Source organism: Rutidosis leptorrhynchoides, chromosome 8, assembly GCF_046630445.1.
Source record: "Rutidosis leptorrhynchoides isolate AG116_Rl617_1_P2 chromosome 8, CSIRO_AGI_Rlap_v1, whole genome shotgun sequence".
NCBI lineage: Eukaryota > Viridiplantae > Streptophyta > Magnoliopsida > Asterales > Asteraceae > Rutidosis > Rutidosis leptorrhynchoides.
In genome coordinates this window covers 7,189,589-7,261,677 of record NC_092340.1, presented here as the reverse complement: position 1 = coordinate 7,261,677, position 72,089 = coordinate 7,189,589, and the positions used below count along the sequence as shown (strand labels likewise).

The 72,089-nt window shown below is 33.7% G+C and overlaps 3 protein-coding genes across 5 annotated transcripts; 1 reads left to right on the top strand and 2 right to left on the bottom strand.

The window, feature by feature from the left end:
• Positions 1-37,469: 37,469 nt before the first annotated feature.
• LOC139861347 (probable transcriptional regulator SLK2) lies at positions 37,470-41,648 on the top strand. Of its 2 annotated transcripts, none has more exons than XM_071849720.1 (10): positions 37,470-37,505; positions 38,291-39,131; positions 39,298-39,423; positions 39,510-39,558; positions 39,683-39,897; positions 40,001-40,069; positions 40,160-40,260; positions 40,429-40,522; positions 40,636-40,705; positions 40,790-41,648. In XM_071849720.1, exons 2-10 carry the CDS (start codon positions 38,343-38,345, stop codon positions 41,422-41,424), a joined length of 2,148 nt encoding a protein of 715 aa, XP_071705821.1. In that variant the 5' UTR covers positions 37,470-37,505; positions 38,291-38,342; the 3' UTR covers positions 41,425-41,648. The 2 variants fall into 2 exon arrangements, with proteins under 2 accessions (XP_071705821.1, XP_071705822.1); XM_071849721.1 differs by having other exon boundaries at positions 37,480-37,505; positions 38,294-39,131.
• A 237-nt stretch (positions 41,649-41,885) lies between these two features.
• LOC139862165 (F-box protein At4g00755-like) lies at positions 41,886-44,896 on the bottom strand. 2 transcript variants are annotated; one of them, XM_071850724.1, is made up of 6 exons: positions 44,793-44,896; positions 44,166-44,317; positions 43,040-43,453; positions 42,775-42,953; positions 42,532-42,650; positions 41,886-42,431 (listed from the first exon to the last, which is right to left on the bottom strand). In XM_071850724.1, exons 2-6 carry the CDS (start codon positions 44,290-44,292, stop codon positions 42,146-42,148), a joined length of 1,125 nt encoding a protein of 374 aa, XP_071706825.1. In that variant the 5' UTR covers positions 44,293-44,317; positions 44,793-44,896; the 3' UTR covers positions 41,886-42,145. The 2 variants fall into 2 exon arrangements, with proteins under 2 accessions (XP_071706825.1, XP_071706827.1); XM_071850726.1 differs by having other exon boundaries at positions 44,797-44,895.
• Positions 44,897-49,325: 4,429 nt separating this feature from the next.
• Positions 49,326-52,725, bottom strand: LOC139864967 (F-box protein PP2-A13-like). The gene is made up of 3 exons (XM_071853521.1): positions 52,382-52,725; positions 51,719-51,837; positions 49,326-49,873 (listed from the first exon to the last, which is right to left on the bottom strand). Exons 1-3 carry the CDS (start codon positions 52,688-52,690, stop codon positions 49,465-49,467), a joined length of 837 nt encoding a protein of 278 aa, XP_071709622.1. The 5' UTR covers positions 52,691-52,725; the 3' UTR covers positions 49,326-49,464.
• Between the last annotated feature and the right edge of the window lie 19,364 nt (positions 52,726-72,089).

The window sequence follows — 72,089 nt, the reverse complement described above, 5'->3', positions numbered from 1 at the left end:
GTACATGAGTCGTGAGACCACGTCCGTGTCATTTTTGTAAAAATTATATTTTTACCACAAACGTAAATATAATATAATATTTAATTAATTCTAAAGATTAAATATATTATAAATTAAATATATTATAAATCTATATATATGTAATGTTAGTTCACGTCCAAGAATTTATGCCGCAATTTGCGGATCTATTATTTCATCACTTTGAAATTGTGGAGGTAATGGGTCCCAAAGTTTAACTATAAAGCTCCAACGCGTTCTGAATTCAATTCATAATTCATAATTCATAATTCGATCAATCTCTCCAACCTATATTATTATTATTAATTATAGTAAGAGTATTAGTGTTATTATTAGTATTAAATATACATAAAATATTACGACGAGGTCATGAGCGGGTCATTTCAAGAGAAGTTTTATGAGTAGGATAGGGCTAAGAAAATTATGGGTTATGGCTATGGAGGTTATGAGTAATGTTCGTGGGTATGCCCGTGAGGTCAATTTAGTGTTTGTCATCTCCGTTGCGTCTACGAACCTTTCCTACAATATTGAACCTCAATATTGATACGTTCGTGAATCCGAGGCCAATCCTACACTTGTTCAATGATGTTATATGTATTTTTACTACAAAATACAGTATGGTTTGAAAGAAATCTTCCGCTGCGCATTAGCTCATTTTAAAGATATTACTTGGAGTCATTCATGCCATATTTCAAAAGACGTTGCATTCGAGTCGTTGAGGTTCATTAGAGATTATTATTAAGTAAATGACAGATTAGGTCATTTATAGTTTGGATATTATGAAATGGTATGCATACCTGTCAACTTTCGATGTAAATGAAAGTTTGTCTTTTAAAACGAATGCAATGTTTGTAAAATGTATCATATAGAGGTCAAATACCTCGCGATGTAATCATATGTTATTGTATTCGTCCCTATGGATTGGGACGGGACGTCTCATGTGGTATCAGAGCGGTGGTCTTAGCGAACCAGGTCTTGCATTAGTGTGTCTTACTGTTAGTTGTTAAGATGCATTAGTGAGTCTGGACTTCGACCGTGTCTGCATGTCAAAAGTTTTGCTTATCATTTTGTGTCGGAAATCATCTACTTATCATCCTTAGGAAATTATCTGCTTATCATCTTAAGTCTAGACGCGTTTTCCTGCATTTATTGCATAACAGCGTATAGACGAAATTCACATCTTAGCATATCTGCTAATTAATATCTTAGCGTATTTATTACTGTGAACTTTGACTAACATCTTTCAAAGATTCTCCGAAATCTATGGGATTTTGGTATTATATATACATATGTAAATTATGTATTGAGGAATACCAAATCTAAATTCTACAATCTATTTTATACCAAAATTCATTCCCTTGATCATACGAGATGGATCCCTCAACCAATTCGAACTCCTCAGATTACGACAGCTATTCCGATATGGAGTTTCATTCGAGCTCTGACAACAGTGTGACCGGAATGAATCAACCAATCAGCCATCATCTATTCTGGATGAAATGGGGATGGGTTCGTAGCCTCCTCAATCATTGGCGACAAGAAGAAGGTGATCCCTTCCATCCACCACATTGCCCTCTTGGCAATGAACCTGAAGCACTTACCGGCGAACCTATTCGAGAAACAATTTTCTCTCTCATTTCCAGAGTATCTCGTCATGATTATATACTACACCAAATTCTAGATTATATCTATCCACTCGTCCGAACTGCTGACCATCCCGGTGTGATAGAAGAAGTCAACGAGCTTCGTGCTCGGGTGGTGGCTTTGGAAAATACGGTGCGAAGGTTACAAACATTATCAGCAGCACCAGCAGCATAACCGGTACCGCCAGTAACATCCACATGGCAAGCCTTAAACCATAAGCTCCAGCAGCATCACCGGCATCAACAGCACCACCATCAATAACAGGATCATTACCACCACCAACAATCACATCCGCATCACACACCTCAATATCCCAATCTGTATATCGGATATCAACGTCACACGGACCAAAGATACCAAGGAGTACCAACAACAACAACGATGAAGTATTGATTCATAACTTCATCGGAGAAACATTCTGTGGTGATTATGTAATCTCTAAAGTTTTAGAGATTATCTATCTTAGTCTTAACCAAAAACTAGATGAGTGGACAGAGATGATAGAGAGAAGAACCGAAACCCTAACAATACTAGTACATAAGGTACAAGCTAGACTTGTTTTATCAACAGCATCAGCAGTACCAATAGCCTCACCAACACAGTCAATGCTGTCAACATTGTTAGAATCGTCAGCACCTCCAACCTCACAAGTTTCGCCAGTTTAAGAATCACTGTGGAAACCATTACGAATTAATAACGAGTATATTGTATCAACGAGTTATGAAGTATTAACTCAGTCTCTCCAAAGAATTTATATGTATATTCTATATATATATATATATATATATATATATATATATATATATATATATATATATATATATATATATATATATATATATATAAATATTTTTTTTAACCATAATAAATCTTTCTGTACTAAGCTATTATGTATGGAACTTAACTATCTGGTTAATTCATATTACTAATTTGCTACGATGTACATTCTTCGTTAACAACTTAATCATTGTTAACCACAATCTCTGCTTCAACTCAATGAATTTTATTTCATAATAAATCAAGTATATCATTCAATAACATGTTTGATTATACACTTTCATCTTCGATATACCCGAAATTTACGGGAAAACAATATTCGTATCTTGCGAAGTTAGCAAGAGTTCTATGAGCATCAGCATGATTCAGTAAGGAAATACATATAAATATTGAAGCATTGATTACATTAGTGAAATACTCCGCAAAGAATATGTAATCTCTAATGTTTTAGAGAAAAATTCATTTCTAATTCAATCTAAAAATCAAATGAGCTTAGTATGATATTAACTCATTGAATCTGTACTACATCTGAAGAAAATATACCCACATGTATTTTCATAAAGATTGTAATGAGAATTCTTGTTCAAAATATTATTTGTGAATTTTTTTTAACGGGTAGGTAATACCCGAGAGATATATAAAATTACAATTAATCATCAACTAAACCAATATACATTCTTCAATAGAAATCAAAACAACCATACTTATTCGAATCTAATTACATGCTCTGATTTTGGGAATTTCAGAATTTAACTCGAGATACAACCGAAATCATTATTCTTAGATCCTTACATTTTTCAAAGCTATACTTTGAATTCAAAACTTTGATAGAACATCACTTTTAATCGTAACACTCAGATGGATATGAAAATCATTCGGGAGTCAGGACAATTCCATCATTTGGATATTGACTATGACAATCTGCATTTAAAACCCTTCGAAATTCTAGAAGACACTTCAAATAATAAACAATTGAGATGATGATCCAACCACATGTTACCCGAAGTTTTGTACCTGAAAAACTCTCGAAACCAAAGTTATAATCTAACATGTACCTGCGTCGAATTCTTTATCATTTATTAGCAAAAACAACATTTCGATTTCTTTTCAAATTAGCCAATTTTGTCACAGCTCCAGCAAGTCAACTTCGATTTTTCAGTCGGACCAGTCTTATTATAACCCCGATAGATACGTTGCCCTTTCGATATTATTACTGGAGAATCTTTCATATTCCACCATATTACCCCCAGCGTTTAATCATCTAAAACAAGATTCCTCTAAACCCACCTCGGATTGATAACCAGTGATTCAGATATTATAGCATTAAATGCAGAGGAAACATAAAAATGGTAGATGGTCTAAACGGCCAAAAGTTTGATGATAGAAGATAGTGAGTTGGTAAAGCTCAGAAAAAGAAAGGATTTGATACTGAAAAACGAATTGAGCAAAGTATGAAGGAAGCCGTAGACAAAACACAGAGACTAAATCTGCCTTCAAAGGATTCAAATGATTTAGTGCCTGCTGAAATTCTTAGCAAACATGTTACTCCTTATCCTAAACCTTCACAGACAGATATTCTTCATCATCATCTTACCTTAAATATTATAAGGTATCTTCGTATCTTCCATTATACATATTCTCCATATTTCTGGAAATATTATCACGACTATTCTTATATGAGATCATTTATCTCTCCGTAATATCTACAACATAAAAGAAACTGTGTTAGTTTCTAAATTCTGAAAAATTCAAATATGAATGTTTTTGAAGTAGTGTTGGGAACTGATGCATGGGTTAGTATAATATAATGACACTTGATCAACGTCATTATATTACAATAATTCATGCTAAGTTTCTAATGGACGTGATGATTCACAGAATATACCGTCATCATGTACCATTTACACGACTCTTACATTCTACTTAATCTCTAAACATATGAAGGAACTATTTCTTGATGATTCGGTCTTTTTCAGGGTATTCTGGTAATTTAACAAATCGGGATTTACCATTGCCCTTTCCTTCTTAGAACAATTACTATATTCCTTCTGAAATCCATACATACGAATTCCGGACCATTACGAGAGCTATTTAATCGTAAGAAGAAGAAACGAAAGGACAAAGCTCCGAAATAGAAATTCGGGGTATAAACCGCAGCAAATAGAAGAGAGCATTAACTATGGATGACGATGACTATAGAAGACAGAAGCTGGGACATCGAAATATAAGGGAAGGTGTAAAAATCTAACAACAACCCGGAAATTACAACCCGTATATATCGATGCATATAGCAATGTAAAGACATGGGAGAACTAGAAACACTATAAACCCAAGAGTATAGTAGAAGTAAATAGATTCTTCTGGTGGCAGATTAAAAAGAAGAATGACAGATATGCAAGTTAAGAGGATATCAAGGATCAGGATGGGATGGAGCATATTTACGAACACTTTAAAGTAGGAATTAAGAAAGAAAGAATAGAAGGTGTGAGCTGTAAGGAAATGGAGAGGGTGGATTTATAGGAAAATTTTCGATAGAGCAATCGAAGCAGATTATCGCGTTTAATCAAAGAAGATCTGAATCTCCTCAATTACCGAAGAATCAAATCTTAATATGAAGATTTCTTCTAAATTCCTTAAATTTCGAAAATCAATCTTGACTACGACACCGGTTAAGTCAAACTTACTTTTATTCATTGTCACTCTTAAGTGATAGCTTCATTCGTGCTCTTCACAAAAACAAATCATTTTATCTATATTAATCAATGATGATAAAACCCTAATTATCAGTTCATATACGTCATGAAAACACTCCTACTGTTAGCCATGACAATCTCTATCAAATTTCGGGACGAAATTTCTTTTAACGGGTAGGTAATGTGATGACCCGGAAATTTCCGAACAAATTTAAACTTTAATCTTTATATATATCCGACACGATAAGCAAAATCTGTAATGTTGACTCCCAAAAGTTTTGAAACTATATTCATTTAATCAAATACCCTTTGACCATGCCTAACGATTCACGAACAATTATGTGTAAATAAATATATATGCATATACATGTGTGCTTATTAAATTGAGATATATTAATAAAACATTAAACGGATTAGTTAATATGAATATAAGCTATGAGATCTATTTTTTGAACTTGGAAATGCTATCAAAGTATTGAATAAATAATATGTTACATAAACATATTTGTTCGGTGTAAGTTTATCGACGAGATTAAAAGATAATATCAAATGATTGAATTATTGGATACATTGAACTATGATTATGAGTCTCTGTTATGAGGTCCACTTTGAATTAGGAAACCCTTACTTTTTAACGGTATTCGGAAATAATGGTAAAGTGATTTACAAGTAAGAACAAAGTATCACTTATTGGGAGTTAGACAAAAGTTAGTGGAGAATCGAATTTCATAATACTCGATTTATCATATAGAAGGAATAATTGGGATAAGATTCGTTGACTAGATAAACCCATTTGATATGTTATATTAAGATATATTATTTAGAAAGTTAAAGAAATTAAACTAAACATTTACGCATAAAAGAATGAAATCAAAATAAGTTTTAAAGCATAAACATTATAGGATTTTTCGATTTTGTAAAGGATCTTAAATTATATAATTAGTTTTGAAAGGATAACTAGTATTTTATTAGATAAATATTTCAAAAATATGTATAAGATTATAACTTTTAATTTAAATTAGTCATAAAACGTTTTGATATTAAACTAATATTAATAAATATGCTTTGATAAATAACAAGATTATGAATTATAAAAGTAAATGACCAAAACACTCAAAAGATTAAGTTACACTTTGAGTGGGTTAGTTTTTAATTAATTTAAGTCTAGTTATTAATAAAGGTACGTGTCACAAAATGTTTAATTTAAAATAAAATATTTTGACAAACAAAGAGACTTTAATTTATATAAGGAAATGACCACAATACTCAACTTTACAAGTTATATTTTTATAAAGGTAATTTATTGTTATGTAAGTCAAATTTTTGTAAAAGGTACACGTCACGTAACATAAAAGGCTAGTTTTCTAAACGTACGAAAGTGCGCACGAAAAACCGAAAGTGGTACATGAGTCGTGAGACCACGTCCGTGTCATTTTTGTAAAAATTATATTTTTACCACAAACGTAAATATAATATAATATTTAATTAATTCTAAAGATTAAATATATTATAAATTAAATATATTATAAATCTATATATATGTAATGTTAGTTCACGTCCAAGAATTTATGCCGCAATTTGCGGATCTATTATTTCATCACTTTGAAATTGTGGAGGTAATGGGTCCCAAAGTTTAACTATAAAGCTCCAACGCGTTCTGAATTCAATTCATAATTCATAATTCATAATTCGATCAATCTCTCCAACCTATATTATTATTATTAATTATAGTAAGAGTATTAGTGTTATTATTAGTATTAAATATACATAAAATATTACGACGAGGTCATGAGCGGGTCATTTCAAGAGAAGTTTTATGAGTAGGATAGGGCTAAGAAAATTATGGGTTATGGCTATGGAGGTTATGAGTAATGTTCGTGGGTATGCCCGTGAGGTCAATTTAGTGTTTGTCATCTCCGTTGCGTCTACGAACCTTTCCTACAATATTGAACCTCAATATTGATACGTTCGTGAATCCGAGGCCAATCCTACACTTGTTCAATGATGTTATATGTATTTTTACTACAAAATACAGTATGGTTTGAAAGAAATCTTCCGCTGCGCATTAGCTCATTTTAAAGATATTACTTGGAGTCATTCATGCCATATTTCAAAAGACGTTGCATTCGAGTCGTTGAGGTTCATTAGAGATTATTATTAAGTAAATGACAGATTAGGTCATTTATAGTTTGGATATTATGAAATGGTATGCATACCTGTCAACTTTCGATGTAAATGAAAGTTTGTCTTTTAAAACGAATGCAATGTTTGTAAAATGTATCATATAGAGGTCAAATACCTCGCGATGTAATCATATGTTATTGTATTCGTCCCTATGGATTGGGACGGGACGTCTCAATGCAGACACGGTCGAAGTCCAGACTCACTAACGCATCCTAATGACTATCAGTTAGATACACTAATGCAGACCTGGTTCGCTAAGACCACCGCTCGGATACTAACTGAAAGGACCCGTTCATATACATTATAAACGATTCACAATAGTTGATTACATCGCAAGGTATTTGACCTCTATATGATACATTTTACAAACATTGCATTCGTTTTTAAAAGATAAACTTTCTTTACAACGAAAGTTGACGGCATGCACACCATTTCATAATACATCCAACTATAATTGGCTTAATAATAATCTTGATGAACTCAATGACTCGAATGCAACGTCTTTCAAAATATGCCATGAATGACTCCAAGTAATATCCTTAAAATGAGCTAATGCACAGCGAAAGATTTCTTTAATACCTGAGAATAAACATGCTTAGAGTGTCAACCAAAAGGTTGGTGAGTTCATAGGTTTATCATAACAATCATTTTAATATATTAATAGACCACAAGATTTTCGTTTATAAATACATGTACACTCGCAAGTGTATAAAAGTATTCTATAAGTTGTAGGCACCCGGTAACAAGCCTTAACGTTCATGTTTTACCCTCTGAAGTACACCAGATCAGGTGTGTTTAAAATAACCTCGAAGTACTAAAGCATCCCATAGTCAGGATGGGGTTTGTCAGGCCCAATAGATATATCTTTAGGATTCGCGCCTACCGTACATAGACAAGTAGTTTAATGTTACCAAGCTAAGGGTATATTTCTTGTTTAAACCCACGTAGAATTAGTTTTAGTACTTGTGCCTATTTCGTAAAACATTTATAAAAAATAGCGCATGTATTCTCAGTCCCAAAAATATATATAAAAGGGAGCAAATGAAACTCACAATACTGTATTTCGAGTAAAAATACATATAACGTCATTTAACAAGTGCAAGGTTGGACTCGAATTCACGAACGTATCAATATTGAGATTCAATATTGCAGGAAAGTACGTAGACGCAACGGAGATGATAAACACTAGATTGACCTCACGGGCATACCCATGAACCATACCCATCACCTCCATAGCTATAACCCATAATTTCCTTAGCTTCGACTCATTCAAAAAAACTATTTTGAAATCACCCGGACAGCACTCTGTCGTAATATTTTATGTATACTAATAATATCTTGAAATAATACAAAGAAAATATATATATGTAATTCGATTGAGAGAGTTTAGAGAAATATATTTTCAAGTTTCTATGAAATAATGAAACCTATTGAATTCTATTTATAACAGATTTTTGAATTATTAAAGTGAATTATTAAAGTATGAATTATTAAAATGAATTATTAAAGTATGAATTATTAAAGTAAATTATTAAAGTGAATTATTAAAGTAAGAATTATTAAAGTGAATTATTAAAGTGAATTATTAAAGTATGAATTATTAAAGTGAATTATTAAAGTATGAATTTTTAAATTGAATTATTAAAGTATGAATTATTAAAGTTAAAGTAAAATAAAAGTAAAGTAAAGGTAAAGTTAAAGTATAGTAAAAGTATAAAACTATATACGTATAATACGCGTATAAGTATATATAATATTAATTTAAATCGTTATATATATTTAATAAAATAAAATATAAATATCGTTATCTTTATCATACTGGTTAAGTAATGAGTTGTCAAAAGTGGTTCTAGATATTTATAAAAGATATATACATTTTAATAATAAAGTTCTTTTTAAACTGAAAACGTTTTTTGTACTTTTGAAACTAAATTAATAGAATATTATGGAAACCAATTCTCCACTAACTTTTGTCTAACTTTCGTAAATGACACTTTTTGTTTTTATTTATAAATAGCTTTACAAATTATTCTGAATATCGTTAAGAGGAATAGATTTTCTCAAATCATAGTGGACCTCTCAACAGAGACTTGTAATCATAATTCAATGTTTCTGATAATTCAATCATTTAATATATTTTTTTAATTTCATCGAAAATCATATTGAAACAAATACGTTCGTGTAAGGTATTATACGTTTAATACTTTATTAATATTCTCAAGTTATAATATATATATACATATACATATCTATTTATATATAACGGTTCGTGAATCGTCGGAATTTGGTCGAGGTTATAATGAATGTATGAACACAGTTTAAAATTTTTGAGATTTAACTTAACAAACTTTGCTTATCGTGTCGGAATAATATAAAGATTAAAGTTTAAATTTGGTCAGAAATTTCCGGGTCGTCACAAACAGTATCATACCGAGGTAACATGCTAAAGGCAGATAGTGGCATGCACTAATGTAACACAGTAGCATGCAATCGAAAGTAGGTAATATCATGCAATAGTGTAAACAAGTAGCAGCATACGATATATAGTAGTAAAAGCAAGCAGCAGTATGCAGTAAGTTCAGCGGAAACAAGTAAACTAGCAAGTTGTAAATTAGTCCTATTAGTGAATCCTACTCGGGTCGGTCTTAGACTCACTAATGCAACCTAATTCCCTACAACCAATGCTCTGATACCAATTGTAATGCCCCGTACAAAACCATCGTGTACGAATCATCAACAACAGGATCATTACAAGGTCAAACACTATATGCTATTTCAAAATACGTTTGCATTCATGATAAAAAGGTGACGTCATAGACAACGTCAAATGTTTTACATCCAAAAGTATGCTTCAATGAACGGAAGCAAATATAATAGTGCATGACCCAAAGGTCATTACAAATCATAGTTCAAAAGTATTAAAGTTTGAATGCAAGTTAAACAGTTCATGCGGTGATAACTCTAGAGCAGCGGGTGTCCACAGCAAGACTAGCATGACAGCGGAAGCAAATAACCTTAAGAACCTGAGAAAAACATGCTTAAAAACGTCAACACAAAGGTTAATGAGCTATAGTTTAAGTATAATAGTATGTAAGGTAGGCCACAAGATTTCAGTGCTACAAAGAGCGTTTCAAAACAGTAATCCAAATCCGTATGTTTAAGTATATGTTTAACCGTGAGCACTCGGTAACTAACTTAACGTTTAAAAATATATCACCCCCTGAAAGTACACTTGGCAAGTGCGTATGTTTACGAAGTATTAAACACTCGTTAAATGCTAGCGCGACTAGCCCGAGTGGGGATGTCAAACCCTATGGATCAATATCTAAGATTCGCGTTCACGGTTCAAAAACCAATGATTAAACGTTACCGAGCTAAAGGGAATGTTTATGCCGTTGTATAACCCACAAATATATAAAGTTTAAGTACTCGTGCCTAGTATGTAAAACGTAAAATGCGTATGTATTCTCAGTTCCCAAAATAGTTAAAGTAAAAAGGGATGCTATAACTCACAATGATAAAGTAGCGGTAAAGTATGAGTCGGAAAGTAAGCAAGTATGTAGGTTGACCAAACGGGTCCTCAACCTAAGTCAAATATCACTAAGTTAGTAAATCGTTCCAATAGGTTCATAAGTATGTAAAATAGGTCTTAAAGGTCATCACCGTTCATCATCAAACAAAAGGTGTAAAGTAAGTTTCGTTCATGAAAAGAGTTTAAAACAAAAGCTGAGTTCGGTCAGTCATCACGGCCTCTATACCTACTGAAATAAGGTGAGACTAGTGTCCATGGCTCCGTATATGAGTCCTTTAGTTGTGGTAAAAATTACAGAAGCAAACTCGTCTTCGTTTGACCGTGGCGACGGTCTAAGTGCGAGTAGGTCAGAATTTTCAGCACAACGTTAAATGGACATAGTGACGATCGGAGGGCCATAAATCCTAAACCGTAACTCGGATTAAGACGAGTCCTAAATGAAAAGTTATCTACTCGAACAGATCTATCTGAAAATCATATTTACAGTAGCCCAGGTCGTACGGGTCAGACACAAAAACAGTAAAACAGTAGGGTCAGTGGGTTCCGGTGGTTCTTGGTGCTCGATGCTTATCATGGTTCTCATCCTTGATGCATATAGCTTCAAGTGTACAACTCGTTGATGTGTTTGCATCATCTTAACCAAGGTTTCACCATCATAACACTTGTGCAAGTCCAAGACATGTAGCACAACTCATTTAAGTGTTGCAAGTGTTTTGATGAACCAAAGTTACATCAAAGTCTTAGATTTAACACGTACATGAACTATAAAAGTAATATTAACCAAGTTTTGACTATTATGACACAAGTGTAAGTCTAAGACATGTAGCACAACTCACTTAAGAGTTGTATGAAGTTTGATGAACCAAAGTTACATCAATGTCTTAGATCTAACACATACATGAACTTTAAAACTAATAATAAGTTACAAACTTGAAAGTGAACTTATGAAATCAAGATCTTAAGTTGTAGAACATAGTTCTTAGTTAGATCTTGAAGATCCTAGACCCAAAAGTCTAGATCTAACATAAGTGTACAAAGTTATAGTTAAAGAAAGCTTACTTACATGTTCTTGAACTTTTAAAGTTAACTTTTGTTCAAGATAAATGAGATCAAAGTTAACTAGTAACACTTGACTAATTTTAACCAACAAACATGAATTTAAAGTGCATAATATAAGAAAATAAGCTAAGTAAACTAGTAACTAGTTCATGGGTTGTTCATACTTTAAAGATTCAAACCAAAGTTTGATCTTTAAGAAAGTAAACTTTAAAGTTTACTAACATGAATACAAGTAATGATTTACAACCATGAACTTACAATCTTTTTAAAACAATAAATGTAGAACAATAACTAGTAAGTTAGTTCTTGTGTGTTCTTGTGTGTTCTTGTTATGAACAAGATAAATGAAGAACAAACTAACAAGTTTGATTCTTGAAAACTAGTAAGTAACTAGCTAACAAATACATGTAACAATAATCAAAGACAAGTAACAATCAAACAAAAGAATGATGATGATGAAGGGTATATGTTACGGTTTTGCAAGGAGAATAAGAGAAGAAAATGTTCATAATACTTACAAGTATTTGAGAGAAAAAGAGAGGAAAATGAGTTGCAAGTATTGTGTGTGTGTAAAAGTGAAAGAGTAAGATAATAATGCTAGTAGATATGAGGCACAAAAAAAAAAATTTGAACACCCTTACACCCATTAAAGTTGACGGTTTTAGAAGGGAAGGGGGGAAGGAGTTTACTCACTAGTCACATGCATGTTAAAGTCTTAAAAGTTGGTTAATAAGGGGTGTATGCATGGGAAGGTGTTGTAAGTATCATGTAACAAGATTCCAATGCTCTGAACTAACTAGTTAAGTTCCAAATGTAATACTTACATGAAGTGTTGGGCTAATTAAGTCCATTTAAGAAGTAGGGTGGGCTTCTAAGCCCATGTACAAATATAAGGCCCAAGTATGTGTGTAGGTAATAAGTTAAATAAATAAGCCCAAGTCCAAATAAATAATAATCCAATAAAAGCCCAAGTAATTAACTAGTAACTTTAGATAATTAAAATGATTAATAAAACTTAATCATGAATGTAAATAATACTTGAAAATATTATTCGTGTAAGTTTTGTGTGTCACAAAGACGTTTCGGGCATTTAAAGTCAAGTATGGGCAATCATGGCAACATGTAAATGTAATAACATACATTCGTTTAATCACAAGTATTAATAATAACCATTATTAATTAAAGATGGAAAAGTCAGGGTCGTTACACATCAACCCAATACAACCCATCAGACATCACGACCCTTCTAATGTTTAATGTGCCATATTCGATCACCATTTAAGCGAATCACCTCCAACACCACTTCCATCGCTAACTACCATCACTATGAAACCTCCATCAATCACCACCATGACCCGTGACCTTAACACCCATATGTTGTGGTTTCCTACTTCCTGTTTCTTTTCGAACAGCAAAAATTGTGTACCTGCTTCTACTTCAAATCGTGATCATTATCTGCATTTTTGTTATTTACTCGTTAAAATAAAATGAGTGTTTATAGGCTTTTTAACAAATTAATCATGAGGTACTTAGTGGGAGATAGAAGATAAAGTAAGATGATGATTGAAAATAACGTAAAGTTGGTAAATGATGTCACGATGATGCTGCGTAGCTGCAATTTTTTTATTTATTTATTTCATTTTCAATCGACTAGCGGGCTGCTTATTTGAGTTTTCATTTTAACTAAGCCTAAATAGACTAAGATATCATTAAGTGGGCTTGTGATATGTTGGGCTTATGATATGGCTGTTGGGCCGCTAGTGAACTTGTTTGCTTCGGTTTTCTGCTTCTAAACTTGCTCTTGCTCCTGCTCGTGATCCCTTCTGCACCTCCTGTTTTGTTTCACTTACGATATTGTTGATGAAGATGGTGAAGGGTTAATGTTGATAATTAGATGCATATGATTCTGTAAAAATGGTATTGATGATGATGAAGTGATGCTTACAGTAGCAATAATATGAATATGATGCTTAAATTATTTGATGATGATAATGATATATATATGATGATGATGGAATTAAATGATAGGAGATGATATCTAATATCGTGATAATGGTAACCGGGTATGATTATGAGGTATGATTATGAAGTATGATTATGAAGTATGAATTATGATTTGAGGAATAATGATGAACGATGATAGAGTTATGAGAATGATAATCGTTGATATATAATGTGATGTATAATGAGGAATGATAGTCATGGTTTAGATTAGAATGATGTAAATGAAGATGAAACAAATAGGTATACTGTTTAAGTATTTATTCTGGTAAGATATAATAGAAAAATGAGTTAGTTCAATGGTTTGTAAGTATGGGTGTTAACCGAGAGGTCATGGGTTCAAGACTAGGCTAATACAATTATTATTATATTTTTTTTAAGAAAGATGCTGTGAAAACGTGGGCTTATGAGGCAGTTGGGCCGAACCCATTGTGTGTGCTTGTTGGGCCGAAATGACATAAACGGGTTATATACTCACGAGTCTGGGATTTTATCAAAAGACACAAATGGAGCCATGGTTAAGGTGTTGTATTGGTTAGCGAGAGGTCGTGGGTTCGAGCCCGGGCACAAGCATTATTTTTAGAACTTTTTCTTTGAGGTAGTTAACATATTACTCATTATTATTATTATTATTATTATTATTATTATTATTATTATTATTATTATTATTATTATTCTTAGTATTATTATTAGTAAAAGTATTATTATTATCATTAACATTATTATTATTATTATCATTATTATTACTTTTAACATTAAAATTATTATTTTTAACATTATTATTATTATTATTATTATTATTATTTTATCAAAATTTATATTATTATTAGAATTATCATTTAGATTATTATTAGTATTAGTATTATTATTATTATCATCATTATTACTTTCATATTAACAATATTATTATCACAAATAAATATTTTTTATATAAGAGTATATTATTTACAACTACCTCAATACATCTAATTATATATATTAAGGTTATTTATATAAATATTTACATATAACAAATTGTTAATTTTCTATATAATATTAATCATATGTATATATAAAACTATATAAACATTAACTATATTAAATATATATACAAGTAAAATATATAAGATATATAATTTAAGATATAATATATAAATTTGTTCGATTACGATTATATGTATTAATATACATATAAATGATATAGGTTCGTGAATCCGAGGCCAACCCTGCATTGCTCAATATAGTCATATGTATTTTTACTACAAAATACATTAGGTGAGTTTCATTTGCTCCCTTTTTAAATGCTTTCGCAATATGTATTTTGGGACTGAGAATACATGCGCTTTTTTTAAATGTTTTACGAAATAGACACAAGTAATCGAAACTACATTATATGGTTGAATGATCGAAGTCGAATATGCCCCTTTTGCTTGGTAACCTAAGAATTAGTAAACCGATCTACTAATTAACGCGAATCCTAAAGATAGATCTATTGGGCCTAACGAACCCCATCCAAAGTACCGGATGCTTTAGTACTTCGATGTTGTTTTATATCATGTCCGATGGATGTCCCGGAATGATAGAGGATATTCTTATATGCATCTAGTTAATGTCGGTTACCAGGTGTTCAATCCATATGAATGATTTTTGTCTCTATGCATGGGACGTATATTAATGAGAAATGGAAATGAAATTCTTGTGGTCTATTAAAATGATGAAAATGATCGATTATGATAAACTAATGAACTCACCAACCTTTTGGTTGACACTTTAAAGCATGTTTATTCTCAGGTATGAAAGAAATCTTCCGCTGTGCATTTGCTCATTTTAGAGAAATTACTTGGAGTCATTCATGACATATTTCAAAAGACGTTGCATTCAAGTCGTTGAGTTCAATAGAGATTATTAATAAGAAATGACAGAGTAGGTCATTTATAGTTGGATATTATGAAATGGTATGCATGTCTGTCAACTGTTGATGTAAATGAAAGTTTGTCTTTTAAAACGAATGCAATGTTTGTAAGATGTATCATATAGAGGTCAAGTACCTCGCGATGTAACCAAATGTATTGTATTCGTCCAGATGGATTAGGGCGGGTCTCTACATTATAAGTAATATAGATTAGTTGTGGTTGCTGTTAAATTGTCTTTAATGTTGTTTATACTTAGTTTAGTTCTTTTGTCTTGTAAAACAAACGAAAACCTCATTTTTTGGGTGGTTAACGTATCAACCAACAAAAAAATAACATGCACGCTTGCACTGAGGTGTGGGGTGTGGGGTGGTATTTCTTTAAAACTATTTTTTATGGTCGTCGTTGTTTATTTTCAGGTTTATAAATCGACCGAGCTTACACTGAGGTGTAACACCAAAATTGATTAAGAGTATAAATACCCAGTTGACCCCGACCAGCGAGAACGATTCGAACAGACAATTTTTGGGCTATGGTTAATTGTGTTGTCTATGGAGAACGACCCGGGCTACGTAAATCTTATGATTTAGAAGAAGAAAAGAATAAGAGACGGCCGACTAGGGTCGAAATCCAAGACGAACGCGATGATCTTTAGTTTGGGTTGTCCTGTTCACTGACCGTGAGGTTTGGTCGACGATAATTTTGTTTGATTTATAGTCTTAGATTCGGTGCGCTTACCTACATGAATCATTATGTTCCTGCCGAGGTGAGGCAGACAACGCCTCCTATTAGGGAATGGTGTTTCTAGAAAAATGTTGGCAAACACACCTTGACTTACGAACATATCAAGGCCCACCCATGTATCAATTTTTTTTACATTAATTTAGAGTAATTTTTAATGAGATCACTCCCAACCATAACGCTTTTTCTTCTCATCACACACTCACATCAGCGTCAAATCAATATTTTCTCCTATCACATGATCATCATATAACACTCTCAATCATGACATATTTCCTCCTCATCACATACTCCACCATATTAATTAAATAAAATTGTTTACAAGTGTTAAATTTATAATTATAAATAAATATAACACAGATTAATAAATAAATATGAATGGATTTGTTTAACGACCGGTCCTATTTCTCCCGGACGGAGTCATCAACAGTTGGTTCCATCGCAATGATCGACTCCAAATAATGTCTTTAGTATGAGTTAATGCACAGCGGAACACTTAATTCGTACCTGAGAATAAACATGCTTTAAAATGTCAACATAAAGTTGGTGAGATATATAGGTTTAATGCTAGCAGCGTTATAACTATGGACCACAAGATTTCATGTAAACATTTTAATAAAAATATTCTAAGTGGTTGAGCACTTGGTAACCATACTTAACATTTAATCACGTCGCATATTCCCTTTATTATGAAATCTTACTACACCGTACCAAGTGTAGTCACGAAACGAAGTACTATGCAACCGTTGAATACTGGTCGTCCAGTCCGGTTGGGGTTGTCAGGCCCGATAGATCTATCAACAGGATTCGCGTTTACAATACCGCTGTAAATAATAGTTACCAAGCTACAGGGAAGTATGCCAGTGGTACAACTCAACGTAGAATATATTTTTCAGTTACTTGTGTCCATATCGTAAAACATAAAATACATGTATTCTCATCCCGAAATATTTAGAGTTTAAAAGTGGGACTATATACTCACCATACTGTATTTTGTAGTAAAAATACATATAACATCGTCTAACATATGCAAGGTTGGCCTTGGATTCACGAACCTATATCATTTGTATATATATATATATATATTAACACACGTGATTGTAATCAAATAATTATATACACATATATTATTATTAGTCTTGTAATATATATATATATATATATATATATATATATATATATATATATATATATATATATATATATATATATATATATATATATTCGATTAATAAGTTTTATATATTTTCATATATATAAAGATGTATTAATATCGTTAGGTTATGAGCATTAATTATATATTTATTTATATAATTTTTATTTTTACATAAACATTAATAACGTCTTCTAAAACCTTAATTTTCATAATCGTAAATATTTTAATAATAATAATATAAATAATACTATAATAAAAATTATGATAATTTTAGTGAAAATAATAATTTTAATAAAAAAAAATTTAATAGTTTTAATAGAAATTTCAATACTCATATAGTATTACTAATAAAAAAAAAATCTTTTATTATGTTCATATTCTTAATAATAATAAAAGTAGTAATAATAAAAATAATAATAATAATAATAAAAATAGAGTGTATACCCTTCTTTAAAAAGAATTGCCCTCAATGGGACTTGAACCCGCGACCTCTCGCTAACACAGAACACACCCAACCATCTATCTGTCTGTTATTTTTCTGTTATAACCCGAATCTAAATTCTTTTAACCCTGATATCCGTCTCTATAATCTGGCCCATCCCATCTTTGGCCCAACAGAAGCATGAATGGGCCTCGGCCCAGTTTCCTTTCAGCCCATCCTCACACTTTCGGCCCACAATAGAAAAGAAAAGAAAAAAAAAACTGCATAATGGACTTGAGAAGTTTGTGGCCCAATTATTTACTAATCCATTTTAGATGCTTGATAGCCCAACGATTGAAGGGTTTTATAATCTCCATTCAGGTGTCGGTATTTTATAATGGAACCAGAAAACCAGTCGCTATCTCCAACAAATTTACAGCTCATCTTTCCATTATCATTCTAATATTAAATCTTTTTTTTTGGTCATAAACATGGAATCAATCAATCATATATATGTAAAATCGTGTGCGTATAGGCTCATGTATATGTTTGTCTGATTCACGAAAAGGGAAACAACTATAGTGATGATATTTCAGTTTGTAGGTGGTGGTATAAGGTGGTTTTTCGAGCGGTCAAGAATAGTAAAAGAAACGGCAATAGCAGTACCCAAATAGCAACGTTACAGTGGCAGTTACAGGTACAGTGATGGGTTTATCGAGTCACTAAACATGTGGTGCAGCGGCTGTGTAGTGGTAGTTGTTGATGATTGTCACGATGGTAATAGGAGCGAGAGGGGAGAGGGATAGAGGTGATGTTTCATGCTTAAAGTTTAGAAGAGATAGAGAACATGAGAGAGAGTTTATGAATGGGATGTTCGATTTATTCAAAACAGAAGGGAGTCAACATGGAGGGTTTCGGTGTTTGGGGTTCGAATTAACAAGGAGGGCAGAAACAGAATAGAAGTAGTTTCAAGGTTCATTTAGTGTTGATGAAGGTGATGATTAAAGTAGTGTTGTGGTTCCTCGTGTTTATATCTCTACAAGATGGGTGATCATCATATGTTAAGTGGGTTTCGTTATAAAACACGAACTGTGATCGAGTAAGGATATTGTGGGTTTATGTGATGGTTCTAATGGTGATGGATTGGATGATTAGTTCTCTATATAATCAGAAAGGGAAACAGGAAACATACTTGCGAGATAGAGAAGAGAGTGACGGTGAAAGATGGCCGGAGTTGGTGGATTGTGGGGTGATAGAGTGGTTCATGGTAATTGTGAGTAAGGTTTATGGTTGCAAACAACTAACACAAAGTTTATGGGTTAATCAAGTCTTAGTTGATTATCAAGATGTAATTAAAACTCAAGGTGGTTTGTTGTAATTAAAACTCAAGGTGGTTTGTTGAAAGGAAACGTAAATAGATATAAAGATATAAATGATAATAATGGTTATCTCATTTAAATCCTCATAGCAGAAGTGATTGATTTATATAGGTTGATGTATAACAACTAGGGTCACGAGTAAAACAGGAATGGCAGATATTTATAAAAGAAAGGAAAAGAAGGATAGATACCTGTAACAAGAATTTTTGGCGTAATGTCAATAATTATTTTTTTACATGTAAAGTAATTATTGAGAATAAATATAATAATGATAATATTAATAATTCTAAAAAAAATAGTCTAAATGAAATGAAACAATAATGTTATTTATAACCCTATTTGTGATGATATTATTATTAATGATAATATAACAACTTATTCATATTAAATTTAATATATTTTATAGTAGAAAACATAAAAATATTAATAATACAAATATTAATATTAATATTACTTTTAACAATAATAATAAATCCTGAAAGTAATAATCATATTATTACATATAATATATTAACTTACATTATGTATTACTTATTTTATATATACTTTTATTTATAATTACACACACAATTATATATATACATATATATCTATATCTACATTTTTATTCGCACACCGATGTTCGTGAATCGTCAGGCATGGTCAAAGGGTAACGGATTTCATAAATATAGATTTCAAACTTTCTAGACTCAACATTAGGGTTTTTGCTTATCGGGTCGGAAACATATAGAGATTAGGGTTTAAATTTGGTCGGAAATTTCCGGGTCGTTACAGTACCCACCCGTTAAATAAATTTCGTCCCCGAAATTTGGTAGAGATTGTCATAAATAACAATAGGAATGTTTTCATGACAAATATGAGGTAATAATAGGGTTTTATCATTATCGGAAGATATAAATAAAACGATTCGATCATGTGAAGCACACGAGTGAAGCTATCACAAAAGAATGAAATGAGTGAATATGAAATTGTTTTAACCGATGACGTGACTAGAATTGATTTCCAAAATTTTAAAGGATTTTGGGAAAATCTTACGTAATAAGATTTGGTTATTTGGTGATCAGGATCTTCTTTGATTTAATGCGGCAAATCTGTTTTGATTTCTTTGTCGGATATTTTACTATATAACTACCCCTTTCGTTTCCTTATTTCCATATCCCATATCTTCTACTCTTTCTCCTTAATTCCTACTTTAATACATTCGCCAATATGCCCCATCCCATTCTGATCCTTGATATACTCTTAATTTTTATATCTGTCATTATTTTTCAGAGCTTCATACTTTTGTTTTCTCTTCCCAACTTCGAGTCAAGCGAGTAATGATCCGAAATTCGTAGGTATGAAATTTGAAATGAACATAGCTAATGCTCTTAGAAAGAAATGGTAATGACACGATTTTGATTTGTCAAATTACCAGCATTCAGAAGAGAAGATAGAACTTATCAGAATGATATGTTCTCGATATGTTTGAAAATTGGATAGAATGTAAGAGCCGTGTAACATGGCACATGATGATGGTACTGTGATTCATCACATTCCATTAGAAACTTAACATGACTTACTGTAATATAATGAAGTTGATCAAGTTTCATTATATTATACTAATTCATGCATCAGTTCCCAACACTGCTTTAAAACATTCCTATTTTAAGCTTGAAGGTTTCAGAATTTAGAAACTAACACAGTTTCTTTTATGTTGTAACGCAGATATCATAGAAAAATAAATGATCTCGGATACGAAAATAGTTGTAAAAATATCTTCAGAAATATTGAGGATAATTATAATGAAGATACGATGATATCTTAGAATATTTAAGATAATGACAATGAAGAATATTTGTCTGTGAAGGTTTAGAATAACGAGTAGGGTTCTTGCTAATGGTTTCAGCAGGCACTGACTCGTTTGGATTCTTTGAAGTCAAACTTATTCTTTGTGATTTGTCCACAGCCTCCTTCATACTTTGCTCAATTCGTCTTCCAATTCTCAACCTTTTCTTTTTCTGAGCTTTACCAACATACTGTACTTTATCGTCAAACTTATGACTGTTAAAGTCGTTTACGGTTTTTGCTGCTTCATCAGCATTTCAAGAACTACTTCATAGTTCAGATTGTTTTTCAGAAACTACACATTCGAAGCATGAAATTCTTAGGGATAGACATTATAGGTATAACTGGAAAAGTTCTGCGAGATTTTCAAAATACTGATTGCGGATTTCACCAAGGAGATGACTATCTGCTGGTACATCTGCTGATGATGTCGTGAAATATGAAAGGTTCTCCGGTAACGACGGCGAAAAGACAAGGTATAAATATCGAGGTTATAATAGGAGTAGTCTCACTGAGGAGTCGAAGTGGAGCTGTGACAAAATTAGCTTCTTGAAAAGAAATTGTAGGATTGTTTTTGCTAATAAATGGCAAAGGATTCAACACGGTATGTGTTAAACTATGAATTCGGGTTCGAGAGTTCTTCAGGTGCATAACTGTATGCATGAATCTTTCTTTCATAGATGAGGTGCGGCTGGTTCAACTTCTCGATCGAGGTGTTTTCAAGAATTATGAAAGATTTGAACACAAATTGTAATTGTCGAGGTACAAATAAGGTTTAGGATAAAATCAAGTGGCAAACTTGAAGAATTATTTAGTTTCATATGTTATAATCAGTATTTTAATTCATTTTAGTTGTCCAAAGTTAGCAGTCCAATAGTCCGATGAATTCATATATAAATTAGATATATATAATATTCGAATTAATTAATACGTATCGTTACCCGTATACCGGTCTCAGTGTCGATCACAACTCAAAGTATATATATATTTTGGAATCAACTCTGACCCTGTATAGCCAACTCCCACCTTCACATATAGAGTGTCTACGGTTGTTCCGAAATATATATATAGATGGGTCGATATGATAAGTCGAAACCTTGCATACGTGTCCCGTTATTTAAAGTGCGTAAGATAAATAAATATATATCATGACCCATGCACCGTGTTGTCTCAGAATTAATCCGACGTATTGCGTACATGTGTCCCGACTTAAAAATGCATAAAAGTAAATAACAGAAATTAAATGACGATAAATAAAATTGCGAGAATGTAAATTGCGATAAATTAAATGTTAATCAGTTAGCTGGGAACAGTTAGCCGGAACAGTTAGCGTGGAATCCTTAACAATATTTCAATTAGTTAATTCGTCTGTTTCTAACAAATTTTATTTTGTCCAATGTTTTCTTCTTTATGCCACTTGTTGGATTCTGATAGGTCAAAATCCGAATATGGAATTTGAATGAAAATGGTTATTCTGGGGTGAGCGAATACGAATATCGGTGGTTGTAAGTAAGATAATAGATAACCGTTGAATCAGATTCGAAAAATGTACAGTGTAACTTATTAATGTGAATTCTAAATATTCCTCGGGTACTACCCACCCGTTAAAATATTTTCATCATTAACAGTTTGTACAAAAAAAAATTTAATTACAATCTTTATGAAAATATACTTGCATATATATTTTCGTCAGATGTAATTATGGATTTAATGAGTCAAAAACTCATTTGATTTATCGTTAATACTAGATTACATAATCTCTAAAACTTTAGAAATTACATAATCACCATGTCGAACGAGGAAAAATGAGGTAGAATGATACGTAAAGCGAAGATAATCGATGTAGATCGATGTGTAGATTGAAGTTCATACTCGAAGTACAGATGGTGATATTGAGGCGTGTAATGTTGATATTCGAAGTACAGGTTACGATGTTGAGGTTTACAACGCGGTTGTGGTATAGGGGTGATAAAGGTACTGTCGGCGTTGATGATGGTAGTATGGATTATGCTGCTGGTGCTGCTGCTGGTGTTTGTAATCTCCGCACCAGATTCTCCAAAGCCATTACTTGAGCATGTAGTTTGTTAACTTCTTATATTATGTCGGGATGATTGATGATTGAAACGAGCGGGTGAGTAAGATTTGAAATATAGGATATTATATAATCGTGACAGGATATTCTAGAAATGAGAGGGTAAATGGTTTCTCGAACAGATTCGCCGGTAAAGCTTTCAAGTTCATCGTCAAGAGGGCAATTTGGTGAATGAGAAGGATCTTCGATGTGAAATGATTTTTCGGATGTCGGATGATATTCTAGCTATATAGAATATCTATGTATAATACCAAAGATTTCGTAAACTACAGAGAAATTTACGGCATATGTCAGGCAAGTCTACAGATGCGCTAGGATATGAATTTTGTCTATACACTATCGATGCACTAAATGCAGTAAGATGTGTCTAGACTAAAGAATGATAAGCAGGCAATTCCCTAAGGATGATAAGCAGATGGTTTCCGACTAGATATGATAAGCAAAACTTTTGACATATAGACACGGTCAAAGTCCAGACTCATTAATGTATTCTAACAACTACTAGTCAGACACACTAATGCAAAACCTGGTTCACTAAGACCAACGCTCTGATACCAACTTTAACGACCGGTCCTATTTCTCCCGGACGGAGTCATCAACAGTTGGTTCCATCGCGATGATCGACTCCAAATAATGTCTTTAGTATGAGTTAATGCACAGCGGAACACTTAATTCGTACCTGAGAATAAACATGCTTTAAAATGTCAACATAAAGTTGGTGAGATATATAGGTTTAATGCTAGCAGCGTTATAACTATGGACCACAAGATTTCATGTAAACATTTTAATAAAAATATTCTAAGTGGTTGAGCACTTGGTAACCATACTTAACATTTAATCACGTCGCATATTCCCTTTATTATGAAATCTTACTACACCGTACCAAGTGTAGTCACGAAACGAAGTACTGTGCAACCGTTGAATACTGGTCGTCCAGTCCGGTTGGGGTTGTCAGGCCCGATAGATCTATCAACAGGATTCGCGTTTACAATACCGCTGTAAATAATAGTTACCAAGCTACAGGGAAGTATGCCAGTGGTACAACTCAACGTAGAATATATTTTTCAGTTACTTGTGTCCATATCGTAAAACATAAAATACATGTATTCTCATCCCGAAATATTTAGAGTTTAAAAGTGGGACTATATACTCACCATACTGTATTTTGTAGTAAAAATACAAATAACATCGTCTAACATATGCAAGGTTGGCCTTGGATTCACGAACCTATATCATTTGTATATATATATATATATATTAACACACGTGATTGTAATCAAATAATTATATACACATATATTATTATTAGTCTTGTAATATATATATATATATATATATATATATATATTCGATTAATAAGTTTTATATATTTTCATATATATAAAGATGTATTAATATCGTTAGGTTATGAGCATTAATTATATATTTATTTATATAATTTTTATTTTTACATAAACATTAATAGCGTCTTCTAAAACCTTAATTTTCATAATCGTAAATATTTTAATAATAATAATATAAATAATACTATAATAAAAATTATGATAATTTTAGTGAAAATAATAATTTTAATAAAAAAAATTTTAATAGTTTTAATAGAAATTTCAATACTCATATAGTATTACTAAATAAAAAAAAATCTTTTATTATGTTCATATTCTTAATAATAATAAAAGTAGTAATAATAAAAATAATTATAATAATAATAAAAAAAATAGAGTGTATACCCTTCTTTAAAAAGAATTGCCCTCAATGTGACTTGAACCCGCGACCTCTCGCTAACACAGAACACACCCAACCATCTATCTGTCTGTTATTTTTCTGTTATAACCCTAATCTAAATTCTTTTAACCCTGGTATCCGTCTCTATAATCTGGCCCATCCCATCTTTGGCCCAACAGAAGCATGAATGGGCCTCGGCCCAGTTTCCTTTCAGCCCATCCTCACACTTTCGGCCCACAATAGAAAAGAAAAGAAAAAAAAAACTGCATAATGGACTTGAGAAGTTTGTGGCCCAATTATTTACTAATCCATTTTAGATGCTTGATAGCCCAACGATTGAAGGGTTTTATAATCTCCATTCAGGTGTCGGTATTTTATAATGGAACCAGAAAACCAGTCGCTATCTCCAACAAATTTACAGCTCATCTTTCCATTATCACTCTAATATTAAATCTTTTTTTTTTGGTCATAAACATGGAATCAATCAATCATATATATGTAAAATCGTGTGCGTATAGGCTCATGTATATGTTTGTCTGATTCACGAAAAGGGAAACAACTATAGTGATGATATTTCAGTTTGTAGGTGGTGGTTTTTCGAGCGGTCAAGAATAGTAAAAGAAACGGCAATAGCAGTACCCAAATAGCAACGTTACAGTGGCAGTTACAGGTACAGTGATGGGTTTATCGAGTCACTAAACATGTGGTGCAGCGGCTGTGTAGTGGTAGTTGTTGATGATTGTCACGATGGTAATAGGAGCGAGAGGGGAGAGGGATAGAGGTGATGTTTCATGCTTAAAGTTTAGAAGAGATAGAGAACTACCATCGTGATGGTTCTAATGGTGATGGATTGGATGATTAGTTCTCTATATAATCAGAAAGGGAAACAGGAAACATACTTGCGAGATAGAGAAGAGAGTGACGGTGAAAGATGGCCGGAGTTGGTGGATTGTGGGGTGATAGAGTGGTTCATGGTAATTGTGAGTAAGGTTTATGGTTGCAAACAACTAACACAAAGTTGATGGGTTAATCAAGTCTTAGTTGATTATCAAGATGTAATTAAAACTCAAGGTGGTTTGTTGTAATTAAAACTCAAGGTGGTTTGTTGAAAGGAAACGTAAATAGATATAAAGATATAAATGATAATAATGGTTATCTCATTTAAATCCTCATAGCAGAAGTGATTGATTTATATAGGTTGATGTATAACAACTAGGGTCACGAGTAAAACAGGAATGGCAGATATTTATAAAAGAAAGGAAAAGAAGGATAGATACCTGTAACAAGAATTTTTGGCGTAATGTCAATAATTATTTTTTTACATGTAAAGTAATTATTGAGAATAAATATAATAATGATAATATTAATAATTCTAAAAAAAATAGTCTAAATGAAATGAAACAATAATGTTATTTATAACCCTATTTGTGATGATATTATTATTAATGATAATATAACAACTTATTCATATTAAATTTAATATATTTTATAGTAGAAAACATAAAAATATTAATAATACAAATATTAATATTAATATTACTTTTAACAATAATAATAAATCCTGAAAGTAATAATCATATTATTACATATAATATATTAACTTACATTATGTATTACTTATTTTATATATACTTTTATTTATAATTACACACACAATTATATATATACATATATATCTATATCTACATTTTTATTCGCACACCGATGTTCGTGAATCGTCAGGCATGGTCAAAGGGTAACGGATTTCATAAATATAGATTTCAAACTTTCTAGACTCAACATTAGGGTTTTTGCTTATCGGGTCGGAAACATATAGAGATTAGGGTTTAAATTTGGTCGGAAATTTCCGGGTCGTTACAGTACCCACCCGTTAAATAAATTTCGTCCCCGAAATTTGGTAGAGATTGTCATAAATAACAATAGGAATGTTTTCATGACAAATATGAGGTAATAATAGGGTTTTATCATTATCGGAAGATATAAATAAAACGATTCGATCATGTGAAGCACACGAGTGAAGCTATCACAAAAGAATGAAATGAGTGAATATGAAATTGTTTTAACCGATGACGTGACTAGAATTGATTTCCAAAATTTTAAAGGATTTTGGGAAAATCTTACGTAATAAGATTTGGTTATTTGGTGATCAGGATCTTCTTTGATTTAATGCGGCAAATCTGTTTTGATTTCTTTGTCGGATATTTTACTATATAACTACCCCTTTCATTTCCTTATTTCCATATCCCATATCTTCTACTCTTTCTCCTTAATTCCTACTTTAATACATTCGCCAATATGCCCCATCCCATTCTGATCCTTGATATACTCTTAATTTTTATATCTGTCATTATTTTTCAGAGCTTCATACTTTTGTTTTCTCTTCCCAACTTCGAGTCAAGCGAGTAATGATCCGAAATTCGTAGGTATGAAATTTGAAATGAACATAGCTAATGCTCTTAGAAAGAAATGGTAATGACACGATTTTGATTTGTCAAATTACCAGCATTCAGAAGAGAAGATAGAACTTATCAGAATGATATGTTCTCGATATGTTTGAAAATTGGATAGAATGTAAGAGCCGTGTAACATGGCACATGATGATGGTACTGTGATTCATCACATTCCATTAGAAACTTAACATGACTTACTGTAATATAATGAAGTTGATCAAGTTTCATTATATTATACTAATTCATGCATCAGTTCCCAACACTGCTTTAAAACATTCCTATTTTAAGCTTGAAGGTTTCAGAATTTAGAAACTAACACAGTTTCTTTTATGTTGTAACGCAGATATCATAGAAAAATAAATGATCTCGGATACGAAAATAGTTGTAAAAATATCTTCAGAAATATTGAGGATAATTATAATGAAGATACGATGATATCTTAGAATATTTAAGATAATGACAATGAAGAATATTTGTCTGTGAAGGTTTAGAATAACGAGTAGGGTTCTTGCTAATGGTTTCAGCAGGCACTGACTCGTTTGGATTCTTTGAAGTCAAACTTATTCTTTGTGATTTGTCCACAGCCTCCTTCATACTTTGCTCAATTCGTCTTCCAATTCTCAACCTTTTCTTTTTCTGAGCTTTACCAACATACTGTACTTTATCGTCAAACTTATGACTGTTAAAGTCGTTTACGGTTTTTGCTGCTTCATCAGCATTTCAAGAACTACTTCATAGTTCAGATTGTTTTTCAGAAACTACACATTCGAAGCATGAAATTCTTAGGGATAGACATTATAGGTATAACTGGAAAAGTTCTGCGAGATTTTCAAAATACTGATTGCGGATTTCACCAAGGAGATGACTATCTGCTGGTACATCTGCTGATGATGTCGTGAAATATGAAAGGTTCTCCGGTAACGACGGCGAAAAGACAAGGTATAAATATCGAGGTTATAATAGGAGTAGTCTCACTGAGGAGTCGAAGTGGAGCTGTGACAAAATTAGCTTCTTGAAAAGAAATTGTAGGATTGTTTTTGCTAATAAATGGCAAAGGATTCAACACGGTATGTGTTAAACTATGAATTCGGGTTCGAGAGTTCTTCAGGTGCATAACTGTATGCATGAATCTTTCTTTCATAGATGAGGTGCGGCTGGTTCAACTTCTCGATCGAGGTGTTTTCAAGAATTATGAAAGATTTGAACACAAATTGTAATTGTCGAGGTACAAATAAGGTTTAGGATAAAATCAAGTGGCAAACTTGAAGAATTATTTAGTTTCATATGTTATAATCAGTATTTTAATTCATTTTAGTTGTCCAAAGTTAGCAGTCCAATAGTCCGATGAATTCATATATAAATTAGATATATATAATATTCGAATTAATTAATACGTATCGTTACCCGTATACCGGTCTCAGTGTCGATCACAACTCAAAGTATATATATATTTTGGAATCAACTCTGACCCTGTATAGCCAACTCCCACCTTCACATATAGAGTGTCTACGGTTGTTCCGAAATATATATATATATGGGTCGATATGATAAGTCGAAACCTTGCATACGTGTCCCGTTATTTAAAGTGCGTAAGATAAATAGATATATATCATGACCCATGCACCGTGTTGTCTCAGAATTAATCCGACGTATTGCGTACATGTGTCCCGACTTAAAAATGCATAAAAGTAAATAACAGAAATTAAATGACGATAAATAAAATTGCGAGAATGTAAATTGCGATAAATTAAATGTTAATCAGTTAGCTGGGAACAGTTAGCCGGAACAGTTAGCGTGGAATCCTTAACAATATTTCAATTAGTTAATTCGTCTGTTTCTAACAAATTTTATTTTGTCCAATGTTTTCTTCTTTATGCCACTTGTTGGATTCTGATAGGTCAAAATCCGAATATGGAATTTGAATGAAAATGGTTATTCTGGGGTGAGCGAATACGAATATCGGTGGTTGTAAGTAAGATAATAGATAACCGTTGAATCAGATTCGAAAAATGTACAGTGTAACTTATTAATGTGAATTCTAAATATTCCTCGGGTACTACCCACCCGTTAAAATATTTTCATCATTAACAGTTTGTACAAAAAAAATTTTAATTACAATCTTTATGAAAATATACTTGCATATATATTTTCGTCAGATGTAATTATGGATTTAATGAGTCAAAAACTCATTTGATTTATCGTTAATACTAGATTACATAATCTCTAAAACTTTAGAAATTACATAATCACCATGTCGAACGAGGAAAAATGAGGTAGAATGATACGTAAAGCGAAGATAATCGATGTAGATCGATGTGTAGATCGAAGTTCATACTCGAAGTACAGATGGTGATATTGAGGCGTGTAATGTTGATATTCGAAGTACAGGTTACGATGTTGAGGTTTACAACGCGGTTGTGGTATAGGGGTGATAAAGGTACTGTCGGCGTTGATGATGGTAGTATGGATTATGCTGCTGGTGCTGCTGCTGGTGTTTGTAATCTCCGCACCAGATTCTCCAAAGCCATTACTTGAGCATGTAGTTTGTTAACTTCTTATATTATGTCGGGATGATTGATGATTGAAACGAGCGGGTGAGTAAGATTTGAAATATAGGATATTATATAATCGTGACAGGATATTCTAGAAATGAGAGGGTAAATGGTTTCTCGAACAGATTCGCCGGTAAAGCTTTCAAGTTCATCGTCAAGAGGGCAATTTGGTGAATGAGAAGGATCTTCGATGTGAAATGATTTTTCGGATGTCGGATGATATTCTAGCTATATAGAATATCTATGTATAATACCAAAGATTTCGTAAACTACAGAGAAATTTACGGCATATGTCAGGCAAGTCTACAGATGCGCTAGGATATGAATTTTGTCTATACACTATCGATGCACTAAATGCAGTAAGATGTGTCTAGACTAAAGAATGATAAGCAGGCAATTCCCTAAGGATGATAAGCAGATGGTTTCCGACTAGATATGATAAGCAAAACTTTTGACATATAGACACGGTCAAAGTCCAGACTCATTAATGTATTCTAACAACTACTAGTCAGACACACTAATGCAAGACCTGGTTCACTAAGACCAACGCTCTGATACCAAATTTAACGACCGGTCCTATTTCTCCCGGACGGAGTCATCAACAGTTGGTTCCATCGCGATGATCGACTCCAAATAATGTCTTTAGTATGAGTTAATGCACAGCGGAACACTTAATTCGTACCTGAGAATAAACATGCTTTAAAATGTCAACATAAAGTTGGTGAGATATATAGGTTTAATGCTAGCAGCGTTATAACTATGGACCACAAGATTTCATGTAAACATTTTAATAAAAATATTCTAAGTGGTTGAGCACTTGGTAACCATACTTAACATTTAATCACGTCGCATATTCCCTTTATTATGAAATCTTACTACACCGTACCAAGTGTAGTCACGAAACGAAGTACTGTGCAACCGTTGAATACTGGTCGTCCAGTCCGGTTGGGGTTGTCAGGCCCGATAGATCTATCAACAGGATTCGCGTTTACAATACCGCTGTAAATAATAGTTACCAAGCTACAGGGAAGTATGCCAGTGGTACAACTCAACGTAGAATATATTTTTCAGTTACTTGTGTCCATATCGTAAAACATAAAATACATGTATTCTCATCCCGAAATATTTAGAGTTTAAAAGTGGGACTATATACTCACCATACTGTATTTTGTAGTAAAAATACAAATAACATCGTCTAACATATGCAAGGTTGGCCTTGGATTCACGAACCTATATCATTTGTATATATATATATATATATATATATTAACACACGTGATTGTAATCAAATAATTATATACACATATATTATTATTAGTCTATATATATATATATATATATATATATATATATATATATATATATATATATATATATATATATATATATATATATATATATATATATATATTCGATTAATAAGTTTTATATATTTTCATATATATAAAGATGTATTAATATCGTTAGGTTATGAGCATTAATTATATATTTATTTATATAATTTTTATTTTTACATAAACATTAATAGCGTCTTCTAAAACCTTAATTTTCATAATCGTAAATATTTTAATAATAATAATATAAATAATACTATAATAAAAATTATGATAATTTTAGTGAAAATAATAATTTTAATAAAAAAAATTTTAATAGTTTTAATAGAAATTTCAATACTCATATAGTATTACTAAATAAAAAAAAAATCTTTTATTATGTTCATATTCTTAATAATAATAAAAGTAGTAATAATAAAAATAATAATAATAATAATAAAAAAAATAGAGTGTATACCCTTCTTTAAAAAGAATTGCCCTCAATGTGACTTGAACCCGCGACCTCTCGCTAACACAGAACACACCCAACCATCTATCTGTCTGTTATTTTTCTGTTATAACCCTAATCTAAATTCTTTTAACCCTGATATCCGTCTCTATAATCTGGCCCATCCCATCTTTGGCCCAACAGAAGCATGAATGGGCCTCGGCCCAGTTTCCTTTCAGCCCATCCTCACACTTTCGGCCCACAATAGAAAAGAAAAGAAAAAAAAACTGCATAATGGACTTGAGAAGTTTGTGGCCCAATTATTTACTAATCCATTTTAGATGCTTGATAGCCCAACGATTGAAGGGTTTTATAATCTCCATTCAGGTGTCGGTATTTTATAATGGAACCAGAAAACCAGTCGCTATCTCCAACAAATTTACAGCTCATCTTTCCATTATCATTCTAATATTAAATCTTTTTTTTTTGGTCATAAACATGGAATCAATCAATCATATATATGTAAAATCGTGTGCGTATAGGCTCATGTATATGTTTGTCTGATTCACGAAAAGGGAAACAACTATAGTGATGATATTTCAGTTTGTAGGTGGTGGTATAAGGTGGTTTCTTCGAGCGGTCAAGAATAGTAAAAGAAACGGCAATAGCAGTACCCAAATAGCAACGTTACAGTGGCAGTTACAGGTACAGTGATGGGTTTATCGAGTCACTAAACATGTGGTGCAGCGGCTGTGTAGTGGTAGTTGTTGATGATTGTCACGATGGTAATAGGAGCGAGAGGGGAGAGGGATAGAGGTGATGTTTCATGCTTAAAGTTTAGAAGAGATAGAGAACATGAGAGAGAGTTTATGAATGGGATGTTCGGTTTATTCAAAACAGAAGGGAGTCAACATGGAGGGTTTCGGTGTTTGGGGTTCGAATTAACAAGTAGGGCAGAAACAGAATAGAAGTAGTTTCAAGGTTCATTTAGTGTTGATGAAGGTGATGATTAAAGTAGTGTTGTGGTTCCTCGTGTTTATATCTCTACAAGATGGGTGATCATCATATGTTAAGTGGGTTTCGTTATAAAACACGAACTGTGATCGAGTAAGGATATTGTGGGTTTATGTGATGGTTCTAATGGTGATGGATTGGATGATTAGTTCTCTATATAATCAGAAAGGGAAACAGGAAACATACTTGCGAGATAGAGAAGAGAGTGACGGTGAAAGATGGCCGGAGTTGGTGGATTGTGGGGTGATAGAGTGGTTCATGGTAATTGTGAGTAAGGTTTATGGTTGCAAACAACTAACACAAAGTTGATGGGTTAATCAAGTCTTAGTTGATTATCAAGATGTAATTAAAACTCAAGGTGGTTTGTTGTAATTAAAACTCAAGGTGGTTTGTTGAAAGGAAACGTAAATAGATATAAAGATATAAATGATAATAATGGTTATCTCATTTAAATCCTCATAGCAGAAGTGATTGATTTATATAGGTTGATGTATAACAACTAGGGTCATGAGTAAAACAGGAATGGCAGATATTTATAAAAGAAAGGAAAAGAAGGATAGATACCTGTAACAAGAATTTTTGGCGTAATGTCAATAATTATTTTTTTACATGTAAAGTAATTATTGAGAATAAATATAATAATGATAATATTAATAATTCTAAAAAAAATAGTCTAAATGAAATGAAACAATAATGTTATTTATAACCCTATTTGTGATGATATTATTATTAATGATAATATAACAACTTATTCATATTAAATTTAATATATTTTATAGTAGAAAATATAAAAATATTAATAATACAAATATTAATATTAATATTACTTTTAACAATAATAATAAATCCTGAAAGTAATAATCATATTATTACATATAATATATTAACTTACATTATGTATTACTTATTTTATATATACTTTTATTTATAATTACACACACAATTATATATATACATATATATCTATATCTACATTTTTATTCGCACACCGATGTTCGTGAATCGTCAGGCATGGTCAAAGGGTAACGGATTTCATAAATATAGATTTCAAACTTTCTAGACTCAACATTAGGGTTTTTGCTTATCGGGTCGGAAACATATAAAGATTAGGGTTTAAATTTGGTCGGAAATTTCCGGGTCGTTACAATTTGTGATGCAAAAATGCAATGAAAATAATCACCACAAAGCTTGAGGACACACCGAGGACTAGCCTTATCAAATGGTATTGCCAACTATGTCCTCGAGGACAAACCGAGAACAAGGCTCACTACGAGGTCCATTGACAATCCTCTGCAACTTTAAGACTGTAATTAGAAAAATTCATATATTTAACATTTTTTTTTCACATGTAAGAAAAATCCATATATTTAACACTTTATACATGGTTATTTTAAAGTTATCAAATAACAACTGAATACTATGAAATAATGTATATTAAAGACAATTCTACATTATAATATTTGAATTTAATAAAAATTAATATTAATATTACGTAATATTTATAGCAAGAAACAGAAGAAAACTTAAAAGTTAACATTGTTTAGCAAATATACTTATACTTTTAACCACCACACTTTGGTAATTATATTTATATGTGTAGTAATAGTAACTAGTTGGGCGACCTGGCTTTGCGCCAGTTCTTCACCCTTGATTAACATTAATTACATAGCTAACTATTGAGAAAGTAATTATTTATCATTTTTTTTATTTTTTGTTTTGTCGAGGATGGACCAAAAATAGTTATGTGATTGATTTGTAATAAGCGTAAAAGTAATTATTCATCATTTTTTATTTTACTTTTCGTCTTGTCGAGAGAAAAGACCCAAATGTTTAATCAATAAATTGAGACGTACATCAACAATTGGTACAAACTATTTAATAAAATAGGAAAAACTATTTATAATATATATATATATATATATATATATATATATATATATATATATATATATATATATATATATAGGGGCAGGATCAATGGAGAAGTAACCAATCGGGGGGAAGCGGGGGAAGCAAATTTTTTTTTTTCGTTTTTTTGAATTTTTTTTTCCGGCATCAAGATCACACGAAAATATGAACATTTAGAAGAGACACTTCGTGATGAATGTTATTATTTAGGCGGGAAAACGATCGACAAAAATAACATTCAAGATAATATTGTTCGTGAAGAATATGAACGTTTTTTTTTTATGTTTTGTGAAGTAAAATTTAGCCCGATTTAAAGTTTAGGGTTTAGTGTTTAGGGTTTAAGGTTTGGTGTTTTGAGTTTATTCCATAAACCCAAAACACCAAACCCTAAACCCTAAACCCTAAACTCTAAACCGTTCGTGTTAAAAACTCAATCTAAATCCTAAATCTAAACCCTAAACCCTAAATTTCTAAACCCTAATATCTAAGCCCTATAAACCCTAATATCTAAACCCTAATATCTAAACTCCAATAGCTAAAACCTCAAAATACGCTCGAAAAACACGATAATTGTTATATATTACTTCTTCGAGCTTTTTCCCGCCAAAATAAAAACATTTATCATAAAGTGTCTCTACTAAATGTTCATATTTTCATCTCATCTATAATGTTCGTGAACAAAGTTTTTTCAAAAAACGAAAAAAAAAGTTTTTGCTTCCCCCCGAATGGTTACTTCCCTCTTGATCCTACCACTATATATATATATATATATATATATATATATATATATATATATATATATATATATATATATATATATATATATGTATAATAACAATAAAACAGTTATTAAAAATGAGTTACGTACTTAATTTATAATAAGAAAAAAAAAGTTAAGCAATAGTAAAGAGAAAAATTTATGTGATTAATAATAATAATAATAATAATAATAATAATAATAATAATAATAATAATAATAATAATAATAATAATAATAATAAGTAGTTATTAGATAGTTAAAATTATGTGGTCGATTTAAAGTGAATGAGGAGTTTTATGGTAAAATTATAAAATGTGAAAAGTTTGGGGTAAGTTTGTAAAAGTTATAAACTTAGTTGTTGTAAAAGTTGTAGTTGAATTGTAAAAAAAAGTAAAAAGTATGTGGTAAATTTGTGAAGTTTATAAAGTGGACTATTCGTGTAATAATAATAATAAGTAGTTATTAGATAGTTAAAATTATGTGGTCGATTTAAAGTGAATGAGGAGGTTTATGGTAAAATTATAAAATGTGTAAAGTTTGGGGTAAGTTTATAAAAGTTATAAACTTAGTTGTTATAAAAGTTGTAGTTGTAGTTGAATTGAAAAAAAAAAAGGAAAAAGTGTGTGGTAAATGTGTGAAGTTTATAAAGTGGACTATTCATTTGCCCAATCTCTAGATATGTAGATAACTAGTGTTCGAACCCTCGCATCGCGCCGGGGTTCGGTTTTCAATGTATTATATTGCGTTTAGTTTGTAAAATTATTTCGTGGCTAAAGATGATATCGTTGAAGCGCAATTCGATTCGAACTAAAAGGTATAATCCGTGAAAGATTTAAATGTTATTTTAAATTAACAATATATGTACATCTCCGCGTTTCACTATGAAATTGTCGACTTTTAAAAATTTAACGCAAAATCGACGTGTATGAAAAGTACCTCAAATATTTAGCGTTTTTTAAAAAGCGTCTGTTTTGCGTATAGTTAGTGACAGTGTGCTCCTAAAATTATTTCGAGTTTAACGATGGTGTCAGAAAAATTTAACTCGTTGCGAGCGAGAAGATATGGCCCGTTGAATATTTGGGTAGAGTTTATTTAATTTTTTTTTATGAAAATGAGTATTTAACACTTTGGGGGGTCGATTTTAATATTTGAACAAACTATGGGGGCTTTTTGAAAAAAAAAGGTGGGAAAAGGGAAAAAAGGTGAGGACGAAAACGCCCCTGGTGACTATTAATTGTTTTTGTCTATTAGGTAGTATATAAAGTATGTGGTCGATTTATAATGAATGAGAAGTTTAATGGTTAAAGTATAAAATGTTAAAAGTTTGTGGTAAATTTATAAAAGTTATAAAGTTAATTATTATATATTTTGAGGCTAAAATGTAAATAAGTAAAAGATTTGGGATAGTTTGTGAAACTTGTGAGGTTTACTATTCACTTTTGCTATACCTTTTAGATAAGTATGTGGTCGATTTATAATTAATGAGAAGTTTAATGGTTAAAGTATAAAATGTTAAAAGTTTGTGGTAAATTTATAAAAGCTATAAAGTTAATTATTATATATTTTGAGGATAAATTGTAAATAAGATTGAGGGTGGTTTGTGAAAGTTGCAAAGTTTGATATTTACTTTTGCTGTACCTTTTAGATACGTAGATATAATATAATTTGCGAAGTTTGTGAGATTTACTATTTATTTTTGCTGTACGTTTTAGATATGTAGATATAATATAATATAATATAATTTCAAAACAAGGAATTGGTTAAACTTTGAAGAACGACCGCCTATAGTCGGTTACAGTGGTGTTACGTACTGACTCGTGTCTGTCACCCATCCCGCCAGGTATATAATAACCCCCTACCCACTTTACAAATTGTTTCTCTTTTATTTTAGCTCCGAAACGACGATTTCTCCGATCAATTCACAGGTTAGCTCATTATTTCTTCCATCAGCTATTACAATTATAATTACATTATTATCAGTATTATATTAATTAATTATCTTTATTCACTCTGATATGCTGCTCATATTATCATATTAAATTATACGGAGTATTATACAATTATTCTGTTTAACTATCTGATCCACAGTTGAATTGTGCAAATATCCATTTTCTATTTAATTTAATTTATTTTTAAAGTAATAAACTAATAATCAGTCCGAGTTATAATTTAGTTTGTGTGTTTAAAACCTCTAATTTCTTGTTAGAGGTGTTAACAGTGGTTTTAAATAGGTTTTGTTAGGTCTTTCGCATTTCAAAACCATAGGTGGATTGATTAAAATAATTTGAGTTTGATGTTTCATTCATCGATTTTAAATAAAATGTGATGTAACTGACTGTTGGATTCACGACTTCTAATCATTAATCACGTCTCCTTTTTTTTTTTTTTTTATTTATTTATTTATTATTTTCTGCCGTTACGCCAAATTAGGGTTTGGCTAGATTGTAAATTAGGGTTTTTATGTTTCAAATCAAGGTTTATTTTGTAATTGTTTCTCAGAAGAAAAAGGATATGCTTCTATATTGTTCTCTATTCTTGATTTGATATTTATGCATGTTTGTAGTGATTCGTGCTCTGGATTCCAAATTCAGTGTTGTCAGCTGTTGTTGAATTTTTTATTTAGAAATTATATTGGGCTTTTTTGAGATGTGGATGAATAACAATTGCATTAGTACATTTTAATGATTGTTGATAATATAAATGAATGCAGCAGCGCGCTGGATAACTATCCGGGTCAAAACTTGCAAGTGGCCCCATCACAAATGGGGTCATCAAGGTTAAATGGAAGGATGCCTCAATCACCATCTAGCTCTGGCATTTTCTTTGAAGGAGATGAACAGTCTCATGCTTTAAGAAGTTCTTATTTGAGCTCCTACGGAAATATGTATTCTAATATGGTTCCTGTTTCTGGGGGCGCAGCTAATGGTAATTCAGGGCCGGGCTCATCGGTCACAGATGCTAACTCGGGACTTTCAGGAGGCAATCCATCACTCAAACGAAGTGCAAGTATCAATGCAGAATCGTATGCGCGGTTGCCTGCCTCGCCGTTGTCATTCAACTCAAATAATTTCAGCATTTCAGGTTCTTCGGTTTTAGACGGCTCGTCCCCAGTGCAGCAGGGTCTTCAACAAGGAGCTTCTACTGCGACATCTGTGCCTAATCCAAGAAATGGGCAGGGTTTGATGTTTAACGGGTCGTTTAATCCAGATCGTGATAACTTAATGCAAAAGAGACCTCGACTTGATCTCAGGCCTGAAGATATACTGCAGCAGCAAACTATAAGACAGTTGTTGCAAAGACAAGATCCTATGCAGTTACAAAACCCAAACAATCAGTTACAATTGTTATATCATCAACAGCAGTTGTTGCAGTCTCTGTCACCAATGCAACGAGCACAACTTGTTCAACAACAACAACAACAGGTTAATTCAAGGCAAGTTTTTCCACAACAGAGCTTGCAACCTGCAACTCCTGTAAACCGATCCATTGATAACACTGTGTGTTCAAGAAGACTCATGCAATACCTATTTCATCAGCGACATCGGCCAGCTGTAAGTTGATTATTATGAAGTGCATTGATATTTGGCCTAATCATCAACCTATTGCATTCATTTGTTTAAATGTTCTCCCCCGTCAGTTTATTCATTCAAATTCTTTGTTAATTTGGCTTACATTGTTCCAAAATGTAATGTATTTAATAACTTTATCTGCTTATAGGACATAAATTTCTGGAAGAAGTTTGTGGCAGAATACTACTCTCCCCGTGCAAAGCAAAGATGGTGCTTTTCTGTTCATAATAATGTTGGGCATCACCAGTCAGGTGTATTCTCCCCGGAAAATACGGTATCTTCTTTTAGTAGTTACTTTTATTAACACCACGATACGAAATCCTTCATATATCTCACGTTTTCCTCATATATACTTTTTAGGATGTATGGCATTGTAGCATCTGTAGGTCAAAATCTGGACGAGGATTTGGTATGTATCTTATAAAGCTGGATTAGATCGAGCAACTATTGCATTCAAAAAGTGAAACTTTTATTATTTTAGTCTTGAATAGTCCCTTTATTTCCTGCAATACTGTTTTGGTTTATTGTGACAGAGGCTGCCTTTGAAATACTGCCAAGGCTTAATGATATCAAGTTTGGTTGTGGTGTTATCGATGAGCTTTGGTTTCTGGATTCACCTCGGGAATGTAGATTTTCATCTGGTATAATGATGTTGGAGTATGGAAAAGCAATCCAAGAGAGTGTTTATGAGCAACTTCGTGTGGTTCATGAGGGTCGGCTTAAAGTTATTTTCACCCCTGATTTAAAGGTTCGTTATATAATTGAAATGTAAAGGTAAATGTAATGTAATTTACTTAATCTGGCACTCTTTATTTTGATGTAATACCAATTAATGTCTAAATCTGTTTCAGATACTAAGTTGGGAATTCTGCTCATGGCGCCATGAGGAGCTACTTCCTCGTCGACTCCTTGCTTCTCAGGTATTTTACTTATTTGTATACGCATATGATTTGAATAACAACTTTTAATCTACTTTTAAGATTAAAAAAAGTACTCTTTATGTTTGATAGGTGAATAAGATGTTAGAAGTTGCCCAGAAATGTCAGTCTGCAATCGCTGAAAGTGGATCTGGTGGCGTTTCACAACAAGATTTGCAGACTAGCAGCAATATGTGAGTATTAAACAATGTTTGTAAAATCGCACAAGTTTTCTTCTTTTTTTCTTTTAGGGGCAAAGGGGTCTCCCTTTATTGCTTATTCTTGCTTTATAGTGTTATACACTATCACACCGTCTTGTATCATATTATGATTATTATGCTTGATTGTGTCTCGTTATACAGGCTTGTGACAGCTGGAAGGCAACTTGCCAGGAGCTTGGAGTCACAGTCATTAAATGATTTGGGATTTACTAAAAGACATGTGAGGTGCTTACAGGTAAAAATAATAATAAGAAAAAAATAAAAAATAAAAACTAGGCAGTTTCTTTGTACAGAATCTTATCTTTACTAAAAGTTGGTAACAGTTTTCTTCTTTTGAATTTGTTCCAGATAGCTGAAGTTGTCAGTAGCATGAAGGACTTGATGGATGTTACCAAAGGAACTAATGTTGGTCCCATTGGTAATATGATTTAAATAAATAAATAGCCTTTTTTCAGCAATATTGTATCAACTCTTTATTAAACAATTTTGTTTTCATCTACAGAGGCTTTAAAAAGGTTTACTCGAGACACAAGTGTAGCCAAATTGCAAATGCAAAAGATGCAGCAGGGAATACAACCAACGTTGTCTGGTATTCAGAGTATTCCGAATGACCGAAACGCCCTCGGTGGTTTAGTTGCAATACAACCAGGAGTTAACAGCTCGATGAATAATAACTTTCAAGCTGGCAGCAGCAGCCAAGGAGCTCCGATACTCTCAAATTACCAAAATACCTTTATGAAACAGAACATGATCAATTTAGACTCTCAAGTTAACAGATCTCAATATCAAGGTTTGCCTTTGCAGAATAACAATGGTAAAATTCCAAGTGGGATATTTCAAGTCCAACAGAGCCAGAACCAAAATCAGATGATTCAACAAGTGATGAAGGGTACGTCGGATGATAACAACAATGGATCAGGGGCAAAACCATCAAGTTCTGGGCAGAGTGGTTGCGGGCTAACCAGAAGTAACAGTTTTAAAGCTGGTGGTTCAGGTTCACACAGTGACTCATGTGCAGGTGGTGAGAAAGCACCTGATTTGCCTCATGTGTCGGACGTTTTCCAGGATATAATTAGCGAGTTCACAGAGAATGGGTTCTTCAACAACGATGAGCTGGCTGGAAAGCATGACTGGTGAAAAGGAACTTTGATTTGAGAATGTATCATTGTATAGTCGACGGATTATTCTCTCTATTTTTATATATATCGAGTTGCGGAGTCATTAGTTACGTCGGTTTATATTTTGTGTTTTCCCGGTGAATGCAATAGCAATCTATATCATCTATGCATATGAAGATTCTAGAACCAGGTTTATCATTTTATGAACAACTTCTTGCTGCTTAATAGATAACTTATTGACTATTTTTCATTGTGTTTGTGACCGTTAAAATGAAACATGTGCATGTTATTATCAAATACCATACGAGTCTTTCAGAAAACACAGCAATAAAGAATGTAAAATTTGAGTTTAGTCCTTGTATTAACAGGTTCTAATTCCAAAATTATATTATATGGAACATTAAAATCTACATTTTTATGACAAATTTTTGATTAAAAAGGTACCCAAATTGCATATAAAAGTGAAAAAACAAAGAACAATATGGAAAGTAGTTATAGTTAAATAATGTAGTGAGGAATACATAATTAACAGCCTTGTACAAGACTCTTATCTAACTTATTACTAGTAAATCCGCATACCGTTCACATATCTAACGTAAATGTGCTAACAGAAGGGACCAAAAAAAAAAATATAAATCTTACAGCTTCCAAAACAAAGGCAACAAATTATAAAGAAAAAGGGAGAATTTACTCATACAACGAACGGCTCAAGCATCAGTTGATATCTGCTTTGACATCATCTATACCATGCCAATGACATCATCATCATCATCCGAATCATCATTACCGACCACCATTCCACCACCAAGTAACGTATTTAAAATCATTTGTTCCCAACCTCTTATGCTTGCAGTAAAAGAACGGAAACGAGATGGGCTGTTACTTGCCTCACCTTCTGATTTTATAGGTAAACAACAATACTCGGCATCTGGATAATACTTGAGTGTACATTTTCCTCTTCGATCAGTTATATCAACATCAAATGCGGGTGACAATGGTCTCCCAACAACCTGAACATGCGACACACTGCATAATTGCAACAAACGTTTATTAAGAAATTACACAAGAATTTATTAATTTTAATAAAAAATGTACTACGTATCTTGTAAACATGAATGTATATTACCATATATAGTATTTTTCATCCATTTCTTGCTTTTGAACCCTACCCAGCAACTCTATCTGCAATATACCTCCAATACATAAAGCAGGTTCTGGTAACTTAAACTTTTGTAGACGGCTTTCCTGAAACATCAAAATACTCATTTTACTCACTTTAGATGATGGAAATTGTCAAATGTTAGCAAAGTTTTGTAATTCATAAGTGAATTTGAAACTGTGCAAGACAACTTAAAAGAATTTAAGTCACCTGTGCCATAGGAAATGAAGGTGATGTATATGTCCACATAACCTTTTCACTGATAGACTTTAAAGCAGATGAAGACTCGTTCATGTTATCATCTTCCAATTCATAAGCAGGCTTTAAATGTCCCATCCGAAATTGAACAGCTTTTGCAGAGTAAATGGGAAAACCAAACTGAAAATACGCTGTCATACCAATAATAAAGATATAAATTAATATAATCACACGATATATAATAAATCTTTTACTATAGATAAGTTCAAGTTATAACCTTGAAACGGATGTATGTGAATCTCAGTAATCACACACAAATTTGCAGTAAGTTTATATACAAGTGTTTCAGGAACTGTAGGGTCAAAATCGCCTTCACTTGACCAATAAGAAGCCCTCTGATCAACTCTGTCACCAGGTTCTAAAGTGTTATGTATGCTTTCTTGAGGATAATTGTCAGTACTAGATGCAACAATCGCCTCTAATATGCAATCTTTTGTCATAAAAGAAGTAAAACCTCTAGCTAAAAATGCATATACTTTATGTTCCCTTTCCAAGTTTGACCATTCAATCAAACTTTCATGCCTAATTTCAATTGGCTCTATCATATCATTCACTTCGATAACATGAGCAACACTTGATACTTCAGGAAACATTCTTATACAAAGCTGCTTAGATAGCCCATTTTGGATAACTGCAAAAAAAAAAAAAAAAAAAAAAAAAAAAAAAAAAATTTCAATTTCCTCACAAAAAGGTAGGATATAACTTGAATTTGGCTACCTAGATTAGAATGTTCAATCATTTTTGTTGATATTCTAATATCCTGTTAACTTTTTTGTTGAAAAAGTTGAACTTACAACCCTATAAATTTGCAAAACGACATTTGATTACCTATATGAGCAACTTTGGAATTAATGTAACCTATGTCTAAAATTTTCATTTTATAGAACAACACTAGTTAAAGTCAACGTTATAGCTTTTTTTTTTTTTTTTTGGGTAAGCGAGGAAACCCTCCTATGAACGAGCACATTGGCTCCCCCATAGAGGGTAAAACCTCGGGTAATCAAGCCTCCTGAGCGCGAGACCTGGTACCGGGTGAATTGCGCATTATGCGCACCCTCTAGTCACACTCCCTTTTTGAACAATTTGGCATAGCCAGGAATTGAACCCGGGTAAAATTAAAGACGCAAGTAAGGCTCGAATACATATTAAGCTTATTTGTTTCTACTTAATCACTTTTAATAATGATATCCGGATTGATTAAGCACGTATTGGATTACATACAAAATTTTTTGGGTAAAGGGTTCTCACCCGGTGAATATGATTACATACAAAATAAATACAGATTAAACGACACAGCACAACTAGGGTGAAATTGTATATTATGCAAAGAGTTCCATACTCACCAAACTGGCGCCAAGAGATTGAAACGGCACTAGCGCGAACAAGATCCGATGGGTTATCCAAACACATTAGTATCTTTATAGACATATCAACTCCAAGCCATTGTATAAAATCACAACAATCGTCCATTAACTCCAACTCTAATGTTTGTTCTCTGCGAATTTCGCCCAATTATACATACACATACATATTTGTGCAAACAGATGCATATAGATGTCAAGTATACCTAAACAAGTCAGCATACAACAGCTATATATATACGTACAATTGATTTATTTAAGGCACTTATGATGCTCAACTTGCAGATCACTAACAGGAAGCTAATAATGATTCATGTTATATACAAACTCACGCAATTGTATCGATATTCGATAGTGAATTTTAAAACAAAAATCGGGCATATCAAATAGTGAAAAGCATACATCAAAATTGATAAAAGTGTACATAACATACAATCTGAATTACGAATAAATATAAATTTGCAGGAAAAGGTGAAACATATGAAATGATCATGCGGTATTATGTTTGTTTTAAATCAGGGGAATATAATTATAATTATTTATATTTATATAATAATTATATAATAAAATAAATAAAAACATGAATTCGGTTCCACGGAAAAAGGATACCTACGCGAGAGTTGATAAGAGGACAGAAGAAAAGCGTCGGTGGATGACGGAGGATGCGGCGGTGAACAGAACCGCAGATTTTTGTGGGTGATAATGATATTGATATTGATGGAATTGAAATAAGAGTGAAGCCAAAAAAAGGAACGAAAATCAATTATTTGGGTGTCGTCGTCGTCTTTAATTAATTAATTCGAGTATATCAATTTTTCATTTCATTATGACAAAATTTAACAAATGCTCCTTGTAGTTTGTATTGGAATACATTCATAGTCCCTATACTACTTTTTCTTTAAATGTTCTTTGTTATTTGCACTTTGATCATTGATGGTCCTTGATCCTAACGCTCGTTATCTTTTCTCATTAAATATTTATGTCTTATTACCTTTTTTTTTTTTTAATTATCATCTTCATTTTCACCTGAAACCTGTAGCTTTGTAACTAAACTAGTCTGAACCGGTCCGCGCGTTGCGGCGGGGCTTTCGGCCTGCGTATTCATATTTAACGTAACGTTGTGTATTTACATAGGGGAACACGGCCCATGTGTTAAGCACCGTTTTAGATGTCGTTGTCTTAAGCGTTTTTTAAAAAGTATCCGTTTCGATCGTAGTTAGTTTTGTTTTGTTAAATAAATTTTTTCGAGTGTAATGATGATGTCGGTAAAATTTAACTCGCGGCGAACAGAATGATACGGGCTGTTGTTGTGTTTAGCGTTTTTTAAAAAGTGTCCGTTTCGAACGTGGTTAGTTTCGTTTTGTTCATAAAATTATTTCGAGTCTGACGCTGCCGTCGAAAAAATTTAACTCGTGGCGAGCGGGAAGATACGGGTTGTCGTTGTGTTTAGCTTTTTTTATAAGTGTCCGTTTCGTGCATAGTTAGTCCCGTTGGGTTCGTAAGATTTTTTCGATTTGAATGGTGATCTCGAAAAAATTTAACTCGCACCGAGCGAGAAGATAGGGTCCGTTATAAACTCGGGTGGGAGTAGTTTCTTTTATTTTAATAAAATTATATATTTACACTTTTTACCCCTGAAAAAGTGTAAACTTGAGGGACCGTTGTGTAAATATAGTCGAAGTTGAGGGACCGTTTGTAATGTGAACGCAAACTCAAAACGACAATCCGATATAACTGAACCTACGCAATCCTCCACCACCTTTAGTATATAAATGTTAGTGTTAATAATAATTAATGTTAATTAATGTTAATTAATAATAATTAATGTTAATGTTAATGTTAATGTTAATTCATTTTCATAATACTTTCATTTTATCTCTTTAAACAAATTTTAAAAGCAAAATCAATATATCACAAGAATACACTTTAATTGATTTTCCAAAATAACAAAAAGAATTTGAAATATAAAAAATGTTGGTCATACACTTCGTGATACCTTTATATTTATTTTGTTTGTTTCACCAACACGTTAACAATTATATCAAATACATCAATCATTCTTATTCTATATTTCCATTTACAGGTATCGCCACTAAATAATGTTTTTATCCTGCAAGTGTTCGTAGGATCCGGTATTGTCGTCAGAATCCTATGTTATCGAAGAAATAAGAAGCAATGGAGCTAGAAACACAATCTAATTGACCAGAAATAGGTAAAATCGTACCATTAATTAGTCGACGATATATGAAAGAGAGCCGTGTTGGTGATCATTGATCGGGAACGACGAGATGTTTATTAAGTCCAGATTAGTGACAGATCTAGGAATAGTAGTCACTGATGTCACTAGATAAAAGTTCAAAATTTATTCTATTAGATGGGTATTTGAATTGTGTCACACACAAAAAAATTCACACTATATCAAGTGGTGTCATTAGTTAAAATCCCAAAAAAATTCCGTTGTATTGCGTATTTCATTGGCGTCCAGTGCTACCAGTCGTTATATAATACATCCGCCCCTAGTCCAAACATTTAGGCGGTCTTTAATGAGCAACAGAGGGTGTTTGTGTTGGGAAATTACGGTCTCACTAATTCCCACCACCCAGCCCAACAATAATAGTAAAGAAATAAGAACAATACACAACACAAGATTTAACGTGGAAACTCCAAAACAGGAGAAAAACCACCGGCCCCCAAAGAGAGAAAATACACTATATCACAAATTGTTACAATGATATAGACGACTCTCTTAAGCCAACTACACTCTCCAAAATATTTAATTAATACAACTCTCAAACAAGGGTAAGAAAGAAAGAAATAATCAAATACTTAAAGTGTATTGATTGGTGCGATTTGGAATGAAGACTTAGCCCCTCTTATATAACCAAGTCACTCACCCCTCACATCTTCCTCCCACCTATGTGGGATACACATATCTTCTACTAGCCAAAATAAACCAACAAATCTCCACCTTTTGGATAGAAGAAGATAACCATACTTCCACATTGCGAAGATAACCGACGTAGATGCTTCCTCGACGACAACTTCAAGATCCTCATCTTCATGCCGTTGACATTATCTCTAACCCAAGCAATAAAATTTGCATCTTCATCAAACATTGTCTAAACCGACAATCATTGTCATCACAGACAATCATAACTCTTAACAAGAATTATCATACTCCACCATTAAGAGTATAGCACTTAGAATATCACATTCCAAGCATTTCACCTCGGCACATGTTGTTGAACAACCAGCTGAAACTTTATGGTGCAACTTCCCTGTTTGGCTTTCCCGAAAGTCCCATCAGCTACAACATCAGTTTCCACCACACAACCTGCATCAACGCCAAACCAATGCCCATGTGTAATTGTGGAACAGCTAACGAACATCCCTTTCCACGGTGGCGCGGACACACCATGAGGATGACGTGACTTCAGAGGAATTCGTCACTCTCCGTAACAACGGAGACAATGTTAGCATCTTTGGAGCCATTTGCCGGATTAGCTCCACCGGGACAATTAACCCTTACATGTCCAGTCTTCCCGCACCTCCAGCATACCAGATTCTTCCCAGAGTTTCTCTTTCGCCTATCCGAACACAACACTATCGTATCTCCTGATGACGAGACCCCGTTACCTTCCAGTCTTTTCTCCTCGGATAGGAGCTTGCTAGTAACGTCTTCAAACTTCAGAGTTTCTTTCCCATACATCAAAATAGGTTTCATGTGTTCATAAGACGATGACAAAGATAATATCAACCTCAAAGCTTTATCTTCATCATCCACTTTAACTCCAATAGCTTCAAGTTCTGAAACAATACCATTAAGAATACTTAGATGATCTGAAATCTTTGAACCCCCATCCATACGCAGAGTATGAAATTGTTCTTTAAGACAACCGATTTGAGATGCCCTTGCCTTGGTACAACTGCTCTAGTTTAACCCAAAGCTCCTTTGCCGTTGATAACCCGTGCACATTTGCAAGCACGTTCTTTGCAAGACACAAACGAATCGCACTTGCTGCCCTCAAATCCATATCATCCCATTCTTCTTCATCGAACTTACTGCTAGAATCACTGCCGGGAACAAAGGTGGGTTTACCTTTCAATGCCTTGTGTAACCCGGACTGAATCAACACATCCTTGACTTGAACCTGCCATAAGCCAAAATTGATCATCCCATCAAATTTCTCAACATCAAACCTCATTGGACTGAACTTCGACATCGTATCCGTATCCTATAAACAACACTTTCTCTGATTTTGCTCACGTTTCGAATAGCCAAAAGATGTAGCAGGTAGCCAGGACCCTTTAAATCGGAAATCCACAACTAGGCCACTAACAAATCCAACTATTACTACGAATCAGAAAAAATATTGTCTAACCAGATACCCTATACGATCAATAGAACTCGTTTCTGATGTGGACGATCCACTCCCGTGGCAACCACAGAGCATACTCCGACTCCTATAACCGAGACCCCCGTCAAACCTGACGCTCTGATACCAGTTGTTGGGAAATTACGGTCTCACTAATTCCCACCACCCAGCCCAACAATAATAGTAAAGAAATAAGAACAATACACAACACAAGATTTAACGTGGAAACTCCAAAACAGGAGAAAAACCACCGGCCCCCAAAGAGAGAAAATACACTATATCACAAATTGTTACAATGATATAGACGACTCTCTTAAGCCAACTACACTCTCCAAAATATTTAACTAATACAACTCTCAAACAATGGGTAAGAAAGAAAGAAATAATCAAATACTTAAAGTGTATTGATTGGTGCGATTTGGAATGAAAACTTAGCCCCTCTTATATAACCAAGTCACTCACCCCTCATATCTTCCTCTCACCTATGTGGGATACACATATCTTCTACTAGCCAAAATAAACCAACAGTTTGTGATTACAAAGGCAAAAACTAATTTGATGATTACGGCGAGTGACTCCTGATATTGGAGGTTAATAAATTTGTTAAGTGTGTATGCTTGGTGATAAAGGATTAAAAGGTATGGGTAATGGGTTTATTGCTACATATGTGATATACAATTATACAAAATCCTAAAATCAAACAGTCATTTTAATTCAACACCCCTTGTTTCACTATTACTTATATACTCCATATGTGGTATGTGAAGTTATCAAATAATGTACAAATGCAACAACTCTTACAAACCAGTTATCAAATAATGTACAAATGCAACAACTCTTACAAACCTAATAAACAACTCTTACAAACCTAATAAACATCTCTTACATGTCGTAACCCTCCTATTTCAATTAAGTTTATTGCTACATATGAACACCGAATCTAACGCCAAACCACCTTTCTGGTGAGTACAATCGATTTGTGTCATTGAGAACTTAATCTTCGTGGGTCTATACGAGTCTTCAATAACAAAATCTCCAACACGATATCTTAGCCATTTTCCTTGCTCTTTTAGAAAATGTTCACATGTTGCGCTTTGTCCACTATTAGATACTGAAAAATGAAACCGGACCGGTTTAACGTGCCAACCATGGACATCTTGAGTGCGAGTAGTGCATTGACGATTTTGCCCTTTGGATGGCCTCCCAAGTCGAAGTCGAAAATAAAGACTATAACTCCCTGCTGGGAATTCAAATTCCAAGTCTCCTTCTACTTCTAACCACCACATTTGTTGGAGATAGGCAATCGTGTGAAATCTACAATAAAAAATAAAATGATATTTACATTAAAACGATGTACACAAAATAATGTATATATAAAAAGATTTGGCAAACAGATTTTTCAACTTCACATTTATTTATTTATTCTTGCTCCTTTTTCTTTCTTCTTACGGTATTTTTCCTTACAAATTTTACATATTATTACCTTAAATTAAAGCAATTATTTAAGAATGCAGGGTCGTCCATGTCATGTAAGATCTAGTTTATTTTATTTAAGATAAATTCAATATCTTGAACAAATAGGCAAAGTGTTGAGTGTGGATATCACTTTTGACCTTTGGAATGATAATTCAAGATATTAATAACTCGTGACAAATGCATTATCAACGTGACATCACATGTAACAAATTAAATAATGAATATGATGATCCGGTTATCTGGCCGGGTGTACTAATGATATAATCATTATACGAGTATATATATATATATATATATATATGGGCATGATCAATGGGGAAGTAACCAATTGGGGGAAAGCGGGGGGAAGCAAAATTTTTTTTTTTTTCCGTTTTTTTTGGAATTTTTTTTCCCGGCATCAAGATCACATGAAAATATGAACATTTAGAAGAGACATTTCGTGATGAATGTTATTATTTAGGCGGGAAAACGATCGACAAAAATAACATTCAAGATAATATTGTTCGTGAAGAATATGAACGTTTTTTTTCTTCATGTTTTGTGAAGTAAAATTTAGCCCGATTTAGAGTTTATGATTTAGGGTTTAGTGTTTTGGCTTTATGGAACCCTAAACCCTAAACTCTAAACCATTCGTGTTAAAAACTCAATCTAAATCCTAAATCTAAACCCCAAATCTAAACCTTAAACCCTAAATTTCTAAACCCTAATATCTAAACCCTATAAACCCTAATATCTAAACCCCAATAGCTAAAACCTCAACATACGCTCGAAAAACACGATAATTGTTATATATTACTTCTTCGAGCGTTTTCCCGCCAAAATAAAAACATTTATCACAAACTGTCTCTACTAAATGTTCATATTTTCATCCCATCTATAATGTTCGTGAATAAGGTATTTTCAAAAAACGAAAAAAAAAAAGTTTTTGCTTCCCCCCGCTTCCCCCAATTAGTTACTTCCCTCTTAATCCTACCACTATATATATATATATATATATATATATATATATATATATATATATATATATATATATATATATATATATATATATATATATATATATATTATTACGGATTATTATTTTATAACTCTTATATAAAATTATAAAATAAGCTAATTTTCTCTTTAATTTAATTACTTTACAACAATATTCAAAGTTAAAATGTTAGATATATATAAAATAGGTAAGATATCGACAATATTTTCTTTACCGTAGAATAAAAAGAGAAATCATTATATTTCTCAAGTATATAAAATATAGTTCCCCCATTCACGGTTTAGAAAAAAAATAATCATACCTCCCTCTTTTGGGGAGGACTAGTTAATTAATTTAATTACTTTGTAGACATTAATTCCTATTCGCTCATGTGTAATAAAATATACACGACAATTTGGTACGTTGGTTTAACGTCATGGTGTACGAAATATTATTCACGGGAATAGTACGTACGTGCAAATAAATTTGTTTTTATTTTACATATTACGTAGTATTAACCGATCAACGTTGAACTAATCGATCTGCTCTCCGATTATTGAACTAATGTTGTTTATACTAAAACCTCATGAATTACTAGATTTTAGAATTTAAAATGAAAAGTTAAATACTCCGTAGTTCCTAAGATTATATGAATATATATGAAAATTTTGTTTTGTAAAAAGTTTAAGAAAAAAGAATTAATTAACCTTGAATGTAGAGTGGGAATATGAGTCCAATATCTACGATCATCTATTCCTGTTATCTTCATTCCCTTCCATGAAACCAACATGCACATCCCTCCTCTTTCTTTTTCCATCCACACTTCCTGCATCATCATCATCATCCTACACATTTTTACTCATAATATTCTTACATAAAATATTCACTACTATACCATGCAAAACTATTATCCACTCTATAGTGGATCGGATCCGATCCTTTTCCATGGTTTAAATTAGAGGTGAAAACGAGCTCAAGTTTGACTAGTCTCAAGCTCGGCACACAAAATTCAAAGAGCTAGCGCTCGATCAAACTTGACTCATTTCAAGCCTAATATATTCAGTTTGAGCAGCGCGCCTCATTTTATACGATACAAGTTTGAGGTCAGCTTAAGTCCGACTTGATTTTTCTAATCTAAATATAGTATATAGTATATGACTTAATAAGACGTGCGTTGTTCTAGCTCGATATAAGAAGTTCGAGTACAAGGTCGTTTTTAAACAACTTTCAAAATATATTTAAGCTCGGGATTGAGGTCATTGAAGCTCGTCTCGAATCGAGTTTTTTTACTAGGCGGGATCGAGTAGCTCGTGAGTAGCTCAAGTGTGTGCAAATAATAAAAAAGATGGATCGAGAAATTAATATCCTACCTTTGTACCACTCGAGATTCGAGTGGGACAACATAATCCGGCATACACGTCTCTTTTGGCTAAACTCTCAAAACTACTCATCAGTTTGTTAGCAAGAATCTTATAGTTTGAAGGCAACTTTGATTCCCATATAAAATCGGCCGATGAAGCGCGATGAAAAGCCCGATTTGTTCTTGCTAAGTTACATATATCTGGTGGGTCCAAGTGGGCTAGAACCATGGCTAGACAGTTCTCAGGCAAGTCTTCAAGACCAGGGGTTGTCGAAGACTTACCGTCGTCATCGTTGGATGTTGAGAAACCGGAACCCATTGATAGAACAAGTTAAAGATGGATATGATTTTAGTTAGTTCATCTTGTGTTGATTTTGTAGGAGAGAAGTCGTTAAAGAAAAAATAAAAAGAAAATATGTGTGAAAGGTTTGGGTGTGATTTGATATGGCCGGAGACATTTGTTTGGCCAATGTGCATCACGCATTCTTATTATATTAACATAAACATGAATGAATATGAATATTATATAAGAATAGCAAACCGTCTCCATTTACTTTTTAGCCTAATGAAATTACTGTTTTTCGGAATATTCGAGAAGTCTCGAGTCTCACTTGAAATTTTCATACTGCAATTTACTTTGCAGTTGATTATAAAATTCTCGGAAGTTTCTTGCGAATGGTGAATTCAGCCTATAATTAGCAAGGTTCACTCGGAGAGTTTTTCTTAGGTGCAATAATTTGCGAGGTTTCCATCTAACAGGTTTGTGAATTGAGCATAATATTGTCTTAAAATAAATTATTGTCGCTTAATTACATATTACCGACCTTAATATCGTCGCTTAATATAGTCGAATGGGTGCCTAATGACTCTTGTCGCTAACATTAATTAATATTTGTCGTTAAAAAAGTTATTCCCCGCGTCCCATCTTAAGTGTTCACTGTTGACTTTTCAAAGTCTTTATTTGTTAACTTTGATCATAAATATTTATATTTGTGCTATATAATATTTGATGGCAAGTATATAAATGAATTGAGTTTTAAATGTGTTTTCAATCATATATTTTCATCAAATATCATATAACATAAATAAAAATATTTATGGTTAAAGTTGACAAAGAAAGAATTTGAAAAATCAACAACGAACATTTAAGATGGACGAAGGTAGTACATACTAGTTGTATACATTCGGGAGTTTAGATTGATGAGTGTGGGGTCAAAAGATCCCACTATTTTTTAAGTTTTTATTATTAATTACTAACAAAATTTTATAGGACATCACTAAATTTAAAGATAAACTCTATATATATTTTTTTAAACCAATGACTTTTTTAAAGTAAATAGACATATTTTGGAGAAATTTTTTTAAAAATACCACATAAATTTTGTAGAATCCCATTACATTTTGATTCTAGATCCGTCACTCGTTGTATAATACCTAGTATGTGAATAAGTAGATTTGTTTTTATTCTATATATTTATATATCTTTATCCATATATATATATATATATATATATATATATATATATATATATATATATATATATATATATATATATATATATATATATATATATATATATATAAGGATAAAGATATATAAATATATAGAATAAAAAAAAAATCTTATTTAATCATTGATTGTATGTCTTCCATAGTTCCATACATTTGGTTGTAAAGAAAACTTGCCACATCTCGGTCATTACTACGTACGTTGAATTTTTTTAACGCACATGTCAAAAATTTATATTAAAATAAATGAAAATTTTCATAAATATAAATATTTATACATTATGAAGGTTATTTGACCATATATCTCATTTATGATTTACTAGTGAAATGACCCGTGAAATCACGGATTTGTTTAAACGAAACAGTTTAATGATATGTTTTAGGTATTAAGTGGACGTAAATGCAAAAGTCATTTAGTTTAGTGACACGTGGAACCACAAAGTCTGACTAAGAAACTCGCCAGCTAAACATTTAATCAAACACCTAAAATATATTTCACAATCAACATTCAATCATAAGAAATAATATTGGTTGTCATTTTATTTTAAAAGTGTAAATTAAAATATAAATTTATAATTGATTTCCTTGTGCCTAACTTTTATACCTTCTCGTACTCAATTCAAAATAATTAATTAAAATAATTCAAAATTATTTAATTTTAATAATTAAAATAAAAATTATTAATAAGATTTAATAATAATAATTGATTAATAAGATTTAATTTTAAATTAAAATTATTTAAATTAATGATATCACCCACCATGCTTAGATTTTTTTCTTTTATTTTTTGATTTTTTTTAACAAAAGAATTAACCTATAGATATATGTATACTGTGCATTCAACAAAGTTTTGGTTTCATGGTTCATATACTCCATTACTACGAAGTTTAGATTCTACCATTGAAAGTGTCAAGCACAAGATAGCCATTAAGATGAGGTGCCATAATGGATTATTAGACCTCATTTATGGATGAACAACGCACGAATTCAATGCCTGAGAATGGGGAGAAACCGACAAATGACATTTACATGATATGATTTAATTTATTGAATACAACTGTCCCCGACAGCGGCGCCAAAAACTTGATGTGTAAAATCGTGTATATAATTTATCTTGGAAAATGCCGGTTAAAAGATTACTACACACTAACGGGCAATGTACCTGATCGTGTAATAGTATAAAATTGATAATTCCGAAATCGTTCCAAGGACATTTTAAACGTGAGAATTAAGATTGTAACTAATAAAATAAACTAAGTTAATTTATGAAAATTGAAAGTACGAGATAGTTTGTTTTGTGGCTATTTAACGATTAGCCAAATAAAAGATTGATTAAAAGTAAAAGACGATATTTTTGTGTTTTTAAGTTTATAAAAATAAATGCTGACTCAACGAAAAGTAAAGATATTTGAATTCAATAGATAAAAGAATGTTCGCCTAGATCTCCTATTCGTAGTGTCGGGTGATTTGTTATTAAGCACCAGTTCAATTTATTAATACATGCAACTACAGAGTCGGTTTACCCAGAGTTCTCTTTTAGCAAACACGTCAAACTCGGATTTATTGGCTTAGGGTTCCCTTTCACCAAAGACCTCTTTCGTTTGTGACTTAGTAATTAACTAATTACAAGATTAAGATTCAATTGGTTACGCGTTCGCTCCACACAATTCACCCCTGTTTTGTTTAATCTTTGTTACCCGGTTTACCCCCTTAGTCGAGTAAGCACACAATTGGTTAAGACAAATCAATTGAAAACTAGTGTACTAAATTGAAACAGGGTTCCCTTTGTTCAAACAAGATCACTAATCAACCTAGTAACAATCATCAACACCCACAAGAATGGTTCTTAATCAAAACTCATAATTATAATGCATTAATCAATAAAACATTAAAGTATCATCCAAACACATACGAATATTCAATCTAGACAAACATTAAAAAGCTTAGCCAATCATGGCTAGAACAAAAATCACAAATAAACAATTAAGAGTATTCATTATGAAGATAAGAATTAAACCTAATGAAAATTGTGTTCTTGAATGATGAACGGATCGAGACTTGTTTCCGGAATGATTGATGTGTTAGAATGAGCTTGGGAATCCCCAAAAATCACCTTGGTTCGTCAAAAAGCTGCTGGAAATCGTCTGGATGCGAAAGTGATTAGTTAGGGTATTTTTCGGGCCTTAAATACCTGCCAAATATATCCGAACCGACAGACCTCCTCGCCGCGGCCATATTTGTCGACAATTAACATGAACTGGAACATCTTGAAATCCTCTCCTGAAATTGAAACTCGGCCAATGTCGCGCCGCGGACCCATTTGTCGCGCCGCGGCCTATAATTGATTCTGGACCTTTCTTTAGACCCCTTCCTGATATCGAAATCTTTAGATCACAGCGCCGCGATATAAACTTAACGTATGCTGATTCCAACCTTCTATTGCACTTTTATAACACTTAATAATAACTTAGAAACAAAATACCCGATATAAACTTAACGTTTTCAACCCCGGAGCACCAATAATAATAATCGATTAACAAATGCCTAAAAAAAAACTACATAAAACGCCACTCTTCAACAATAAACTTTTCAAACTCGGATGTTCTCACTATCTTCAATATAACCGCCAAATCGTATCTGAACGGACTAAAATGTGATCGATATCGTTAAGGAAAACGTGTATAAAATATGCGATATCAAACCACCCCACACTAGAGTTTTGCTTGTCCTCAAGCAATAGAACTCGAAAATAATCTTCTACCATATAATAACTTCTTCAATATGTATGTAGAACCAAACGAAAAACCAACAAACCAAAAACTAGCATGGGCACGATTTTGAGTAAACGTCAACCATGGTTCCCACTTGCATTCCCCCGAATTAACTTCCCAAACCGCAAACAATATGTAATGGATATAGTAACAAAAAATAATCTTGAATAACGTACCATACTGATGAAGTAGAGAGTCTCGAATCATAAATAAGTCTTCAAAGTAAATGGGAATCAAGTGAAAACCGAACACCAAAAAGTATAGCAATCGAACATGTGTGCCAAAAGAACGCACGGGCTACCCCGCAATTGGTCAAGCCAAGCCTCCCACAGTACCTAACATCGCGAGATGCCGGTAAGAAAATAATGTGCTTAGGAGGATACACATTACGGCCAGATATCATCGATAATCATGAGGTGATCATCTAATCCGTTAAGTCAACCATAAAGATTGAGGTTCATCAGGCTTAAAAGCTGATATCTTACCTTTTTGGAGGTTATCCACTGGGAATCTGATCAATCACTGACATTTTGTGTATTATGGTGCGCTTCCCATTTGACTAGCAAATCTCCCTCATTGAGATAAGCTTTGACTACCAGTTTCCCTGTTTGACGTTGAGGCCTGGTAGATTTCCAGTCGATTTTAGCAATGACTTTTCAAGATTTTTCGTCACCCTACAACTGGTCTGGACTACATCTTCTGAAACAAATCAGCAAGTGTGTCGTTCGGGAGAATTGACTCCCTTAAGGATGGAATAGATACATCCTATGTGGTTAAATAAGGTGTTCGGGTGCAACATTGTCCTTGTTAGGAGAAACAATGAGGATCGCCCTGTTTAAGTTTTCGATCTAGCGCATGGTCCGGTTTCGACCACACGCCACTATCACCATTCATACGGTTGACACCCGCCTTAGTGCAGATGACCTACGTATGAATTTTAATGTTCATGTAGGATTTCACATTCAAAATAATGAACATGTTTTGAAAGTTCAAGACTTTCTCCTCTAACAGTACCTCATCGTGAAATGATGGGTAATGAAATGGTACAGCTTAAGAGGTATACGTACAAAGTAAAACGGTCGGAAGACTTTACTTCCTTAATGAGTGGATCTGAGTCACTCGGGAATGCCAATCTATTTCAATTGTCACTCGGTTTAAATCCCAAAAACCTTTGGGTGCCATAGCTTTTGGCTATGGGTTGTGTTGTCTGAGCAAACACAAACACGTAGCTATTGTTCCTAAAAAAGATAACACTGGTGAAGCTCTAGGCTCCTCTTCCCACAGTATCACACCATTAAATGATGTAATAATAAAATGATATAGTTTTGGAAGTCTGCTATATCAAGTAACCAAAAGTTTGTGATCAGACACGTGATTCGGTCACAATCACGCTATGCAATCACCACTCTCTCACGATTTACACCCGTTTTGGTACAGGTGACCTACTATTGAGTTCCCCGAACTCGTAGGATTTGATGTTCAAAATAATGAACATGTGGGACAATTTTAGCTTCTTTGAAAACACGAATTAAACCATAAAATACCAAGCTAATTTTCAGAATAAAGGTTTTGGCCGAATTTTCAATTGTTTTTCTACTTTTTTTTTTTATTTTTAAACTAACTTTTCTATTTTTTTTATTTTACCCCTAATTTTTCAATTTTTTTTACGACCAAAACTCGTGAAACGTCAAATCTTTTTAAAACAAAACTAATATGATGATGATTCCATTAACAACCAACCCGAGAGATTTTACATCTCCCACCCCACACTTGAGATCAAAGAATGTCCCCATCACTTGAGATAAAAAAAAATAAAAAAAAATCGAAAGGGTTATGTGAGAAATAAAATATAAAAACTTATCGAGCTTAACCACTGATCACGGAATGCCAGTGACAGATGGCGCTGAACTGACTGCCAGCATAAGAACATCGTCCATTCCCGATCATCACACCAATATCATCAATCATGCAGTTTTGCTGAACTTAATGCCAGACTTGAAAAATTGTTTCACCAACAAACCTAAGAAAATAAAAAAAACATACGAACTACATAAACGGGACACGGTGGCACCACCCGATGCCGAAACGCCTTATCCCTCAAATAAGTTTCAGAGTACATAAATAGAAAATAAAATTATTCAAGTACATACCAAATGAAAAAGAAATAGTTTCAAACAAATTACAACATAATCAATGGGCTCGCAGGCCCTCCTCACTGAAAACCATCATACGGCCAATTGCCGTAGGGATACTGCTGCTGAAACCTCTGATGCGCATCCTCCAACCTTTCCTGCTCACTGTAAATCGGGGCCTGCACTCGTGGCCGAACTGGACTGCGATAATACACGGGTGGCTGAGCAGTCGTACCATAATAATGATCCGGGTTGTAGTAGAAAAGACGAGCATTTTGCCTTTACCAATCGTTCCCATATGCCATCCATTGTTAGTCATGTAAAGACTCAACCGACCTCTCATCGACCCTCTGCTGACTTTCCCACATACGGTCATTATGCGACCGTTGTTCTCCCCGAAACTCATCAAAGTTGTCTGAGACACCGATTTGCACGTTATCAACCCGCGAGACCAAGTTATCCCAAATTTCTTGGGAAATACCCCAAGGCTAACCCCCTGCAGGAACATTCTGGGCACCCGGCTCCGCCGCATCACCTCCTTGATCATGATCACCACCCTCTTGCGCTTGTTGCCGAACATACGCCACTAAACCAACTCGATTTGCATCCCACATTACAAAATTTGCACTAATATAAAACCTTACATTAAAAGGTTTCATAACCTGTAATGGATCGGTCAATTTCGTACACCTGCTGAAATCAATGTTGAAAAACCTCGCAATTTTTGTCACAAAATGACCACCAAGAAGTGGCCTTGATCCCCTTGTTTCCATTGCATGATGAGATAAATAAGTAGCAATTAACATACACAAATCAACATGCGCATCGGCCCGAACTCGATGCATAATCCACAACTCGGTCGAATTGAATTTATCGTTCCCATTTCTTCGACCACAAAAAGTACACGAAAGCAATTTATGAAGTAACCGTAGCTGTCTGCTCCGAATATCGGACCCCTTCGACTCATTGGAAACAAAAGGAGTCAAACCTGAAATTTCATACCAAAAGTCTCGCTCGTTATAATCCTCCGGGTGTCCTATAAACTCAGTTTTTTTTTCCAAGTACCGTGTTAAAGACTTCTCATCCAATTCCTCATACAAATTTAGTGCTCGAGCCAAATCCATTCTACTCATGGCTCGATTCTCTCCACCTAGTTGAAATGTCATAAACCCCTGATCCGTAGGATCCCTTCTTGATCGCACACTTAACGAGGAGAAAAACTCAACCACCAACTCTTGATAAAGTTCATCTCTCAAAGCCATGGCACGTTCCCAAGTGCCCAAATAAACTCTGTTTCTCGACATTGCTAACAAATAAGTGATTTCATCCCTGATCTCACTAGTAGCTCTATTCAACTCATCCCAACTGAAATACCAAGTTGCTTGTATACTTCGCACTGAAATAAATTCAAAGTATTGTGAGTAGTTTTCTGCAACTCTTTGCAACCAAATCTCTGGGTTCGTTCTTCTCTCTTCATCCCTTCGTGATTGAGATGTTGAAGATGAAGGGACATCTACTCTGCTTCTCTGTACACATGAAACAAGAACCAAACCAAACACAAAACCTTGAAAAGTTAGCGTTAGGACAATTATAATAATCAAACCAACATGTTCCACATACTTGCATCAACTACCATTAATTCTCGTTTCAATTTCAATTAAGCATTTAAACAAAAGCAAGTATTTAAAACATGTGTTTTTGTTCCATGGCACCAATATCAAACTAATTCTCAAAACACTATATCATGTAAGTGCCCCATTAAACAATCCTCACTTAACCCAAGTTCACAACTCGTCTACATAATTCACCAACCAACAATAACTCATTCCTATAATCACAAGTTAGCTTCTAATTTGCAAGAAGATTAAACAATTCCAACAACCAAATAAACATCTCACAAATCACACAAATCATCATGCTTTACCAATTACCAATTCACATATGACCCGCCCAAATCACCCACACTATCTTTAAACATGTATCTAGTAGCAAACATCTCTCACACAAACAAAATCCCAAAACATTCAACATCAAATTCGGATTTATCGCTACCCTAATCTCAAGAATCAATATTACGCATAAACTACACAAGAATTCATGAAGAAAACACAATAATATCATATTCATCAACAATTCATCACATAATAAGGCATAAAAGTCTCAATTAAACAAACCCCACAAACTTTCAAGCATGAACCCTAGAATTAATAAAATTAATCAAGAAACATGAGAGAAAAAGCAAGAGAATAGCAAAATCGGACCTTAACCGGCATGATTGAACAAGAAATTGAAGAAATTAGGCAAGAATTAGTGATAATTGAACTTAGGGTTTTAAAGCTCCAAGTGTGTTAGAGAGATGAGTTTAAGAGTGATGGGTGAAAAACAGATCCAAAACCCCTAAAAAGGGTGAATTCCCGTCGGGTTTTATGTTGGGTCGGGTTGACCCATTTGAATTAAAATAATTATCATCGGGTTAGGATCTGAACAGCAGAAATGTCGCGCCGCGACATTAGTGGCCGCGCCGCGGCGATGTGCTATACCTGATTCTATTTCTTCTTTATTAACAGACCTCGAAATCCTATGAAACTTCGCGCCGCGACCTCAATTGTCGCGACGCGAAAATGAACGTAGTTTTGACCAAATCTAAATGGCTTCCTGACTTTGAAAAGTTTGAAACCTCGCGCCGCGACCATATTTGTCGCGCTGCGACAATGAACGTGGTTATGACCCTTTCTAAATGGCTTCCTGACTTTGAAAAGTTTGAAATGTCGCGCCGCGACCATTGGTGTCGCGCTGCGGCAATGAACTTGACCTGATCCCTCGATGTAATAATTATCCAGCAACCTAAAATCACCTTAAGAACCAAAACAACCAACAAAATTCGCAAGAAATCAATCATAATAAATCATATAGCAAATAAAACGCAGCAAACCCGTGATCACACCTATTAATACAAACTATACAACAATGTGAACCATATTTAACGAGTCGTCCACACAACTCGTCCCCAACTTCAAGTGGCGTTGGGATTGGGTTCAACGTGAACCCCGTCATCAATCTCCAACGGACCATCGAAATATGTTTTCACTCGATGTCCGTTAACCTTAAAGGTAGTTCCACTTGCATTTTTCAACTCAATCGCCCCGTATGGGTACACCTTAACAACCTTGAATGGTCCCGTCCACCGGGACTTAAGTTTTCCTGGTAAAAGCTTTAACCTAGAGTTAAATAAGAACACTCGATCGCCCTCATTAAACTCTTTCGGACCCTTTAACCTTCTATCATGCCATTGCTTGGTTTTCTCTTTATAAATCAATGAATTCTCATACGCATCAAGGCGTAATTCACCAAGCTCATTCAATTACCCCGCCCTTAGGCGTCCGGCTTCCTTTAAATCCAAGTTTCACTTTTTAAGTACCCACATCGCTTTATGCTCAATCTCCAACGAAAGATGGCACGCTTTCTCATAAACCAACCGATAAGGAGTGGTACTAATTGGTGTTTTGTAGGCGGTTCGAAACGCCCACAAAGCTTCATCGAGCTTATTCGCCCACTCCTTCGGATTCGACCCCACAGTTTTCTCAAGAATCCCTTTAAGAGCTCGATTGGTGTTCTCAACTTGTCCGCTCGTTTGTGGATGGTATGAAGTAGAAACTTTATGGAGAACTCCATATCGCTTCAGTACCTTCTCCATTTGGGCGTTACAAAAATGAGTAGCCCTATCGCTAATCAAAGCTTTAGGAGTTCCAAATCAAGAGAATAAACGCTGAAGGAACGAAATCACAACTCGTGCATCGTTTGTAGCCAAAACTTGCGCTTCGGCCCATTTAGACACATAGTCAATGGCAACGAGTATATAACTATAATTCTGAGATTTCGGAAATGGCCCCATAAAGTCAATTCCCCAAACGTCAAATACTTCGCAAACTTAGATGCTTTGTTGAGGCATCTCATCCCGTTTGGTGACTTTACCGGCCCTTTGACAAGAATCGCATGATTTGCAAATCCGGTGGGCATCCTTGAAAATCATCGGCCAAAAGAAGCCGGCATCATAGACTTTACGCCCCGTGATTTGGGGTCCAAAATGCCCACCGGTAGGCCCACTATGGCACTCGGTCAAAATACGCATACACTCCTCACCGGAAACACACCGGCGGATAACCCCATCGGGACAACAACGAAAAAGATAAGGGGCCTCCAAGAAATAGTACTTAAGGTCACTGAAGAATTTCTTCCTCTTTTGATGTGACCACCCTTTTTCCAAGAATCCCCCAACAAGATAATTAGCAATGTCCACGTACCACGGCTCATCCACCTTATCCATCGCCATGAGATATTCATCAGGAAAATCATCATGGATACTCGATTCGTGAAGGACTTCGAGATTTGGATTCTCGAGTCTAGACAAGTGGTCAGCCGCTAAATTTTCAGCACCCTTCTTATCCCGGATCTCAATATCGAATTCTTGCAAAAGCAAGATCCATCTAAGCAGTCGAGGTTTTGCATCCGGTTTCGAAAATAGGTACTTCAGAGCAGAATGGTCCGTAAAAACTATAGTCTTAGACAAGACTAAGTAGGACCGGAACTTATCAAACGAAAAGACCACCGCAAGGAGCTCCTTTTCAGTGGTAGTATAATTCAATTGTGCTCCCTGCAAGGTCTTGCTTGCATAGTAAATGGGTCGGAAATGTTTCTCGACCCTTTGACCCAAAACAGAGCCAATAGCAAAATCAGAAGCATCGCACATAAGCTCGAATGGAAGGGACCAATTCGGAGCAATTATAATTGGCGCATTGATCAGTTTCTCCTTAAAAAGATTGAATGCCTTTAGGCAGGCACTCTTCGGAGAAATTCCAAGGCGTGTCCTTTTCGAGGAGTTTGTTCATCGGGTTAGCAATTTTAGAAAAATCCTTAATAAACTGCCGGTAAAAACCGGCGTGCCCGAGAAAACTCCGAACACCCTTAACATCAGTGGGAGGTGGAAGGTTCTTAATAGCCGTTACTTTCACTGGATCCACCTTAATACCGTCCTTAGAAATCTTGTGCCCGAGAACTATGCCCCCTTGAACCATAAAATGGCACTTTTCCCAATTGAGCACAAGATTAGACTTCTCACACCTTTCCAACATCTGTTCTAAATTAAGAAGGCATGAATCGAAAGTGTCACCGAAGACCGAAAAGTCATCCATGAACACCTCCATGCAATCCTCTATCATATCATGGAATATGACCATCATGCACCTTTAAAAAGTGGCCGGAGCATTACAAAGGCCAAAGGGCACGCGTCGGTATGAAAATGTGCCATACGGGCACGTGAAAGTAGTTTTCTCCTGGTCCACGGGAGAGATAGGAATTTGGAAATAGCCCGAAAAACCGTCAAGAAAACAATAAAAGTTGTTTTCCGCCAACCTCTCTAGCATTTGATCAATGAAATGTAACGGGAAGTGGTCTTTGCGTGTGGCGTCGTTCAACTTTCGATAGTCAATACAAACACGCCACCCCGTGACAGTCCTAGTGAAAATTAACTCATTTTTATCGTTGGTGGTAACAGTCATACCACCTTTCTTAGGTACACAGTGTACCGGGCTAATCCAAGGATTGTCAGAGATCGGGTAAATCAGACCTGCATCGAGGAGCTTAATGATCTCTTTCTTCACGACATCTTGCATGTGCGGGTTCAACCTCCTTTGTCGTTGCACCACAGGTTTGGATTTATCCTCCATTAGGATTTTGTGGGTGCAATAGGAGGGACTAATACCCTTAATGTCGTGAATTTTTCATGCAATGGACGGTTTATGGGCCTGCTGCATGGTTACAAGCTCAGTTTTCTGACCTGTAGTAAGAGAAGAAGAAATAATTACCGGGAGCTTAGATTCCTCCTGCAAATAAGCGTATTCCAAATGATCCGCATCACGTTCGAGTTCCTTGAACTCCTCCTGGAAGTGGCTTCAATTCTAACTCGGGAGGTTCTTCAATTGAAGACTTGCTCCGGTAATCCGCATCACGTTCGAGTTCCTTGAACTCCTCCTCAGTCGGCTCATAGTCGTTTTCCATCAAGGTGGTTAAAATATCCACCTCCTCAACCTGCAACTCTTCATCAATTTCAACCAATGAACATTCTCCTAAACCCTGTAACTCTGGGAATTCCTGCAACAACTCAGACTGGACATTCACAGTGTTAAGAAAATAACATGTATCATCAGTGTAGGCAGGGTATTTTAAAGCATGGTCGATTGAGAAAGTTGCATGCAAATCATCTATCCTAAGGGTCAACTGTTGGCCATAGACATCAATGATACACCTAGCAGTATTTAAAAATGGCCGACCCAAAATAAGTGGAATCCTCTCATCCACTTCCATATCCAACACCACGAAATCGGCCGGGAAAACCAACGACCCGGTCTTAACTAGCATATTCTCTATAATTCCACGAGGGAATTTAATGGAGCGGTCAGCTAGCTGAATAGCCATACGCGTGGGATTCAACTCCCCGGGGTCTAGCTTCAAGTAAATAGAATAGGGCATTAAATTTATGCTAGCCCCCAAATCTGCCAACGCCCTCATACAATCCAAATTACCCAGTAAACAAGGAATGGTAAAACTCCCAGGATCCTCAAGCTTCTTGGGAAGCTTGTTTGCAACTACCGCTGAGCATACGGCATTCAACCTGACTGAAGACACGTTCTCCAGCTTCTTTCTGTTTGTTAGCAAGTCCTTAAGAAACCTTGCATACTTGGGCATACCTGCAATCACATCAATAAAAGGCAAATTTATGTTAACTTTTTTAATCAAGTCCATGAACTTGGACTTTTCTGCCTTCAGCTTTTCCAATCTCTGCTTCCTCGGGAATGAGAGCGGTGGTTGATACTCTTTAACTACCGGTTTAGAAGCAACAGTTTCCAGTACCCTCACCACTTTCTCAATCACCTGTTCCGGCTCCTTTTCCCCCTCCGGTTCACTAACAACAACCGGCTCACTATCCTTAACCAATGGTACTCGCAAATCATACTCATCGAGCTTCCTCGGTGGATCATATGCTAAACCACTGCGGGTAGTGATAGCATTAACGTGCCCATTCTTTGGGTTATTATCTGTCTTACTCAGTAACTCCCCCGGTTTCCTTTCATTATTCTGATTAGCAAGTTGACCAATTTGTTTCTCCAAATGCTGAATAGCTGCTTGTTGATTTCAAAACATTTGATCATTCTTCTCATTGTTCTGAGTAACAGTAGTAACAAGCTGAGTTTGAGAAATCACAAGCTTCTCGATCATAGCTTCAAGGTTGGACTTTTTTTCTTCAGCTTGGGGTTTCTGAAAATACCCGGGAGCTTGCTGTTGATATCCTCCACTAGAACCTGGCTGGAACCTCGAACCTTGATTACCTTGAGGATTATAGGGATTGTTGAAATTCCTATTAAACTGCGCACGTCCCTGAAACTGATTGTTGTTCTGTTGACTAATATAAGCGATCTCTTACTTTTGCCCTATCGTTAGCCCCGCATCACAATCTTTTGCCAGATGTAATCCCCCACAATACTCACAACCAACCTTCATACCATGAATATCCTTATTTATCTTCACCAAATTCCTACCAAATGAATCCAACTTAGCACTTAAAGACCCAAAATCGTCATATGCACCAGTGGTTTCGGTTCTCTTAACTAAAGCTGAACAAGTTGACTCATGATCTTGATGTCATTCGTGAGTGTAAGCAGCCTGCTTTTCAATAATCGCTAGTGCCTCTTCTTCTGTCTTATCCATTAAAGTTCCACCTGCTGCTTGATCAATACTCTGACGAGTTGGGATGTCACACCCCTTATAGAAAATCTGGACCTTTTGTAAATCATTCAACCCATGTTGCGGACACGAGCGTTATAAATTAGAATAATGGTCCCAAGCATCAAATAGTGTCTCGCTGCTCTTTTGTCTGAATTGAGAAATATCTTCTTGAAGTCTAGCAGCTCGAGACGCAGGGAAAAACTTTGATAAGAACTTATCTACCAACGTATCCCAAGAGGTAATCGCTCCTTCCGGTTACTTATCTAACCATCTCTTGGCTTCTCCCTTAAGAGTCCAGGGAAAAAGCCTCATCTTGATCGAAGTATCGGCAACCTCATGCAGTTTGAAAAGGTTGCAAACATCATTGAAAATACGAAGATGCTCGTTAGCATCCTCACTATCCTTGCCATGAAATTGGTAGTCAGAAGAAATCAAACTCAGGATCGGCACTGTAATTTAAAAAGGCTGAGTGATGTTCGGTTGAGTAATCGAATTGCCTTGGCCCCCTCGTATGGCCTTCAACTTTTCTGCCATAGTCTGAGGACGATTCAGTTGATCAGCTTGGTCAGCCATATCTTCAGTCTCGAAAAGATCTAATGAAATGTAAGATTCTTCTTCTTCTCTGATTTTAGGTGGTGTATCGGGCACCACAGTCTCAAAACTACTACCCAAATTAATTATATTAGCACTCGAAGAAAAAGATGAATCCACCGTAGACTGTTGCTCTTGACTTAACGCTCTGAATAACTCTCTTTCGGGTTCTGCAAATGGTTGAAGAATCGAAGAATTAGAAGAACGCGTATGTGGCATGCACTACCTGTTACCTGCGAAATTACTACTAACAACTGATTAAACGTACCAATTCAACTGAGAATAACGAAAAGAAATAATAAACTATAACTAAACTAAACTAAGAACAATTAGATAACAATCTTAATTTTCGACACAACTGTCCCCGGCAGCGGCGCCAAAAACTTGATGTGTAAAATCGTGTATATAATTTATCTTGGAAAATGCCAGTTAAAAGATTAATATAGACTAACGGGCAGTGTACCTGATCGTGTAATAGTATAAAATTGGTAATTCCGAAATCGTTCCAAGGACAGTTTAAACGTGAGAATTAAGATTGTAACTAGTAAAATAAACTAAGTTAATCTATGAAAATCGAAAGTACGAGATAGTTTGTTTTGTGGCTATTTAACGATTAGCCAAATCAAAGATTGATTAAAAGTAAAAGACGATATTTTTGTGTTTTTAAGTTTATAAAAATAAATGCTGGCTCAACGAAAAGTAAAGATATTGGAATTCAATAGATAAAAGAATGTTCGCCTAGATCTCCTATTCGCAGTGTCGGATGATTTGTTATTAAGCACCAGTTCAATTTATTAATACATGCAACTACAGAGTCGGTTTACCCAGAGTTCTCTTTTAGCAAACACGTTAAACTCGGATTTATTGGCTTAGGGTTCCCTTTCACCAAAGACCTCTTTCATTTGTGACTTAGTAATTAACTAATTACAAGATTAAGATTCAATTGGTTACGCGTTCACTCCACACAATTCACCCCTATTTTGTTTAATCTTTGTTTACCCGGTTTACCCCCTTAGTCCAGTAAGCACCCAATTGGTTAAGACAAATCAATTGAAAACTAGTGTACTAAATTGAAACAGGGTTCCCTTTGTTCAAACAAGATCACTAATCAACCTAGTAACAATCATCAATACCCACAAGAATGGTTCTTAATCAAAACTCATAATTATCATGCATTAATCAATAAAACATTAATGTATCATCCAAACACATACGAATATTCAATCTAGACAAACATTAAAAAGCTTAGCTAATCATGGCTAGAACAAAAATCACAAATAAACAATTAAGAGTATTCATTATGAAGATAAGAATTAAACCTAATGAAAATTGTGTTCTTGAATGATGAACGGATCGAGACTTGTTTCCAGAATGATTGATGTGTTAGAATGAGCTTGGGAATCCCCAAAATCACCTTGGTTCGTCAAAAAGCTCCTGGAAATCGTCTGGATACGAAAGTGATTAGTTAGGGTATTTTTCGGGCCTTAAATACCTGCCAAATATATCTGAACCGACAGACCTCCGCGCCGCGGCCATATTTGTCGCGCCGCGACAATTAACATGAACTGGAACATCTTGAAATCCTCTCCTGAAATTGAAACTCGGCCAATGTTACTCCGCGGACCCATTTGTCGCGCCGCGGCTTATAACTGATTCTGGACCTTTCTTTAGACCCCTTCCTGATATCGAAATCTTTAGATCATCGCGCCGCGGCCAAGGTCTCGGCGCCGCGGCCTTCAACGTATGCTGATTCCAACCTTCCATTGCACTTTTATAACACTTAATAATAACTTAGAAACAAAATACCCGATATAAACTTAACGTTTCCAACCCCGGAGCACCAATAATAATAATCGATTAACAAATGCCTAAAAAAAAACTACATAAAACGCTACTCTTCAACAATAAACTTTTCAAACTTGAATGTTCTCAATATCTTCAATATAATCGCCAAATCGTATTCGAACGGACTAAAATGTGATCGATATTGCTAAGGAAAACGTGTATAAAATATGCGATATCAGTAGCCATAGGTGGACCATAAGAGATCGTGCCTTTAATGTACCTAAAGATACGTTTGACAGCTTGAAAATGATCCTGCATGGGAGCATGAAGAAACTGATTTACTTGATTCACGGTGTAAGAAATGTTAGGCCGTGTGATATTAAGATATTGGAGAGCACCAACAAGCGAGCGATAAAGTGTTGGGTCCGGAAAAGGAGAGCCCCGAGAAGTAAAATATGCAGACGTAGACAGAGGAGGTGGATATCGGCTTAACATCCAATAACTTTGCGCGAGCAAGAATGTCATAAGCATATTTGGATTGACATAAGAATAAGGCAGATGTGATGACCCGGGAATTTCCGACCAAATTTAAACTTAATCTTTATAGGTTCACGACACGATAAGCAAAGTTTATAATGTTGAGTCTCGAAAACTTTGAACTGTGTTCATGTATGCATTTGACCTTTGACTACTCCCGACGATTCACGAACAATTGTGTTTATATAAATATGTGTGTATATATATATATATATATATATATATATATATATATATATATATATATTAAAAATGACATATGTAAAAGTAATATATTAAGTATAAATACAATTCTAGATATAAAATTATATCAACATTAATATCTTTTACTCATATTATTAATATTGATATTAACATTTATTATTCATATTATTTAATATATAGAATATAGATATGAAATTTAAGATGTATAAGTTGTTATATTATTATTATTATTATTATCAATATAATAACATCAGTATTAATTGTATTATTATTAGTATCACTAATAATAATAATTATTATGATTATTAATATCATTATTATTATAATTTTAATTATTATTATGATTATTTATTATTATTAATATAATTATTATTAATAGTATTATTATTATTATTATTATTTATATTTATTAAATATATGAGTTAAAGGGAATTCGTACGAATTTGGTTTTCCATCATAATCTTACTGTGTGATTTTTGTTTTCTATCCTTAAAGTGATTTCAAAACTATTTCCATTACAGAAACAACAAATGTGTTAGGAATCGTACGCATTTTTTTCTTTCCCTGATTGATAAAACCTGTAGCCACTCAATTGGCAATAAAACAATCGAATTAACCAATGATTGAATTAAACTATTCGACTATCCATCATCTACAAATCACCATAACAAAAACTGAAACATTCCTATCTTTCTCTTTTATTTTTTTTCCGTATGAATCACTAAATAAACATCATCGATCAACCCAACCATCTGTCACTTGAAATCACCACAAATCCTCAATCTCTACTGCTACTTCTATTATAAACCACGAGCCACAACCATCATTAACTCGATTCTAATATGGTTATAGTCGAACAACCCATCAAACACTCGCATGCTCGATATCTCCTTTTATGGCTGTTATTTATGTTTTCTGTTTTCCTTTCAAACACACGAGCACATGAACCACAATCTTAAATCGCAACACCACCAACACCAATGTAAATATTATATTGCTACTATAACCTTGCTTCTGCTGTTGCTTTATACGTGTTTTTGATAATGCATCTTTGCCTTTCTGGTTCGTTCCATGAAGCCAACAAACAACCGACACCATGATACTATTATTTGCTATTTTCTTTCGTGAACCAGACACCAACATGACATCATTTATAACACAGGCCAATCGTTTTCTGTTTCATTTCAATTTTACAAATTCATGCCACCCCATACAACAACCCAATAAACCACCACCTTGTTTCAATCTCTATCATCGATCACCTTTAACCTCCACCATTAACAACCGGAGAACCGCCACGAACACCACCCTACCTCCACCTATCTCTCTCCTCTCTCTCTCTTAAGTTTAAACGTGAACCACCTCCACATCAAACCCAACGTTGAGTTAACTGTAACTTGTATTATTTATGCTTCTGTTTCTTCGACAACTACATGAAACCAACAAACACCAACATGAACCACTTCTATTTCTGCTTTCAAACACCTGCAAAACACCATCGTTTAAATTAGAGAACTGCTGCTACTGCAATTTATTTTATGAATATATAAGTATACCGAGTTCCAATTAAGTAATGATAGTGGTGGAGTAGGTTATTATGGTACTTAATCATTTAGTTACTTTACAACTCATATCAAATATGCTTATGGGACAACAAAACTTGCGTCTACATCTTCTGGGTCCAAGGATAAAGACGTACAACATTTTTTTTTTTTTTAAGAAAAGCTATGAGAATCCCATGTACAAGTTGTAAGTATTATTTAAATTTAAATTTAATTTAAATTAATACTAAAAAGTACCACTATCTATCTGTTTGATTAAGAATTGTGGAAAATAATGATTTGAGGGTGAGTATATGGATGATGACACTAGGATGATGTACTAGTGATGCTGTTCGAAATGTTTCAAACCAAAAATCAGGAGTTCGTGTTTGATATTGTACGTTTTGAATTAGGCCGAGAGCTATATGTTAGTTGGACTTGGATTTCAATTGTTGAGCCGAGTTGCTGTTGGACCGAGTGCAGTTGGGTAGAGTCCCTTTTCTTCTGTGGGCCGAGAGTTGGTTTAAGATAATTAAGTGAAGAAGATAATTCAAAGAAATTACTAGTAGTGGAGTGGTTAGGCGTGGTTTGAGATTTCGAGAGGTCGTGGGTTCGAGTCCCGTTCAGGGCATTTGTTTTTTTACAAGATAGTCTTAAAGGTAGTTTATTTCTAAGATTCATTATTATTAATATCATTGTTATTATTAAGTAATATAATTATTATTATTGTTATTATTATTATTATTATGTGTTATGTTCATTAGGATTATTATTATTATTATTATTATTATTATTATTATTATTATTATTATTATTATTATTATTATTATTATTATTATTATTATTATTATTATTTTTTATATTATTAT

Excerpts from the sequence above, each read along its gene's own strand:
- LOC139861347 (XM_071849720.1), top strand. The coding sequence starts at position 38,343 with ATGGGGTCATCAAGGTTAAATGGAAGGATGCCTCAATCACCATCTAGC. Across the intron at positions 40,070-40,159 it reads GTCGACTCCTTGCTTCTCAG|GTGAATAAGATGTTAGAAGT; the intron begins GTATTTTACTTA and ends TATGTTTGATAG. Across the intron at positions 40,523-40,635 it reads GACATGTGAGGTGCTTACAG|ATAGCTGAAGTTGTCAGTAG; the intron begins GTAAAAATAATA and ends AATTTGTTCCAG.
- LOC139862165 (XM_071850724.1), bottom strand. The coding sequence starts at position 44,292 with ATGGACGATTGTTGTGATTTTATACAATGGCTTGGAGTTGATATGTCT. Across the intron at positions 43,454-44,165 it reads AATCTCTTGGCGCCAGTTTG|TTATCCAAAATGGGCTATCT; the intron begins GTGAGTATGGAA and ends TTTTTTTTGCAG. Across the intron at positions 42,432-42,531 it reads GATGAAAAATACTATATATG|TGTGTCGCATGTTCAGGTTG; the intron begins GTAATATACATT and ends GCAATTATGCAG.
- LOC139864967 (XM_071853521.1), bottom strand. The coding sequence starts at position 52,690 with ATGGGTTCCGGTTTCTCAACATCCAACGATGACGACGGTAAGTCTTCG. Across the intron at positions 51,838-52,381 it reads GAATCTCGAGTGGTACAAAG|GAAGTGTGGATGGAAAAAGA; the intron begins GTAGGATATTAA and ends ATGATGATGCAG. Across the intron at positions 49,874-51,718 it reads ATTCCCACTCTACATTCAAG|ATTTCACACGATTGCCTATC; the intron begins GTTAATTAATTC and ends TTTTTATTGTAG.